At 50.0% G+C, this 56536-nt stretch overlaps 1 protein-coding gene across 1 annotated transcript; it reads left to right on the top strand.

Annotated features, from left to right (window-relative positions):
- The first annotated feature begins 9085 nt into the window (after nucleotides 1–9085).
- FAM167A (family with sequence similarity 167 member A) lies at nucleotides 9086–45349 on the top strand. Its single transcript, XM_080672237.1, has 4 exons — nucleotides 9086–9248; nucleotides 14618–14712; nucleotides 26372–27156; nucleotides 42976–45349. The coding sequence occupies exons 3-4, from the start codon at nucleotides 26764–26766 to the stop codon at nucleotides 43237–43239; spliced, it is 657 nt and encodes a 218-aa protein (XP_080528363.1). The 5' UTR covers nucleotides 9086–9248; nucleotides 14618–14712; nucleotides 26372–26763; the 3' UTR covers nucleotides 43240–45349.
- Nucleotides 45350–56536: the final 11187 nt, after the last annotated feature.

Here is a 56536-nt window from a genome sequence, read left to right on the forward strand (position 1 = left end):
GTAAGAAGACTCTGGGACAACTTCAAGCGTACCAACATCAGAATTATGGGGGTGCCAGAAGAAGAGAGAGAGCAAGATACTGAAAACCTATTTGAAGAAATAATGACCGAAAACTTCCCCCACCTGGTGAAAGAAATAGACTTACAAGTCCAGGAAGCACACAGAACCCCAAACAAAAGGAATCCAACGAGGACCACACCAAGACACATCATAATTAAAATGCCAAGAGCAAAAGACAAAGAGAGAATATTAAAAGCAGCAAGAGAAAAACAGTTAATTACCTACAAGGGAGCACCCATACGACTGTCAGCTGATTTCTCAACAGAAACTATGCAGGCCAGACGGGAGTGGCAAGAAATTTTCAATGTGATGAATAGCAAGAACCTACAACCAAGACTACTCTACCCAGCAAAGCTATCATTCAGAATTGAAGGGCAGATAAAGAGCTTCACAGATAAGAAAAAGCTGAAGGAGTTCATCACCACCAAACCAGTATTACATGAAATGCTGAAAGGTATTCTTAAAGAAGAGGAAGAAGAAAAAAGTAAAGATAAAAATTATGAACAACAAATACATATCTATCAACAAGCAAACCTAAAAATCAAGTGAATTAAAAACCTGAGGAACAGAATAATCTGGTGAATATAATAGAATCAGGGGCATAGAAAGGGAGTGGACTGATAATTCTCAGGGGGAAAGGGGTATGGGGGGTTCAGGAAGAGACTAGACAAAAATCATACACCTATGGATGAGGACAGTGGGGGGGAGGTAAGGGCAGAAGGTGGGGTGGGAACCGGGTGGAGGGGAGCTATGGGGGGAAAAAGGAGAAACAATTGTAATAATCTGAATAAAGATTTATTTTAAAAAAAAAGAAAAAAAAAGAAAATGAACTCATTAGCAGCAGCTGTTGGCTCAACCACTAGGAGTGCTATTGAGTTCATAAAGCAATTGGGCATCTGTTCTACTGGAGATCCTAGACTTCCTCATTCTGCCTTCTGGTCTAGGACCACGTTACCTCATCTCCCCCATCCCACCCACAGAACTTAAAGCAGGGCAGAGAACAAGCAGGCGGTCCCCCAGGATATGGGGGTGCAGCCTTATTCACGAGTGTCTCACCTTCGAATTCTCACCTCAGCCTCAGGACAAGCCCACCAGACTCTTTCTCTCTGTCCAGTTGGCCTTGATCTCTTGCTACCTCAGACTTTCAGTATCTGCCAGATCCTTCCACTTTGCAGTTTCTGGTCCTGCCTCCTGAGCCCCGCCCAGCAATTCAGTGGGTGGGGAGTATCCTGGAATCGTGGGTCAGAAGATGCCAGAGCTTGACTTCCCCATGCCAGTGATGAGGAAACCATCTAACGGGGGAAGTGATTTGACAAAGGTCTAATTAGAAACAGAGCCTGGTCTGGAACCTGGATCTCCTGTTTCCTACTCAAGGCTGTTTCCATAGTTCAAAGGAGCCTGGTTCCTTGGGTGAGATGATGCTTAGAAGAATCTAGGAGGTTCTCCTTCACCCATCAGGGCTGCTTCACTTTAGTCGTTAGTGGCATCATTTCTGATTTCCTTCAAATGCTTCGCATGCCCCAAGGGGGCCTCCTTCCAGTTGCCACCAGTATGTGCTGGGCCTGGGCCTGGAAATACTCTCTGCAGCCTCTTCCAGATGCTTATTCCTTCAAGTGTTTACAAGATAAAAGGATAAACTCTGCCGGAGTTGCTGGGATGCCATGATGGAGAGGAGAGAGATTCGAACGGCCATAGCTCATGTCTGTGTGCTGTGTACAATGTCTTTTGCTTCTTTTTTAAAAAAAAAAAAATTTAAACTGATTTCAGAGAGAGGAAGGGAGAGGGAAAGAGAGATAGAGACATCAATGATGAGAGAGAATCATTGATTGGCTGCCTCTTGTACGCCCCACACTGGGGATTGAGCCTGCAACCTGGGCATGTGCCCTAACTAGGAATCAAACAGTGACATCCTGGTTCATGGGTCAAGACTCAACCACTGAGCCACACCAACTGGGCAGTGTCTTTTGCTTCTTAAACAAACCAGCAAGCCAGGCCCATAATCAGGCCCACCCTAACATTGGAGAGGTCCAAAGCAAATGCACAAATGCAGGCCCATATGCCATGTGTCTAAATATTTGAGAATTATAAACCAAGCTAACAAACTGTTAGGCATTGTTTGTTCTTTCCTCTTGCCTTGACAAATATGCTTTTATAATGACCTCAAAGGCAGGTTATAATTCTCCATCCTTGAACCCTGGAACTTGTAGGGTCAGGAGAAGTGAGGCCTCAGCCCTACCCATGGCCCTCCCTCTTTCTTCTGACACCTGAGGATCCTGTGCTTAGACTGAGAATGCAACCTTCACCCACACTGCACAGACAAGAGGTCTGCACAGGCCTGAATGTGGGCCATTTGGCCAGAATATGCCCAGGTCTGATACTTGGAGCATGGTGTAGAAGAGAAGGAGTGAATGGTGAGTGGGCATGTCGCATAGCCACCCTACCTTAAGGAAGCCCAGAGCTAGGCTTCTAAAGCATAGGGTCCAAGGCAGGCCCCCTTACCCAGGTATACAAACAGTATCATTAAAATTATTTCCATTTTATAGACGAAGCAGCTTCCACTCAGAAAACTTGAGTGACTTCTTACAGGCACACACCAGTAACCAGAAGAGTCAGGACTCGAACCTGGGTCAGCCTACCTCCAGATCCCCTGCTGTGCCCCTTCCCAGTGCTACCTTTCCCATTGTCCACCATCACCTGGGAACTCAGTGAGCCCCACCTTGCTGTGGGTCTGGACTTCCATCGCCTCTCACCGCTGGTAAAGTGGATACATCCTCTTTATTGGTCTCCTTGCCTCCTGCCTTGTCCCCTTATCCACCCAGCTTCTCTGAGATATACCAGTAAAAGCCATGACATGTTCCCCTCTTAACCCCTCACCTTCAGGGTCACGTCCACAGACCTTACCTTGGTCCATCACACCCTCTTGCATTCTTCTTAGCCACGCCGAATCCCTCTCTATCTTCAACTTGCTCTTGCAAATGCTATTTCCTCTCCTGCCACGCTCTCCCTCAGGCCTCCCCACCACCTCTCCTAGCCAGCTCCCACTCATCCCCCTCATTTGGGCTCAGATGGCAGCTGTCACCTCCCCAACTCCAGTTCGAAGGTGGCTGCTTTTTAAATTATCTTCCTACACTAATAAGCTGCAGGCACCGTATCCCCATGCTTAGCACCAGGTGGCACGGAGCAAGCCACCCATACTGCTTGTTGAACTAATGGGTTTCCTACAAGATGGGAGCCTTCTGTGATTCAGCCTGATTCAGCCCCTCCTGAGAGATAAGGGCAGAGAAAAGCCATTCCTGACGCCAGCAGCAATGCCAAATGACAAACATTTCCTGGATCCTCTTGAAACGCTGGGCCCCCGGATGGAAGAGTCTCTCTCAAAGGCAGATTAGAAGCTAGTGGACTCCGGCCCAGGACTGTGAGTTCTAATTGCTCCCTGGAGCAGGGGAGGGTGTCACCCTGCTCCATGTCCTACGTATAATAGAGCCAATCAGAAATATATTTCTTCCTTCTCTCATTCAGTCAATAGGGACCAAATTTTAATCACCAGGAAGGATAGCCAGGAGCCTTAGACAATGGAGTTTGCCCTTGAGTAGCTTAAAAACTCCGGTGGGAACTGGGAAGACTAATTTAGAGAGTGCTTTCTGCTGTGGGAGTGACAGGAAGGCAGAAACCCAACCCAGCTGTGCATTCTCTGTGTTCCTTTGGGGGAAGACGAGTCCTTACAATGGTCTGCTAGGTCCATGCATGGGATCTGCTCCAGCAACCCCCACCCCGTCACCTTTCTAGCATCATCTCCCACAGCCCCCATCTCTCCCCTGCTCACTGCACTCCAGTGTGAGGCCTCTTGCTCTTCCTTGCTTGCAGTAGGCATGCTTTGCACTGGCTGGTCCCTCTGCCTGGAACACCCTTCCCCCAAATACCTCATAAGCAACTCCCACATCTTCTTCACATCTTTGCTCAAACATCACCTTATTAATCAGGTCATCCCTGACCACCGAGCATGGCTCAAGCACACTGTGGTCTCTGAGGCTGCCCTGGCTATGTTTTGGAGGGACTGCAGGGTCAGTGTGGTGCAGTATGAAGGGCCTAGAGCCCTGGGAGCCTTGCCACTATTAGCCGTGTGAGTAAGCCCCAAACCTCTCCATGCTTAGCGTCCTCCTGGGTAAGATAAAGAAAATGTTTCTGTTGTTGTTGTTGTTACTCTTCATCCCAGGGTATGTTTTCTTTTTTCGTTGTTGTTAATATTTTCCATTGATTTTTAGAGAGAGTGGAAAGGAGGGGGAGAGACAGAGAGAAACATCGATGTGAGACAGACACAGTTTGATTGGTTTTCTTCTTCATGCACCCTGACCAGGGCCGGGGATCAAGCTGCAACCGGTACCTGGCCTTGACTGGAATTGAGCCCAGGACCCTTCCATCTGCGGGCTGATGCTCTATCTACTGAGCTAAACCAGCTAGGGCAGGATATTGTTTCCATTGATTTTTAGAGAGAGTGGAAGTGGGCGGGTGGGAGGGGGAGACACAGAGAGAGAAACATGTGAGAGAGACACATCAATTGGTTGTCTTCAGTACTTGGAGATCGAGCCTGCAACTGAGGTAGATACATGCCCTTGTCCAGAATCGATCCTGCGACCCTTCAGTCCACAGGAAGACACTCTAACCACTGAGCAAACTGGCTAGGTCAGAAAAATGTTTCTTGAGTCCCTTATTTCACAGGATTTCTGTAGGTCCAAAGGAGACCATGTCTCACTCGTCTTGGGACCAATGGAAAGGAAACTGCTCTGTAACCAATCAGCAGGGACCTAAGGGTGTAGCCTCAGGTCCCTGCTGATTGCTCGTTAAGGCTCCTTATGGGGACTTGGCCTCAGCTGTGGGTGCAGCCATCTTTGTGACGGAGTGATGTTCAATTAGCATATTCCCTCCTGTCAGTGAGGCAGCTGTTGGCCGACATGTGCATTCACTAAAATGGTCCAGATGCCTGGGCCAGCCATCTCACACAACATTACATCTTACATCTTAAAAATCAAATTGTATCAATAGGGCTGATCCAAAAGGCAGCTCTAGAACCAGTGTGTTGTCACCAAGTCCAGACTCATGGGCTTGGCCCAGTATTCCCTGGTCCAAAGGGCCAGCTGGAGGGGAAGAGTCCCAGGTGGCCCTGTGGCTCTGGGCCTGGAAATACCTCCACCATCACTGGGCTCCTGTCCAGCCTCACATATAAAAGGCAGCTCCATACAAAGCAGCAGGCATCAGCTACCCCAAACACAGGGCCATCTTTTCTTTGTAATAGTGTTTTTGAAGTTGCCAGTGACAAAAACTATTCTTTGTAGAAAATATAGAACATTAATACAAGTCTATAGAAGAAATTTAAAATCCTCTGTTATCCTGCCACCCAGAGATAACCACAGCTAATATTTATATATAGTGACCCCGTGCACGAAATTCATGCACATTAAAAGGGGATTAATTAGAAGAAATAATTTAATATTGCTATTTGCCCTTTCTCTATAATAGAAGTGTCAGAGATGAAAGAAAATTATTAAAATGTATGTGAAAACCTTCCTCCTGTCAGAGTCTGGGGCTCACCATGGGACCCAGAGTCAAGTCCCCACCCACCCACATGCACCTCAAAATTGCATGAGGCCCAGACCCGGTCGCCCCCCCCGCTCCCATTGGGCTAGAACCAGACCCGGCCTGTCCCACCCTTGTCAAGCCCTGCTGGGCAGGTGGCATAGCCTCAGGTCCCCTAGCCTGACACCAGGACAGGGGGCATGGCCTGAGTTCCTCCAGCCCAGACCTGGGCAGGGGTTGTGCCTTGAGGTCCTCCGTCAAGCCCCACCAGGCAGGGGGGCACAGCCTCAGGTCCACCGTCAAGCCCCACCAGGCGAGGGGGCGCAGCCTCAGGTTTCCCAGCCCAGCACCTGGAGGGGGGCACAGCCTCAGGTCCCCCGTCAAGCCCCCCTGGGCAGGGGCGCCGCCTGAGTTCCCCTGACCCAGCACTGGGGGTGCACTTTGAGGTCCCCTGTCAAGCCCCACTGGGTGGGGGGCATGGCCTGAGGTCCCCTGTCAAGCCCCGCCGGGTGGGGGGTGTGGTCTGAGGTCCCCCGTCCTGGTGCTGGGGTGCGGGGAGCAGCCTGAGGTCCCCTAGCCCAGCACCAGGACGAGAAGCACACCTTGAGGTCCCCCATCAAGCCCCGCCAGGTGGGGGGCATGGCCTGAGGTCCCCTGTCAAGCCCTGCCGGGTGGGGGGTGTGGTCTGAGGTCCCCCGTCCTGGTGCTGGGGTGCGGGGAGCAGCCTGAGGTCCCCTAGCCCAGCACCAGGACGAGAAGCACACCTTGAGGTCCCCCGTCAAGCCCCGCCAGGTGGGGGGCACGGCCTGAGGTCCCCTGTCAAGCCCCATGGAGGCAGGGGAGGGTGTAGCCTCAGGTCCCTGCTGATTGCTCGTTAAGGCTCCTTATGGGAACTTGGCCTCAGCTGTGGGTGCAGCCATCTTTGTGACGGAGTGATGTTCAATTAGCATATTCCCTCTTTATTAGATAGGATACCCTCCCAATCTTTTTTCTACACATTTCAAGGAATTAGATATTAGAATCAAACTTTTCACAATGTCTTACTTACTTAGACATTTGTTGTTCCAGTCTTATTTACTTAGCATGAAATCATCAGCATTTTCCTATGCTATCAAATATTTTTTTGAAAACATTATTTGTATGGCTACATACTATCCTATGCTAGAGTTCTACCAAGAACTCATTCAGCACCGCATCTGCTTAGAGTTGAGACTATTCCAACAGAGACCCAGCTCTTCCTCCTCTTCCTCTTCCTTCCCTCGCTGGCTCTCCTGGTCCTCATCACTGACCACCCTCCTAACTGGGCAAATGCCGGGCAGAATGGGAGGCATGAGGGTAAGACCTATCCCTGCCCTGGGCAGGTTATCTATGTGAAGGAGGAAGGCAATGCATCCACTAGAAAGCAGCACCAGGAGCCCAGGCCCGATGAGGGGCTAGGAGGCTGAAGATGGGAGAAAGCACTTCCAGATGGGCTGGAATGGCTCCACCCAGAAGACTTTGGAGCACCACCCCATCCTGGGCCAGATCACACTGGCGGGCAGTACTCAGCACAGGGCAGTGTGGCCAGGGACAGCCCACCCAGGAGGATGCCAAGTCCCCAAGCCTGAAACGAGCCTTCAACTTGCTAACGTGGTTTCTGCCACCCCGAGCCTACAGCCTCGGAGGGAGACAGATACCAATCAAATAACCTCATCGCAAAAGATAAAATGACAGCTCGTGATGAAGGAGAGGTCGGTGAGGCGGTAAGGACATGTGACCTGGGGTTCTCTCAGGAGGCAGGAATTCGGTCAGCCCTGTGTGGGAGGAGCAGGTGTGTAAAAGGACCCGGAAGAGCCTCTGTCTGGAGAGCAGAACATCAACGCAAGGCGCAAGGCGAGGCCCAGGTGGGCGGAGCTGGACCACGCAGGCCTGGTGGGCCACGCTGGGTTTTAATCGCTGGGTTTTAATCCCAGGAGGAATGGGAGCTGTTGGGAGGCATTAGACAGGGAGAAGCCAGGGACGGATTTCCATTTCAAAGAATTTGTTCTGGCTGTGGAGGAATAATTGGCTCAGGGGGAGGCAGGTGGTGAGCCAAGAGTGGGCAGAGGCATCAATAAGAGGCTGTTCTGGAGGTGGGGCAAGCGGTGGTGCCTTGGGCCAGGGCAGAGGCAGAGGGGATCGAAGACGTGGAGGATTGGATCACTATTTAGGAGCTGGAATCAAAAGGTTGGGTGGAAGCTGTGACTCTCCAAAAGACCCCTGTTCAAGTAGACTTGCTAGCTTGGAAGCATTAACGCGTTAGCATGAAGAGGTGCTCACATTAGCAGGATGCCTCCTTAGGCAAGTCCATTAGCGGAGGTGCTAATGAAGGGGGAAAGGAAGTGGGTCAAGGGCCCTGATGGGGAGAAGCAGCGAAGGACACAGGCACCAGGGGGCAGCACAAGGGTCTTCGGCATCAGCCAGTGGTCCCAGGAGGAGGCGGAGACCAAGGGTCTGGACTGGAGAACCCTGTCTGCTGTCACGTGCTGGGGGGTGGAAGTGGCCGGGGAGAGGTCAATGGGGGAAAAGGGAGACATATATAATACTGTAATCAATAAATAATTTTAAAAAAAGATTGATCCTGAAAGCCATGATGGGGCTGCCCTGGCGTCTGTCTTGTATGTGTCTTAGGTACCTGGAGCTCGAGGCTCTGGCGGAGCAGCTGCTAGATTTAGAATATAACCACCTCTAGTGGTTGACACAGCACGTAGTATTATATGCCATGAGGCACCCTGTGGTTAGTGGGGGAAACACGTGCTTTGGGGCAGGTCCTTCGAACTACTCCCAGCTGGTCTAGGAGACAGACCTGGAAGAATGTCTGTTTTCCGCCCCACTTCTGGTTTCTACGTAGCCTCTCCGAGCCTCCGTTTCCTCATCTGTAAGCTGGAAATGCCCCCTCTGCCTGCTGGGTCGCTCTGACGGTGGGCACAGGTTAGGCACTGGGTAGTGGGAGTTGCTGCTGATAGTTTGAACTCCAGCCGCTTGTGGGTGGAGTGTGAGCTCTGGGCTTGGCGGTGCCAGACAGGGGTTCTCCTGCCCCCTCCACGCAGGCAAATTGCTGACAGTGGCAAAGCCACGTTGCCATGCTTATGGGAACACTGCTTAGGTTTCGAGTTAAAAAAAAGAAAGAAAGAAAGAAAAGGATATTTGGATTTGGTTTCGTCTAGGGTTTGGCAAATGCGTGTGGCGGGGCGGCCGCTCTGGTCCAGGTCTGGGCGGGGAACGTGCAACTAGCGGGGCGTTAGGACCCGGTGCGCGTCTCCCGACCCCGCGCGCCCAGGTCCTGGAGCCGCGGGAGGAGAGGCTTGAATGGGAGGCTGGAGGGGATCGGGCTGAAAGAGCTGCCCGCGGAATAGCTCTGCCGTCGCCAGGCAACCGTCCTGACGCAACGCAAAAAAAAAAAAAAAAAAAAAAGTCCCTTAAAAAAAAAAAAAAAAGAATAGTGCTGAGAATTCACGGGAGCACTAGAGAAAGAGAGGCAGGAGCCGGCTTAGCCCCCGAGGCCGGGCCAGAGGCTGCGGAGCCGGGAGCCCGCGTCGGGAGTTGGAGGCGGGGTCCTCGGTGACACCCCTGGAAGGGGCCTCTGAGCACCCCGGAAGGTGGGTTTGCGGCCGGGGTGGAGACGATCCCAGGGCTGGGGATCGGGCTTGGGTATGTGGCTGTGGCCGGCGGTGCGGGCAGGGAGGGGGCTCGGGGCGCGTAGGTCTCCAGGGCGGCAGGGGTGGGAAGCAGCCTGCCTGGATCTGCGGGAGCACCGATCTCGGGGCGCCCTAAGGGCACACCCCACCTCCTCACCGGCCTCTGGGACTCTTCCCTCAGGGGGCGTGGGACAAGTAGCTGGACTCCATCTCCCAAATCACAGCTGGCCACCTCCAGGGTTAAGATTGCGTGGAGATTTGGGGTACCGGGTCTGAGAGGGAGGAGCCCCACTCAGCCTCTCCAGGTCTACTCCCAGACCGCTGGTCATCTCCAAACCCACCCTGTCTACTTCAGATTCAGCGACAAAGTTCCTGCCCCGAGCTGCATTTGTAACTCAGGAGACGTGACCAACCCACTGAGGGCGCTTGGGCCCAAGGGTGCTCTGCAGGGCTGAGGCCCCTGTGATCAGGGGGAAATGCACAGCCCAAAGGGCCCGCAGGAATGAGCAGGTCAGCCCTGAGGTTGTGTCACTGGGAGAGCGCAGGAAGTTCTTTAGTCCCGGGGAGTGGGCAAGTGTCTCCTCCCACCAAGGCAGGTGGGATATTCTGCTTTGAAAAAAACAACAACAAGCACACAAACCCTATTGCCTGCATCTGGTTTTCATTCGCCTTGGTGTGTGGTTCCTCCTGAGAAGGTCTGGAAGGCAGGTTGGTTTCCACAAACTCCCAGCCATTCCTGGTGAGTCCCAGGTGGGATGAGCCCAGGTTCCCATCCACAGGGCCATCCCCAAAGTGCTCAGGGAGGCCAGGTTCTGAAGGAGCTTCCCTTCTGACCCAGGCGGTCCTGCTGCCCACCAGGCACACATGGGGAGTGCAGAGTGCTAGGCAAAGTCCTGGGAGAGCAGAGGTGGCCACGCATCTCTGGCCTGACTGTATCCACAGGGTGGGAGCTGCTGCCAGCATGTCTGAGGGGCTTGGCAAAGCATCCACAGGCTGTATTTAAAGGGGAAAGATGACAGCTCTTCTGTTCTGAGTGCATTTACCAAGCAGGCACTGCTTGAGACGCCTTCACATCTGTTGGTCATTTTATCTTCACAATTGTCCTTCTAGGGGACATAATATCCTCATTTTGCCAACCAGGCTGGAGAAATGTAGTAACTTGGTGCAGTTCACAGGGCTGATGAAGAGCAGAGAGAGTCATTCAACCTCAAGTGCCTGACTTCTAAGACAGTGCCCTTAAAGGATGGCTGCTTTAGCAGATCCAAGGAGAGAGACCTAGATGGGGGTGGAAACCAGTCTCACCCAGAGCTGTGTGACTGGCTCATCCTGTGGCCTGGGAAGGTTCTTGCCATCTCCAGAGACCCTGTGGAGTCAGGAAAGCTATTTCTTGTGTCAGGAGTCTGAAAGGCTCTGTAATCGGGCCTGGCTCACTTCAGCCCTGCTGGCCTGAAGCAGAGAAAAGGGTCCTCTCCTTCCCCCTCCCCCTTTTTTCCCTTGCCCATCTGAAGACCCTCAAGTTCTCATCACTTGTTCTCATCTCCAATTACATGCATGGATTTCCATTAGATTATCAGTCCCGCTTCCATATTCACCAACGTGGCCTTTAATAGGATCTCTGGCTGGGAAGTAAGTTAAGGCAGAGCCTAAGTATTTCCTGAGGTAGATCTCAGGAAATAAAGTTCTCCACAGGTAAACTTTGCTAGGGGAAAACTCCCTTGGCCCGATAACAGTATCTGGAATTCCCAGGACCCTCTGGGGCTGTGTTCTCCCCACAATGGTGCTTTGCTTGACTGGAGGTTGAGCTATTTGCAAAGGTAGAAGATGAATGATAATCTGAGCAGTTTGCTCTCTGGTTTACAGACTAGAGGGGGGGGAGTCCTCACTCATGAATTGGAAATTCTTTAGGATTAACCAGGATGGCTCTTAAAATGCAAATGTAGCCTAGCATTTGGGTAGGGGAGAGGAGTAAGGAAGGAAAGGCACATTCTGAAGCAGACCTTGAAGGGGTGAGGATGTGTTGAATGAGGGCAGTGGGTACATGGGAGCAGGTGAGACTGGGGGTGGGAAAGAGGCTCAGAAGGGAGGTGAGATGTAAGCCTGGCTAATTTTTTGATCAGCCTGCAGAATCTGAGCTGCCGCAGAGGGTCAAGCTACCCACTTGAGTTGGGAAGGCTGCAAATATGAGCTTCTCCATGGTTAGGAGATTGGCCCCGGAGCATGAAAGCCCAGCACTTCCCCGTCTTTATCCTTCCTCTCCCCAAGACACACACACTTCTCTCACAGATGAGGAAGGAAAAAAGGGAGAAGGAAGGTGGGCAAGAGGAGAACGCAAAGGCTTGGGCTGCCCCATGCCCATCTTATCTCCTCCTGAATGCTAACTGACCTTCCCACCCGCACCCTGCAGCAATGCTCACCCATGAAAAACTCCTTGGAGAAGGGAGTGCAAAGAGCAGCAGCCCATCTCCCAGTGGGCCCTGCCCATCAAGGAAGGGCTCTCCCGTCTCTAGTGATAGAGGGGTAGTGAGCTCTCCAGCATCAGGGGCCTCTTCACACCTGGGTCCCTGCCCAGAAGCCTTTGCAGAGCCCCAGGAAGGTGTGGAAGTTCAGTTCCTCCCAGGGTGCAGACTGAGCCCCATTTCTTCAAGGCAATTTCTCTAGTATGGCCAGAAATTCTCCTCGGGTATTCTGGTCCAAGTGTGGGAGTTGGTAATGGGTCCCCAAAGACTTCCTCACAGGGCTTGTCCTGTGGGAACTCGAAGGGAAGAACTGATTTTCCAGATACGTAGTGGGCCCAGACAGTGACCTCTGCCTCAGCCACAGTTTCAGGGTTTCTTGAAGACTGAGCAGCATTTCCTCATTCCAGAAAGCCAAAAGAGCTTGTGAGTGTGACCCAGTGTGACCCGGAAGGCCAACTGGGGAATTCTCAGGAGGATGAGTACCCAGGAAGGTTCTGGATCAGGATCCTGAACTGGAGGCCAGTGAGGCCCTGGTGCCCCTGACCACCATCAAGTTAAAAGTGGCACCTCCTCCCTCTCCTGTGAGCATTGATTGACATGTGCTCTGCTCTGGAGACAGCATCCTACTGTGAACTGACCATCTGTCCATTTGGTCAGAACTCTCAGGTTTTGTTGTGTTTGGTTTATTTGTTTGACAGCAGCCACGGAAAACTTTGAGGATGCGAAGGCAGACCTCATTATCAAGTCGAATAAAAGCAAGCCTTTGACCAAATTCTGCCACATATGCAGATATTTCTGAGCAACTATTTATTTGCACATGGGTCCAGCAGCGCTCACACAGTTTGCTCTGTGGGCTAGTCCCAGCCATCTGCATCTCTAGATGCCCTGACCACACATCCCTTGAGGTCTCACTGCATTCTTTCACCTGCTCTTACAAGAGTCAAGTGTGTCTCAGAATTCATTTGGCCAACCCACATGTCTTGAATACCTCTGCTTTCACCAAGGAGAATGCGTTTCTAATGTTTATTCTGCTAATTATTAAATGCCTGGTATTGAGCAGACAGAAAGTCAGCTAAAGTGCTGGCCACAGTCCACTGGAGTGGGGTGACAGTGTTATTAGAGGCCAAACTAAGAATTTGCATGCAGTCTACTTCATTGGATCCTTCCAAAGCTTTGAGGTGGGTTCCATTATGATCCCCAATTCATGGATGAGGAACCTGAGAACTATGGGGTTAAATCAATGACCCAAGGTCATAGAATTACTAAGTGTTCTTAGTAATGTGGAAGGAGGTCACATGTCCTGCTTTCTGTTCTGCTTGTGCAGTGCCTGAGCCAAATGTCCCCTCCAAACCCCAGGGTGGGGGCAGTGCTGCACCTTGGGTGAGTGGCAGGCAGCGCCAAATGTTGCTGGTCAGGCTGAGCCCAAGCTGGAACCACCCTCAACTCCCCATCCTGGAGTCATTAGGACGGGGCCCTGCCCACACACAGGGAAACTCCAAGGGCCCTTCAGCCGCCTGGGAGGCCGGCAGGTCCAGACATAGTATGAAAGCGAAGTGACTTGCATGAGCACAGAGCACACCATGAGACTTCTTAGGAAGTCCTTGTGAAACCATTGAGTTTGGAACTTGCAGAGTAAGAGAGAAAGCCAGTCATCAGAACAAACCCACTTGAGCTGGGACTTGTTGATTCTGCTCATTTGAAGTTGGAGCCAATTATCCTGTGGATTGGGATAGTCCTAAATCGGTCTAGTTTGGGGGACTGAGACGAATGCCAGTCAGGAGACAGTTTGGTAGGCCGCATCCCGCTGCGGGAAGATTGTGCATCCTTGGTGTCCTGAGCTGTGAATAGTTCCGCAAGTTTTAGCCAGCTGTTCCCTGTTCTCATAGCCAGAATACGGCTCAAACTGTGTCTACTTTGATCTCTACAAATTGCTTTAAAGGCCACCCTGTGTCTACTTTCTGCTCCCTGATCCTTGCTGCCATGGCCTTTGGACAGAAAGTGTCTATGGTCACATGCAGCCGTCGGCAGGGATGGCCACAGGCTGCCTCTGCCCTTCCCGGACATCTCTGCCTTGTCAGGTGTTTTCATGGAGGAAAACCTTGCTTCATACTCTTCCTTTCCCAGGGCTGATTCCGTGCCTTCCCACCGGACTCTTGGATTCCCAGGCACCTTTCTCTCGCCTGTCAGAGCAGAGCAACCCTTTCCCAGGGCCTCACAGCCTTGCAAAAGCCACAGTGGTAGAGACTCTGGGTAACACGCAGCCCCCTCCCTGCAGCAGCCTGCACTTTCTCCTCTCCTTTCAGTGAGGCAATAAATTAGATTAGATTTATGGCTCCTGGGAGCCAGGGTCTCCCCCCGCGCCCCCAACAGGGAACACAACTTTTTCTTGGTGATTTTCTCGGCAAATTCTTTCACTGGGCAGAATGATGGGAAAGGTCTCCACGTTCCCAGCCTATGGCAGAGGCCTGTGAATCTGCTCTAAGCAGCCAGGAGCAGCACCCATCAATTATTCAGCACAAACTGAGTGCTCTGAATGTGCAAAGGTCTTAACAAGTATTTTTATAGATTCTAGCCTCACAATAGCTCAGCGAGACAAAGCAAGGCTTCCCTGTATTCTAGACAACAGAAGCTCAACCTGGAACCAAGATCAACCCAAGCCAGCCAGCCGCACTAACGGTGCTGTGTGACCCTGGCAAGTCTGGCAACTTCTCTGGTTTGTGGTTGTTCTGTAATAACTCTCAGGAAGGTCTCTCTGGCCCAGGCCACCGTGTGTGTGTGTGTGTGTGTGTGTGTGTGTGTGTGTGTGTGTGCAGGGGGGGATCTGTATACTTCTGTGTGATTTCAAAATGTTAGCGATTGCTCTTGTTGTTTCAGGTGTGGAAACAGATGTTTTGAATAAGCTGAGGTGCAGCCATTAGCACAGGATGTTGCAAAGCCACCTGCACTGAGAGACACATCCAGGAGTACAGGTGGGTCGGTGCCTCTGCCTCTGCTCCCGGTGGGTGTGGCTCTGTGACGTGGTGACAGAGTCTATGCTGTGGCTTAGAGTCTGTGCTTGGGGTACAAGGAAGTGGAAAGGCCATTGCACCAAAACACATTTCTGAGGGAGAGAAGTAGGAGCTTTAGAGGGCGAGTTGCCATAGTAACTGAAGGTGGGATGGGGCCCTTGGGGCTGTCTCCCAGGCCAGGAGCTCTCCTCTCTCCTGCCCCTGGCTGGGTGTCCAAAAAGGTTGTCTCATTCCCATCTCCCAGCAGTAGTGCTAGAACCCCAGGTGGGAGGTGGCCTGGGGCTGCCTGGAGCAGGAGAGTCAATGGGACTGAGGAGCTTTCTCCATGAGGCTGAGAAAGATGGAAACTTCAGGTTTAGATCCTTCCAGCTGAGCTACCTCAGCTGAAAAGACACCCTGTTTCTATGTGTCTATATTTAAATCCTATGAAAATATCCAGATGGCCTTGCTTGGCCAGGGGTTCATCCAATGGACCAGTCACTCTTGCCAGAGTAAGACCTAAAAGGAATGTCTGTCTGGGTCACATGAGTGTTCCTGGGGGTGGCGGCAATGGGCAGGGAGCTATAACTCACAGTCCCTTCAAATCACCTGAAATGATACAGGGGTGGTGCCTACAGAGGGATGCTAAACAAAGACATAGCTGACCACCTAACAGGTACATCAGAAATGTAACTAAGTCATGCAACTCAGGAAGACCAGGGTCAGTACCCAAGACTGGTGTAGAAAAGTGCTAAAATTTTGTTTGGAGAGGAAGTGATCAGTTCCACTCAGAAGAGCAATGACTGTAGAATGAGGTGGTGAACTAGCTTGAAGACTTAGTCAAATTCAAACATGAGTTTATGGGGAAAGGATAAAGCATAGAGTTTAGACCAGCCTCCCCCAAATCCCTGCCCACCCCCACTCCCCAATTCAAACTCACTAAAAACATCTTGATCTTGCAAGTCTTACCCATGAACCTGCAGGAGGTCTTCTGGGCAGGAAACCACCTGGATGTGTGAACTATTCAGGCTAGAATTTTGTTCACTGATGCACAGCATTGCAGTCTCCAGCGTTTATTGAACATCTGCTGTTTGCAGAGGCCTGTGCTCAGAACATAAAAGAGAAAGTAATGTCCTTCCCATTGAGGAGCTAGACATCTGGTCAAGGAGACAGGACACTCTCACAGTTCAAGGTCGTACAGGCCAATGAGCCATAAGCGTCATGGAAGCCAATGCCAGAATTTAAACAAGGAATGGCCTGGAAGGTGGGGTGTCTGTGAGGGCTTAGGAGAGGAAGCAAGCCTTCAGTTAAGCCCTAAAGCAGAGCTTTAGAATTGGTGAGGAGCAGGGAGTTCCCAAATGGGCCAATGACAAACCAAGGGATAAAAGTTCCCCTTTATTCATTCATCCATTCAATCACTTATTCATTCATTCAACAAGTTTACTGAGCACCTACTATGTGCCAGGCACAGCAGTAAACACGAGAAAGTCACTGTCCTCAAGGAGAAGTCAGGTGATAGAGCCAAGGCTTGAGGGCAGGGAACATAGCCTAGAAGAAATGGCTGGATTCTCACAATGGTTGGCTGCCAGGACAGGAGGAATAATCCATAGCTTCCAGGAAGTGGAAAGTGGAGGGTTCTCCTTTGTGGGCAGCATGCAGCCCTGTAGGTGTGCTCTCCCCTGAGGTGTAGATCAAGGGCACATTTGGGAAAGACCCTACTATCATGTGCACTCTTGACACCACCCCACTTCTCTCACTAGCATCCCCACTGCACATCATAACACACACGCAGCAATGTAACCCACCCGTATCCCTCCACCTATACACAAGCACACACAATGTCCCAACACAATTCTCTCCCACCACGCACACGTAACTGGTGCCAAGGGTCTGGTCTCTGGATGTCCTTCCCCCGTCTTAGGCGCTCCCAGTACCAGCTCTGACCAAGACCTGGAATAAAGATGAGCCAGGATAGATGATCTGTGTAGAGCCAGACCAGCGGGTGTCTCCTCCTGCTTCGGTCACCATGGCAACCTCTGATGAGAAGAGAAAACACAATTTCTGGAAGCTCCTGGGAGCTCCCTGGCTCTGGTGGGCAGCTCTGTGGGGCGCAGGCCTGTGTCCCGCAGCCTCTCAGCCCCAGGCATTAGCGCTCCTGCAAGTCTGCAGAACACAGGCGAGGATTTCACTGCCTCCATGCACCGCCGCCGCCGCCGCCGGAGGTCAGTCTTGAGTCCTGGCCCTGAGCTCCCTGTTTTAGTTGAGTACCAGGGTTTATGAGTAAACCCAGACCAGAAAGCCTGCCTTGTCACAGCTCTGAGTCGGAGTCCCAGGCCGAATGACGCCACATCCACCTGGGGGGAAAGCATTATCTGCTTTAGAAAAGGAAAGAAAGAGACTGAGGTGTGAGTGTGGCCTAAGCCACCCTGAATTTCTTTCAGTTTATAAAACAGGTTCTAGTCCACAGAGCCCTTCCCTCACTCTCATGGCTCCGCAGGGTGGATGCCGCATCACCCCAATTTCAAAAGAGGGGCAGAGACCCAGGCAGTGAGGCAAGGTGACTCCCCAAGTCTCACTGCTCCCACTGGGGGTGGTTCTGGTCTCAGAATGCACACCCACAGCCTGGGGAGCTGGGGTCCCCCTTTGATCTCAGCCTCTGAGCCTCTCTCAGTCACATGGGCCCTGCATTGGTCTCAGGTAGGAGGTGGGAACATGCGGCTCTGCGGAGAGGTGGGAGGTGGCCTGGCCTGGCTAAGACTGGGAGTCACAGTGGGGGCTTCAGCTGCCTTTCCTGCAGCCCTCAGACTGCCCCCCCTCTCCCACAAGCACTGGCTAAGGATAGGGAAGGTGCTGCTTGTCCTTAGGCCACTCCTGAGCTCAGGGAATGACTCTCTCTAAGGAGGATTTGAGGCTTAGTGACACAGGAAACACACTCAACAGAGGTGCTGGCTTTCAGGAGTGACTCCTGACCTGGCTGAGGAGCATGACAGACACAGAAGGGGGTGAACACACAGAGGTGGCAGAAGGCTCAGCAGTGGACATAGAGCCAGAGGCACTGTCGCCCAGGAGCGGGCCCGCTGCTATGGTCTGTCTCCTGCGGGGACATTCCTGCTATGAAGAATTGCCCTACTCTGGTTTAGGATTCTGCAGGATCTGAGTTTCCTCAGCAAGGCAGGCCTGGGGGGATGGGATGACTGCCTGCCTTCATGTGCCCACCATTGCCTACTATCCCCTTTTCTGTTGCTGGAAGCAGGGCCGGCCTGGACTGCAGGCAGGGCCTCGCATGCCTGTGCAAAGCAGTCTGTGGCTCCTCTATTGAGCGTACTGAGTGTACTCAAGGAGACAGGACAGTCTCACAGTTCAAGGTCGTACAGGCTGGTGAGCCATGAGCATCATGGAAGCCAGTGTCAGAATTCAGACAAGAAATGGCCTGGAAGGTAGGGTGTCTTTGGGGGCTTAGGAGACGAGGCAAGGTTTCAGTTAAGCCCTAAAGCAGAGCTTTAGAATTGGTGAGGAATAGGGAGTTCCCAAATGGGCCAATGACAAACCAAGGGATAAAAGTTCTCCTTTATTCATTCATCCATTCAGTCACTCACTCATTCATTCAACAAGTTTACTGAGCCTAAAACCAGAGTGTGTCAGTTTACGCACAAGGACCCTTGAAGGGCACTTCTGCTGGAAGGAAGAGTGTAAGTTTACCTGCATGAAGTTGTTATGTCCTCACCAAGCATTGCCTGTAGTAGACTGTAAATTAGGAAACATAGCTATGAATGCAGATGGAATCCCAGTAAAAGCTTCTTTAAGAGGACAATGGTCACCACCCCGGGGTTCTCCCTGGAGGTGGCACCAGCCCCTCTAAAGGGCACATGGAGTCGTGAGGACGGGAGTCACGCTGTTTTATGCCACTGCTTAGCCCTCAGTTATACATTTGCCTTCCAAATGGATTGTATGTTCCCCCTCATTTCAGCCAGGGCTCTTGGTTGTAAGCATCAAAAGACAACATTATTGTAAGGTATTCACAGAAGTGGCAGGAGGTAAAGACTCAAACAGGCAGACCCAGGGCTGCTGGGAAAACAGAGGCAAGCAGCCCTGTAAATGAAATGACCCTCTGAGACCAGTTCAGAGAGGTGCTAGGTTGTTACCCACACAGCACCTCAGACCACTTTTGACACCAGGCATGTGAGTTTCCACACCAACCAACCGATTCTCTGGTTCTCTGCAGCCACCAACTGGGTAGCCTACAATTTAACTCAATTTGACACTGTCTACCTCAAGCTGGCATCAGATTCGCCAGTTAGGGGCTCAGTCCCACTAAACTGTCCCCCACATCACACATCAATCACAAATCCCAGGATATCACCTGTATTTCTAAATGACTGGTTATCAATCAGGAATCGCCCACAACCCCCTCCTGAGATTCAGTCGTTTGTGAGAATGGCTCACAAAACTCAGGGAAACATTTCCTTATATTCACTGGCCAGGTGAAGAGGTCCTACATAGGACAAGGTGTGGGGGAGGGGTGCAGAGCTCCCACGCCCTCCCAGGCATGTTGCCTTCCCAGCACCCCTGTCTTCCCCAACCTGGAAGCTCTCTGAACCCCTTCAGTTAGGCTTTTTTTGGAAGCCTCATTAAATAGGCATGATCTATCACCTCGTTATTTCCCCCTGGCCACCGGCCCTATCCTGAGGGACTATCCAAATGACAGCTCATTAACATGAGCTGTAGTGGGGTCGAGAGAGCCTTGCTATGAGTAACAAAAGATGCTCCTTTCATTGTATCAGTATGCAACTGTCTCAGGAGCTGGGGACAAAAAGCAGACATTATAACAGAGGTTTTCCTATCACTCTCGTCACCTAGAAGATTAAAAGGGTTTTAGGAGCCCAGCCATGGTGGTTCAGTGGTTGAGTGTCAACCTATGAACCAGGAGGTCACAGTTTGATTCTGGGTTAGGGCACACGCCCAAGTTGGTGGCTCAATCCCCAGTAGGGAGCGTGCAGGAGGCAGCCAATCAATGATTCTCATCATTGATGTTTCTATCTCTCTCCCTCTCCCTTCCTCTCTGAAATAAAATATAAATATAAAATGTAAATATATATATATATTTAAAAAGGGTTTTAGGAACTCTGTCTCAGGAACTGGGGATAGAGACCAAATATATTTCTTATTATATCACAATAACAGACCCCCCAACAGTCCTTTACCAGGGATGACTTAGCTAATCCCACCTTCCCTGCAGGTCACATCTGCCTCCGAGGCTGGATATGGCCACAAATGAACCCCACCTGACCCTCCATTCTGCCCTCACACACCAGACTCAGAGGCCTGAGCCTGGGCATCTGATTGGCCAAGTTCAACTCACATGTTTGTACCTGGTTGCCAGGGCACCTGGTGGCCAGGGAGGAGGGAGGAGGTGATCCTCTGGTTTCAGAGGGCAGGTGCCCGGCCTGTTTGCTCTCCTGCACAAAACAGGGAGCTCCCTACAAACAGGAAATGGCAAACAAACAAAAGACAAATATCAACAAATACTGGCCATGTTATTCTATATTCTTTGTCCAACACATGCTTATGTTGGCTGCAAGTGTCAGAAACCCAGTCAAAGAAGCTTAAGCAAAGAGAGTATATAAGCTATCTAATCAAGGTCAGGTGGTGGCTTCCAACAGGACTGAGGGCCTCCAGCTATCTCACATGCTTGGCTTGGTTCATCAGGCAGCCCCTCAGCCTGTGGTGAGCGAGATGGTGAGCCAGCAGCCCCAGCCAGCAGGGAACACGAAGCTCCAGGATGGTTCTGATGCAAAACCCCAGGAGGACTCTGATTGGCTCAGCTTGAGTCATGTGACCACCCTGAGGCAAGAGAAGGACCATCAGTCCCCAGGAAGCACATGGAGGGGCTCCCCATAGGAAAAAAAAAAAATGCTCCTTCCAGAAGGAGGGAAGGGATGTTGAGTGGAAATTGCCTGATGATGCTGGACAGGGAGGAGGGCCTAGAACTGTACCCGGGATACTGAACAGCCCTGTCTGTGTACCAGCACTTAGTCCTGGCCCTCCTGTCTTCCTAGGGCCTGATAGCCTGTGTCCAGGACTCTGAGGCCAGGGCAGGTCTAATAAGCACAGGCAGTGAAGGTGCCATTGCAGGAAGTCCAGGTCCACTCTGCTTCCCTGAGCCTGTCCAGACTGGCTCAGACCTGAGCAAGTATATAGGCCACAGTGAGTGAATGAGTGAGTGAGTGTGTGTGTGTTGGGGGTGGGGGATAGGAGAGGGGAAATCTGTTCCATTTGCTCATTTAGCCCATGAACATTTAAAGAGAGCAGCATGGCGCTACGTGCTAAAGCCTGGTTCTCACCTTCATGAAGCTCAGTCTGGACACCATCAAGAAGGTCCCGGCTTGGACGGTGTGGCTCATTTGGTTTGAGTGTTGTCCTGTGCACTGAAAGGCCACTGGTTCAATTCCTGGTCAAGGGCACATACCCAGGGTTTGGTCCCAGGTTGGGGTGTGTTCAGGAGGCAACAAATTGATGTTTCTCTCTCTCTCTTACCTTTCCCTTCCTCTCTAAAATAAAAAGAGAAAAAAAAGACGGTCCCTGGTAGAAGTGCTGTGGCTTGAAAGGGCCAGTAAGCCTAGTGGTTACAAGCCAGGGTGGAGCTGGCTGCAGGGATTCAAATCCCAGCTTCACCCCTTAGTTCTGTGATCATGGGCAAGCTAGTCAATCGCCCTGTGCCTCGGTATCCTCGTCTGTGTAATGGAAACAATGATGATACTTGCCTCAGAGGGTTGTTGTGGGGACTAAATGTGTTAGTTAGTGCATGTAAAGCTCTTAGAACAATGCCTGGCGTGGTACGCTCTGAGTAAGCATTAGCTAATATTGTTGTGATGACATAATTGTTTCTCTGAAGTGCTCTTGTTGCACACACAGCTTGGGCAAATTAAGGAAAACTTCCTGAAGGAAAAAATTCCTGAGAACTGAGGCGTAGAGGGAGGGAAGGGCATTGCAGGCTGAGGGAACAGCTTGTACAAAGTCATAGGACCTGAGAGAGCGTGGAATTCAGTGGGACAGGAGTGCTGGACAGGTGGGCTTTTATGGAGAAGAAATTGAACGGTTCTAGCAAAGAACCTAAGACCGGAAGGAGCAGGCACAGGCCCATAGATCCAAACAGAGAGCGCGTAGCTTTCTAGTTTCTCAGGAGAATGTAGGGCAACAGGTCTGAGAGAGACAGACAGAGACAGAAAATGGGCCAGCAGCCCCCTGTACCATTCCCTGCCCTCGGAGCCCATCTAGGAAGTGGGTTTGAAAGTTGTCCAAGTGAACAGATTAGGTCATCATGAGGCGAGGTGTTGGCTGAGTGACTGAGCTGCACCCACATGGCTCCTCCAGCAGCCGGAGGAATTAGCTCATGGCTGGCACAGCCCTTCCCTCCCACAGCCACCATGGTCCAGAGTGAGCCAGGCAGCCTGCTTGAACAGCAGCCGCTGTGTGCAGAAAGGCATGTCCCCACTGCAAAAAGGCCCATATGCCCCGGGGCTGGTCCCTTGCAGGGGGTGGGGAGGACTGCCTGGGGGGACTATGGTCTGACCTTGTTTTTCCGGCTGCCCCAGATCCCAGGCCTGGCTTTCCTTCTCAGGCTCTCGCCTTTGCAAAGCCCAGAGAGAAAGTGTGTAGGAAGGACTTAGGTTAGGTGTAAAGAAAGCCTGACTGTCCAGGCATTAGAGGGTCCCACCTCCAGAGCCCACATCCTGGAAGTTCCTGGTTTGTTCAGATAAATGGAAGCCCCCACTGCCATTCTGACTCAGGAAGCTGTCCAGTGCTCCTCTGCCCCCTGCACCTGGCTGGCACCTCTCCTGCAGCTCAGACTGAGTCCAACTCAGTTATGCCTGGCCTGGCCTGCCTGGGTGACACTCTAGCTGGAAGGGAGGGAAGAAACCCCCTTGGGCCCTTGGGCACTGGGACATCCAGAGAGGCAGTGTTCCCTGGTTCAGTGACCAGAAGGACAGATTCGGTTTCAGCAAATCCCGGGGAGTGCTGGAGCAAAGGAGGCAGTCGAGAACTTAGTCCCTGCAGGCTGCACGTGACCACACCTCCTAAAGGGCTGAGTCCTGATCCACCACATGTGCCTTGATGATAGTAATAATCCTCAGGTGGGTACTGCTCTTTATAGTTTGCAGAGAGCTTTCACAGGTGAGTCCAGCTGATTCTTACCGCATCCTTAAGATGCAGATGGGGAGGGGAGCGCCAGTGCACAGATCAGGAAACTGAGGCCAAGAGGAGAGGGCTGATTCCAGGTGCTTGCATCCCACCCCAGTCCTTGCTCTCACCTCGCAGCTAACACAGTCAAACCTGGGTCACGTGGGGCCCCAGGCCATGAGCAGGGGTGTTTAAAATGTGAGCAGGAAGGGAAAGGCATGGGGTATATTGTGGTGATTTTAAAAGCTGGGCTCTTTTTACTCCTTGCTATGGCAGACCTAGTCTGGCATGATGAAAATGCAATTGAGACCTGAAAATCGGGTCGGGGGGGTGGGGTGGGGGCATGTGTCCACTGACTTCATCTCAGTTGGCTTTCAAGGAAGGATAGAAGGGTGTGGAGATGAGCTCAGGTCAGGGACCACCAGGATGACTGCTCAGGGCAGCCCGAAGGGGCCATCTGGGGCTACGACTGATGTGGCGTTGATAGGTCTTATCATCTTAAGAATAATATTTTTTAAATTAAATTTATTGGGGTGACATTGGTTAATAAAATTACATAGGTTAAGTATAATACTTTTTAAAGTGTGACTTTAGAGGTATACTTGTTTGAAGTATACCACTCACCAGGTTAAGGGCTCACTATTTGCTACTTTAATCCTCACAATGACGGATGAAGCCCACAGTATTGTATTACCCCAGGGTCTGCTTCATGAGCGAGGGACCTGGGCAGTCCCACAGGGCCCTGCACCTGGGTTAACCCTCTGCTGTTGCCATCTTAAAAGTCTTCGTTCTTTTTAACAAGGAGCCCTGCATTCTCATTTTGCACCAAGTTGGGCAAATTACATAGCCGGTCCTGGTGACCCCACCTCTTAGAAGAGGACGCAGAAGCAGAGTGGTCATAACGCAATATGCCCACGATCAGAGAGCTGGGTGCCCTGGGGTCTGACCAAAGGCCCACACCCTCTGGAGTAGAAAGACGCTGACTGGAGTCTGCAGACTGTGCCTAAGTCCCACTCCTGCCACCTGCCCGGGGCCAGGGACGGGCCCTTCAGCCCTCCCACCTGTGAAATGGGGTGATCCCTCCTGCTGCTCGGGGCTACTGGGAGGAGCAGTGGTGTGCACAGGGGTGCTTTTACACACTCCCTGAGGCTCAGCAGATTAAAGGATCATCATTAGCTGACTCACAGTGGGCTGGTGCTCCTGTTAATGCCCCCAAGTTGCCCTGACGTTGTCTTCACAGGCCTTCTCTGAATTGATTTAGAAACTGATAACATAACCTCCCCCTTCCCAAGGAGGCAGCCTCATAAAGCCATCCAGTCATAACTGTTGCCCACCCCAAAGGAAGACCCTTCCCAACAGGTCTCCCTTCGCTGTAGATGCCCTGCCATCTTCCGTGGGTGTGTAGCTGGGGGAGACAGAGGCGACATGAGACTTCCCATTAGTTTCATCTGCTCATGGTTGCCTGCAATGAGATCCACTCCAAAAAGCATTGCTGGAAATAACCAGAGCTCCTGTGTCCGTGGGAAGAAGCCTTTATGGGGTAAAGCCGCCCCAAGGCACACTCAAAACAGATCCTGGCAGCTCAGCAAAGAGCAGACGGCGCCTGGGAGGGGCCCCAGAAAGCGACGAATAGGTCTTTAGAAGAGATTCTAAAGACGCCTGTGTGACCACGTGACTGTACAGAAAGACACCCATGAGAACACCCCACCTAAGCCTACAGAATACATGAACCAACCTTAGTTCTGCCAATGCCCCAAACCCAGGAGGTTGGTATTATGGCCCCATTTTATTGGCAAGGAAACAGAGGCTCAGTTAGCCTGACAGCACCTTCAGCTAAGGCAGTCTGATTCCACATCTGGTGTTTCTATCTCAAGACCAGAGGTTCTTAACCCCGGCCTCACTCAGACCCCTTGGGGAGCTTTAATATATGCCGAGTCCCACTCCAGATGAACTGAGTTACAACCCCCAGGAGTGCGGCCTGGCAATGCACGTTTGTGGAAATTCCTCAGGGGATTCCCACCTGCGTGGTTGGAGGTGAGATGCAGGTTTCTCTGTCATCAATTGGGGTGGAATAGTCCTCCTTGGTCCTCAGGGGTGCCCCAGAGCAGGGGCATCAGAGCATGGGGAGAAGGCAGCCAGTCTTCCTCCGGGAACGTTACAGTGCAGGCGGGAATTGTAGAAACACCTAGGACAGCCAGCCAGCTCGCTCTTCTTGAGCACCTCCACGCCCGAGTGGGAGAGAAGCCGCACAGCCTCCCTGAGTGGCCCTGCCTGTGTTTTCATTTTGCTCCCCTCCGTTTCTGCCTCGTCCTATGCCTGCCCACCATCACTCAGTGCCCAGTCACTCACCCCAGACAAGCAATCGCCCTCTCAGTTCCAGGTTTTTTTTCCTTGCAGAGACCTTTTAAGGCACCTACAAGTCAATAAAAGTATCTTCCTCTCCCCACTCTTCCGCACCAAGGTGGCACCCTCTCCAGGCTGCAAATGCCCTGTGTTTTCCAGAGAAGCTGTATCTTGGATGTGGTTCCATATCCTTTCATTCTTTTTCACAGCTTGCCTCAGCACAGATTTTTTAAGCACCCCAAAAGCCAAGAAGTTCCCTCCATCGTCTGAGTCAAATGGTCCCGCTCTGATGTACCCTGTGAGTGCAGGGACGTGGAGGTGGCGGCGGGGGGCGGGGGGAGGGAGTTCTAACTCCAGGTTACTTCTCTACCCTGTACCCTGATATTATGGGGCAAGCACCTTGGCTCAACCTTCTCCCCAGAGGTGGGGAGGCCAAATCAGATGAGGGAGCTGATGCCCTTGCCCAGGAGGCACTGCTGTGTGGGCAGGAACGTGATAACCATCTTCCCAGAATGGTGAGTCACCCTGAGTACATCGGCTCTTCATGGGCTCCAAGGTCTATTTGCTTCCTCCTCTGAAGAGTGAAGTAGGTGTTGTTTTGGGAGGAAGCAGCTGAGAGTGGCCTTGAAGAGCTGGTGCCTGAGGACAGGTGCTGTGGTGGGTGGGGTGGGCGGAGTCAGTGGTTCCTGGACCCAACGGCACACCTGCATCTGCATGGGGACCCTCAGGCAGCAGCCGCTCATGGAGACCTGAGCCCTCAGAATTGAGCCACCTGCCCATGTCCTTGCTCATTGCTGGGAGCTTTTCGGTGAGTAATTTAACCCCTGAGAGACTCAGGTGTCTCACATGTAAAATGGGAACAAAAGCCAGGAATTATAGACTTGCAGTGAGGATGAGGAAGTAATAGAGGTGCAGTCATTTCCTAAATCATGAAACACTGTACAAAGTATTGATTTATTATTACCTCCTCTGCACCAAGTTAAGGCATTAAAATCGCCTCACGTCTAGTCTCGAAGTAGCAACTAGCAGCCTTGTCACCAAACCTGTCAGTGTCCCCTGCTCAGGAGCGCGCAGGCCCTGCTCACAGCCTTCACTGACATTGTTCCCACCCTTCCTGCAGGGCCTTCCTGGACTGGCCAGAAGCTTCTCACCACCTGCCCTTCCCCACAAGGGGGGAGCTGCTTCCCCGCCCATCTCTGATCCGCCTGCATCTCCGGGACTGATAAATCTTCTTGGCAAAGCTGCCCCAAAGATTCCTGCTAACGCTTGCCTGTTCCTGCCTTGTGCGGAGCATGGCACCCACAGGACTCCGGAAAGAATCTTAAACCCGAAGCTCTACCGCTGCTCTGGACGGCACTCTGTGCGCTCCTGCCTAGTCCCTCTTGGCTCCGGGAGCTGCTCACACCCCAGCGATGCCCATGGGAGCCTTGGCCCCAGCTGGGTGAGACCATTCCAGAGTGGGCCCCACCCTTACCAGCCCCCAGGACTCCCTCAGCACCTCCACCACCTCCCATGTCTGACCACCCAGCAGGCTCTAGGATGTCTGTGCCTCAGATCCAAGTGGAAGAAGTGCTGGTGGGGGAAGAGGTGCTGGCGGGGGCAGCCCCACCTCCTGACGACCACCTCCGGAACCTGAAGGCCCTGACGGAGAAACTGAGGCTGGAGACCCGCAGGCCCTCCTACCTGGAATGGCAGGCTAGGCTGGAGGAGCAGGCCTGGCCCTTCCCCAGGCCGGCTACTGAGCAGCGGGAGTGTGGGGAGGAAGAGCCCTCCCCGCCGAGAGAGCCCAGGCAGCACCCGCCACCTAATGCAAGTGCCAGCCAGGATGCCGGGACCGGGCCCACGGGCAAACTGGAAGGCTTTGAGAATATTGACGAGGCCATAGCCTGGCTCAAGAAGGAACTGGTAAGTGGCTGCCCCTGCAAGGATCCCAAGATGCCATTCTCTGTGTGTCTGTCTCTCTGTCCCTCTCTCTCTCTCTCTCTCTGTTTCTGCCCCATCTCTACCTCTCCCAAGTGCACATCTGTCATTTCCTATTAAATCAAAGGTAGACTTTATTGCCATGTAGTTACATGACATCCATGCATCAATAAGCCCCTAATCACAGGTACTTCTGAAGCAAGTGTTGCCCATGAGAACCTGAGCCCATGAAGGTGTCCCCTGCCTTCCCCAGTGCCACTCCTGGCGTTAGTCTCATACTCTCGTCCCTGGACTGCTCTGGGGGCTCCTGGAATATGGCTGCCCCTTATCTCTGAAGCCCTCTCACCTTGCCATCCACCCAAGCTGCCACCTGGCTCCTGTGGCCATCCATTTAGCAGACCGAGTGGTCACTCTCCCAACAGTGCTGTGCTGGCCAGTGAGGCCAGCCCAGGGCAGAGCTGCCAGGGCACAGAGCTGGGGATGGGGGTGCTGCTGTAAGTGGCTCGGGCTCAGGCCAGCAGCACTCTGTGGATATTGAGTGCGAACAGGAGCTGCACGGAGGGCCGGTGGCCAATCAGGCCTGAGGTGAAGGCTTTGGGCTGGGCCCCAGAGGCCGAGTAGGAATCTGCGCAGAAGTCGGGGCTGGGAGGGCACCCAGGTGAAATGAATGAAAGCAGCAAGCATGGGTTTGGGAGCTGGGGCCAGCAGTTTGACCTTTTTTCTGCTCACGGGCTCAGCAGGCTTCCATCAGTGGCATCTCCCAACAAGTGAGAAAGGGGGTGGGCATGTAAGCTGTGTGCCCTTAGCCCAGGGGAGAATCTCTGATCCCAGGCCTGAGGGCCTCTCAGCAGAGCCAGGCATGATGCTAACCTCCCATGCTCTCAACTCCTGCCCTGCGCCCCATCACCTGCGGCCCGGCCACACCTGCCCAGTCAGGCCATGCTAACCACAGTGTCAGTCATCAAGGGCCAACTCCCTTCCAGAGCTACCAGTAACTTCTGAGTCAATGGTGTAGGCCAGTGGTCGGCAAACTCATTAGTCAACAGAGCCAAATATCAACAGTACAACGATTGAAATTTCTTTTGAGAGCCAAATTTTTAAAACTTAAACTTCTTCTAACGCCACTTCTTCAAAATAGACTCGCCCAGGCCATGGCATTTTGTGGAAGAGACACACTCAAGGGGCCAAAGAGCCGCATGTGGCTCATGAGCCACAGTTTGCCGACCATGGGTATAGGCAGAGCCTGTTTGGTTGTCCTGCACAATCCTAAAAAATACATCCCACTGGGGCCTGGAGTCCCCCATGAGTTGAAATAACCGTGGCTGGGGTAGGGGGTGTTCAGGGACTCAGGCATCTAATTGGAAATCTTTTTTTAGTTTTAAGTTTCGATATTGAGACTGCTTCTTAAAACACACCATTCCTCTATGTCTGTCTTTAGTAACTGGGGTGTAAGTTGGTTTGCATAAAAGATGGGACACCTGTGGATTCTCTGTGTCACTGCTCAAGGGGGTGCAGGAGGAGAGGAGAGATGGACCCACGATGGCCAGAGCAGACCCTGGAAGTTGCCCTTTCAGTTCCTGAGGCTGAACTGCTTTCATTTGTTTTCACAGAGAGGAACAAAAAATATTTCCATTAATCAAGGATTCAATTTGTTGGGTTAGGGTTCATTTGAGGTTTTATTGCTTTGGGGAGCAGAGGCTTTTATTTTCTAAGTGAGCATTCCCCATCCGCTCCCTTTGGGGTGGAGATCAGAGACGAAGTTCCCTGTGTGTAAACCAGTAGGGAGTTCTCTAGAGCTTGTCCTCATCCTGGAGCATCAGAGAGAGGTGCCTCTCAACCCAAGCTGCATATTAGAATCTCCACGGAAACCTGGAAACCTCCCAAATCCTAACCACATCCCAGACCAATCAAATGAACATTTGGCATGGGGGGGGGGGGGTGGTGGCGGGGTTTGAGGACCCAGGCATGAGTGGTTCTTAAAGTTCCCAGGTACTTCACCAGCACAACCTAGGGGGTGAACCACTGCCACAGGCCCACGGGCCATGCTCATTTTTGTTGCCAAGCCATTGCAAGCCAAGCAGAACAAGTTGTCTGGCCAGAGTATGCTGGCGGAGAGGAGGAAGGTGAGCCAGGTCGAAGACAACCGTGGGTAGTGGATAGAGTAATACTCCATAGGGGGAGGGAGGAACATTAATTGTTAGGACAAACTTGGCTGCCAAAGGCTGTGCTGGGTGCAAGTTCCTCAGCCAGGGACTTGACCCCTCTGGATGCAGGAAACTGGAAGAACAAATGAGTGACAGTAGGTAGGTGGGACATGCTTTATTATGAGCAAAGCAGCCAGCAACTGGCTGGTCAGTGGCAGCTTATATACACCCTCAAACAAAAGCGGCCTCGTACCAATTAGTGACTCTCGCTCGCTCGCTCGCTCGTGCTACATTAACATAAACAGGTTATCTAAGACCTCAGCAGTCAACAGAATGCATGGGTGTGGGGGCAAAAGGAGAAACAAGGTTGGAGGGAGTCCCAGCCCTCACTCCATTATCTCTTTGATTCTTACAACAGGCCTGTGTGATTGCAGTTATTGTGCTCCTTTTACAGATGAGTAAACCAAGGCTCATAGAAGTCAGATGACCTGCCTAGAATTATATGATTAGTAAGTGGCAGAGCCCGAGCTTGAACTCAGCCTTCCCCACTGGGAGTAGAGCACTTTGGGGAGAGAGCCAGGAGATGAAGCTGGAGGGATAGGTCTCCTGCAGAGGGCGCTGCTCAGATATGCCACTCTGGCTGCAGGGTAGAGAATCTCTTAGAGCAGCGACTCAGACTCTAATGTGCATACAGGTCACTAGGGTCTCTTGTTAAAATGAAGATTCTGATCCTAAAGATCTGAGATGGGGTCCATGATTCTGAATTGCCACCAGGCTTGAAGGTGATGCTACCCTGCTGGTCCACAGACCACACTTTGAGAATCAGGACTGATAGGCAAGACTGGGGCTAAGGGACTAAGAAGGGACCTCAGAGGGAAGCCCAGTGATCCCCAAGCCTGTACCCTGAGCCCTGTCCCTTTTGGCGTGGGGCTTGGCCAGTGAATGGGCTTCTGGGAACTATTCACAGCATCCTGCATTGAGGGTGCAAGAACCCAGTTCTTTCAGAAGAGGGTATGTGTAAGGTCAAAAGCAACCCAAACACAAAAGGGCAGGCAGGCCAACTCGAATGCATGCAATTCTGCCCTTTTAGGAGATTAAACAGTAACAAGGCAACTCGTAAAATCCTTTGATTGAATTAAAAACAAGATTTCAACATTTGAATAAACCCATTCTTCGGTTTTTAAGTCTCAGTCAAAACAGTAAACTCCATCATTGTTTTTTTTCTAATTTATCATCTGTTAACTCTTTCAAGGTATTATTTAAAATTTCCATTTTTTTTTAACTCAATGAAAGTAGTTTCAAATAACTTTTAAGCCCAGAATCAAGTTTTCTCTCCACCTGAGCAAGCGCTCTCTGCTGATTTGTCCGGCTCAGGTGCAGATTTGTTTCTCCCCCTGAAGTGGCCGAGAAAACAGACTAGAAATCTGTAATCCCATCACCTGTGGCTGTTTTCCCTACAGAAAGCCAAACACTCAATATGACCGGAGTTTTGGCTCAGTTGTGGGTTTGTGCCCAGTGGTTCTCTGACCTTCATGAGGCGGTCCCAGTAGCGGTTACCACAACCAGCAAGGCGTTGGTTGTCAATGTTGACCCTTTTAGAGGCAGGCCATCTTGGTCTGGAAAGATCGGCTTGTCTACCCCCTGCTTCCTGCAAGTCCAGCTCAGAGACACACAGTGACTGCCTGGATCTTGACTTGTTTCCAGGGCTTTAAAGGCTCCCAACAGCTCCCTCAAGGGTCTCTTCTCCCTCTCACTTTCCACCAAAGGAAATAACAGTCACTCTTGACTGCCCCCAGGAACTTGCAAGTAGAATGGGTTTTGTGTTTTTGTTTTTTCAGGCTTCTGTGTTGGGAGATACAAGGAAGGTGTTGCTCATCAAGGTGTAGCTATTGGCATTGCCCCTCCTGAGTATTTAGACAGGGCTGCCGCCTCTGCCCCAGGTGGCTTTGGGCCACCTGGCTCCTCCAGGCCTACATCCAGCTCTGCTGTTCATGGGAGACAGACTCAGTACCTGTTTACGTGGCTGTTGTGCAACTCTGATATTTCCAGACTGCTCACCTCGCCAGAAGGTCGCAGTCTTCAGCTTCCCACCTTCGGTCAAGTGGCCTGGGCTGGGGTGGGGGCAATGTTCCAGGAAGGGGGAGCTAGAGAGTGCAGAGCCCTGAAGCTGTGGGACTGAGCCCTCTGGCTGAATTCAGAACATATCACAAATGCGTCTGTGTGTGATCCCAGAGCTAGCAGCCGCAAGGGGGATACAGGAAGGAGGAGCTCTCTCTGTTTTCTCTTTTTAATTCTGCTGCAGTGCCCCCCTTGCCAACCTGAAAGCCAAAGAAAAGGGAGAAATCTTCTGCTTGGCCCATGTGATGCCAAATGAAAACAAAGCATAAGGGGCTATCTTTGTAGCGAGAATCCCTGGGCGTTGGCAGATATTTTTCTTGTAGCTTCATGCAAAGTGTTGGATCCCTGCAGACAGAGCCCCTCAAAGGTGTTTATGGTTGCTAGAGAGAACAAAAGGAAACCTGACAAGTTTTCATCCTTCCAGGGCCTGCTGTGGCACGAGGCTGTAGCCCTGGACTCAACTGGCTCCTCTGTGGTGGCAGCTTGAGGTGCTCCTCCCCTGGTTAACCCTCTCCTGCCTGTGCTTGGCAAGCAGATGACTGGGCTGTCCAAGCCCAGTCCTCTGAGGCCAGTTTTACCATTTTTGCTGAATGAGATGGCTGAATGACAGTTCAAACTCACCGAGCGTCTTTTAATGGGGATGGAGGTGAGAAATGTGAAGATGGCGGCCACATTAATGCCTTCCATCTAGGGAGCATTTTGTGGTCCCAAAGGCACTGATACATACCATTTTCGGTGGCTTGGAGGTATTTGCTATTCCCATTTTATAGATAGGAAGGCTGAGATTCAGAAAGGATGAGCCTGAGGGTCACAGAGGTTGACTTGCCCAAGGTCAGATGCAAGGGTGTGGCTAAACCAAGACACAGACCTGCGTGTCCTGGCTCTGGCTCCAGATATTTTTCCTTTGCACGAGGTATAGATACTGGCATCAAATGTTTGAGTCAGTGGGGCCATGATTTGTCAAAAAGCCCACATTTGAAACCCTGCAGTTGTAGAAAGGGACACGTGTAAAGGGTTACAGAGAGCTATTAGCAATGTCTCATAACAGCCTTTAGCAGGGACAGGGCAGCCATGCCCATTCTATGATGAAAATAATAACTTGTTCAGAGCCACCAGCTGTTGGCTGAGCTGGGTAGGATCCACAAGAGAATTCCTAGTCCAGGTGCCCCTTTCCTCCAGGTGAAGTCTTTTCAGTCTGTGTCGAGCCTCTCAGCCTGTCCACACCAGTGAGCTGCAGGAGGAAAAGTGTTCTGTTCCTCTGACCAGAGGTTGGCCCTTTCATGGTTACTACAGAATGTATAGACAAAGGTATCAGCAAAGGAAATAGTTCAAAACAACAATGGTCTTTGCTTCCTGGGTACTAATATCATTCTTCAGACTTTTCTGTAGTTTCTGAGATGTTTAAAATGGAAATATATATAACTAGTGGATGGTGCACGAATTCGTGCATGTTGAAAGGAAATTAATTAGAAGAAATATTTTAATATTGCTATTCGCCCTTACTCTATAGAAGTGTCAACCAAATTCACTATCGACAATGACAGATGGAAACACACCCTTGCGATTGGCGCCAGTGAGAGCTTTATATGTATCGCACATGCGCAAGTCAACTTAGCCTTTTATAGATATAGAACAAACTTGTTTAATTAGACCTGCTTTCTGATTTAGCTAAACTTTTTCCAGCCCAGTGAAGCACCCCAACTTCTCTTTCAGGTAATTGTCAGCAACACAGCAGTAAATAGCAACATGAAGCAGATTATTATTGTAGATCACGCAGGGAGAACAAAGGGTGAAATATATTTAACTGCATCAGTGTTTGACTATATTCTGCACAGTGAGAAAACCTGAAGTCATTTTCTTTTTTTTTTTAACCTGAAGTCATTGTCAAGGTCCACCATTTCTTATTTCTTTTTAGTCAGGTCAAGTTTCTAAGCTTTCTAAATCTCTGTTTTCCGGCTAATGAAAAGAAAATAGGATTCCACTGAGTCTCCTATCTACCTACTGCAGGACTTCTGTGAGGATCAAATGAGATGAGGCACGAGAAAATGCTTCACAGACATTTGGTTACAGTATAAACTGTTTCCACCTGGGTATAAAGCAAGTCGTGTTCCTGGGCTGAAGAAACTGTGAGGAAGCTAGTCCTCACTAGGGAGAGGAGGCCAGGTGTTGCTACTTGACATCATTACCTGGATGGAGGAAGGACAATTAGCATATTAGCCTTTTATATAGATAGATTAGGGAGGGAAAAAGATAAAAAATAAAATACAAAAAAAAAGATAAGAACCAAACTCCTCTCTCTCTTGCCAATGTAATTGGTACACATTCCTCATCTTATAGCCTGTGGATTTAAAAAAAGAAAATGGCATAGACTCGCCTAGAACTGGGGTTGGCAAACTGCAGCTCATGAGCCACATGCGGCTCTTTGGCCCCTTGAGTGTGGCTCTTCCACAAAATACCACGGCCTGGGCGAGTCTATTTTGAAGAAGTGGCATTAGAAGAAGTTTAAGTTTTAAAAATTTGGCTCTCAAAAGAAATTTCAATCGTTGTACGGTTGATATTTGCCTCTGTTGACTAATGAGTTTGCCGACCACTGGCCTAGAATAAGATAAGAAAAATGAGGCTTGCCAAAACCGGTTTGGCTCAGTGGATAGAGCGTCAGCCTGCGGACTGAAAGGTCCCGGGTTCGATTCCGGTCAAGGGCATGTACCTTGGTTGCGGGCACATCCCCAGTAGGGGGTGTGCAGGAGGCAGCTGATAGATGTTTCTCTCTTATCGATGTTTCTAACTCTCTATCCCTCTCCCTTCCTCTCTGTAAAAAATCAATAAAATATATAAAAAAAAAAAAAAATAAAAAAAGAAAAAAAAGAAAAATGAGGCTTGCAATCCTCAGAAACTTCCTACTCAGCGTGAGAGCTGATGAGGTGGGGACTGTGGACCAATGAGATGAAGTGGACTAGGAATCAGGAGGTCTGCCCTCTTTTCCTTTTCTTGGCTGTCTTGCAGTGCAAAGGAGAGGCAGAGGGAAGGAGAAGAGGTCTGATGGTTGTGTCCAACCAGAATAACAGCACGAGGCAGTCTTGGGCTATAAGGTACAGGCAGGGTCCTTTGATCCAGTCCTCTGTCTACTCAAGACAACCCACATTCACTAGTGCCTGGGCTTAGGTGCTGGTGTGGGTGAGGCCCAGGTGAATGTCTTCATGGGGTTTCCCGCTTTGTGGAGGAGACGGACAAGTAAGCACAATGACAAGGTGTGACTAGAGATACAATAAATACACTTCCAAAGTGCTTGGGGGAGCTGAAGTCCATGCTGAGTGGTCACCATGTGCCAGGCACAGTGGGCAGTGAAATTAACCAAAGGGAAATACACAACCCTCCAACCTCCTCAGCAACCAAATCCATACCTTTAAGCATAACTGACATCAAGCTTCTCCTTATTTCTTCTATAATAATTAAAACCCAGTTCCTCCGATGGCCACCCTCCTGGTTTAATAGCTATACAACCTGCTAGTGTCTAGTGGGTAGTGTGGGTGAGGCTCCAGGACATGTGTTAAAAATACGGAGCCCTCCCGGCTCTCCGTAGAAGTTCTGATCGCATACACCTACAATAGTGTCAGGAGTTTAACAGGTGCCTGCGGGTGATTCTCAGGCCATTGGCTCATTAACCGGTCACAGGCAGAGTGGGAAAAGTGTAAAATTTCTAACTAGATTACTTTCCAATTAGGTTGTACCACATCTTAGCTGGGTAACTTAAGGAAAACCAGTTAGCCTAGCCCTGGGCTTTGTCATTGTAAAATGGGGATAATGAATACCTACCTAGCAGGGAGTTATGTGGGGACAGTGAGGAGGGCAGGAGAAAGGCACTGAGCACCTGCCCAGGAACTAGGTTATGCGCATTCATACACATCACATCATTCAATAGGCACTATCACTAGCCCCATTGTACAGAAGAGAAAACTGAGGTAAAGCAATTGCCTATGATCAACCAGCAGAGCATGGATTTGAACCCAGATCTCCCTGACCTCTGAACCCCTGCTTTGAATGGCTGCTACCAGCCAATTGCTCCTCTGAGCAAATGAGTAGGAGTACACTTTGTATTTTATAAAGTTTAATGCTCATTCAACACATTCTCTCAATTCCTGAAACTTTGGGACATTACTCTCCAAAGTTTACTCAATTTAGCTCTCTTTCTAAGTACTCCCCTCTCTCTCTTCCTTATTATACGATGAAGGCCAGGTCTGGTGGCAGATGGGTTCAGAAGGGGCTGTTCAAGCCTGAGGCATGTCCTTGGCTGGGCAATTGCTTTCTGAGGGATGTATTATTTTACAAGCTTCTGGACCCACCCGCTCTCCCCAGGCTGCTGCCAGGGTCTGAAAAACTGGGCACTGCCCAGTGAGTGTTGGTCACGTCCCTGTGTGCGGGCCTGAACCAGTCATAGCCAGTGAGCAGACAGAAGCCGGGGAAGAGTCACAGAGAGGCTCATTCAATGTGCCAAGTCCTTGGCAGCATGGAGAAGGGTTCCATGTCTGTGCCAAGAGCCTGGCTTTCAGGAGCCACAGCTCTCGATCATAGAGCCAGAAGGCTGCTCAGGAGAAGGAAGGTTCCAGGAGGTTGAGAAGCTTCTCTTCTCCCATCCAGCTCTCCCCTAAGGCAGGCACCCATCCAGCTCCCACCAGGGCAGGCACCCACCCAGGGCAGGCACCCACCCAGCTCTCCCCTAAGGCAGGCACCCACCCAGCTCTCCCCTAAGGCAGGCACCCACCCAGTTCCCATCCAGGGCAGGCACCCACCCAGCTCTCCCCTAAGGCAGGCACCCACCCAGCTCCCACCAGGGCAGGCACCCACCCAGCTCCCACCCAGGGCAGGCACCCACCCAGCTCTCCCCTAAGGCAGGCACCCACCCAGCTCCCACCCAGGGCAGGCACCCACCAAGCTCTCCCCTAAGGCAGGCACCCACCCAGCTCTCCCCTAAGGCAGGCACCCACCCAGCTCCCACCAGGGCAGGCACCCACCCAGCTCCTACCCAGGGCAGGCACCCACCCAGCTCTCCCCTAAGGCAGGCACCCATCCAGCTCCCACCCAGGGCAGGCACCCACCCAGCACCTGTGACTAAGGAGGACAAAACCTCCCCTTTCTTACTGTGCTAATTCTAATAGTGCTAGTTAGAATTATGAGCAGAACCCTCAATCCTAGAGCAGGAAGGAACCAAAGGAATGATCAGCCCTGAGTTCTCAACGAGGAAAGATGTGCAGAGAGATTCTATGAGGGCCCATCAGACAGCTGTTCTCCTGCTCCGGCCCAGCCCTCTCTGTCTCACACTCTTGTCAGCAGCCCCCATGGTCAGTGCTGGCCACATTTCACAGTACTCAACAGTTCCAGAGACTTCCTGAGTGCCCGGCGGTGGGGGGGTGGGGGGGGGAGGGAGGGCAGGGCAGGGTGGGGGTGTTATCAAAGAAATGTGTGGATGGTCTTTCTCCGTTGCTAGTGGAAGTGGAGTTCTTGGGGTGCTGCTGGAATAAGTATTTCCGGAGGACACCAAAGGAGGATGCGATGTGGTAGAAAGCTTTATTTTCTTGGAATTACATCCCTTGGTTTCTAAAGTCCCATTTTCCTTAATCAAGTCCTATGGGTGGGGGCGGGGGGGGGGGGGGACGGTGTTCAGGAGAGCTAGAGGCAAAGCCAGTGTCCAGGTTTCCATTCCATGGTGGAGCTGGGTCCAGCACAGCACATTTTGTGTATCCATTCTTCCATCAATGGGCACCTGGGTTGCTTCCACCTTTTAGTTATTGTGAGTAGTGCTGCTGTGAACGTGGGTGTACAAGTAGTTGTGTGAGTCCCTGCTTTCCTTTTTTGTGGGTACACACTGGAAATAGAATTGCTGGATCATATGGTAACTCTATGTTTAATTTATTGAGGAACCACCATATGTCATCCACTTCATTTTACTGCAGGCTTTGTCTTCATTTCACCAGCCCAGAGGCAGGAGTCAGCCCCTCTTCTAACTCCCCAGGAAATCACTAGTGACCCACGAGACTTGACTAAAGAAACCTCACAGCAAACCACTTACACACTCATGTTAAGTCTTCCTGCCCCTGAGTTTCCTCGCTGGCCTTCTTCCTGGGTGTCTCCTCTCTCCCCACCTGGGCCTCTCACTACCCCGACACCTCACCAAGCCCAGCTAAGGCAATACCCTCCTGCAGAGCAGCTCAATTTCTACCTTTACTTACTTAATCCTGCCCTTGGGGATTCACCTTCTACCTTAAGAAACAACTTGAGAACTTGAGAAACATTCTTGTCTGACGCAGGAAACACACCTGTGTTGGCTACTGTCAAGCATAGACCACAAACATTGTTATTCCAAGAGACCACTGGTCACCCACCACCCCCTTCATGTGCTTTCTCCCCTGATGGGAACACGCCCTGTCACCACAATGCACTGACAGCGAGGCAGTGACATTTCTTGCTCTTTCACCAAGTGCTGTACCCTAATTACAGGATTGCTGGGATTACGGGCCACACCTCTGAGAATCCAGCAAGCGCCTTTCTCCCTGGGATGGGGGATTAGAAACTGTCACATCCTGCAGTTGGGTGCTGGCCAGAGAATGCATTAAATCCACATCGGTAGTGGAGCCCAGCATCTCAGTTTCTTTAATAAAGTCTTAAAACTGGGAGGCCCTGGCTGGTTTCTGCATCCCACACCTTGGTCTGGAGAGAAAAGACTTAAATCATGAACCACTAACCTTTATCTGACTGGCATTGTTCAGCTTAGTTGGTATATTGCTTACCACCTAAGTTGCTTCTCATAGTCCCTGGACTAGGCATTATGCCTTTTCTGTAGATAAAGAGACAGAAATTCAAGGAGCATTAGTGACTTGCTCAAAGCCACACAGCTTATGAGGAATAAGTTTCAGCATGAGCCCAGATTCTAACCCCAGAGCAATGAAGTCCCCGTTTCTGCTGCCCCTGGGACCCAGCCTCTCTTCGGGTCGATAGAAGTCACGGAAAGGCCACCAGCTCTGGGCTCTGACGGGCCCCAGTGTGATCCCAGTGCCACCATACACGTCCCTTAACTTCTCTGAGTTGGCTTCCTCAACCATGAAGCAGATCAAAATACCCATCATCTAGAGTTGTGGGAAGATGCAGTAAATAATATATGGGAACCATCTCAGGAACTGCCACTCTTCTGACCTACTCTACACAGGATCTGCAGACACGTTCATTAAATTTTTCTGAAAATATTTAATTTATGAAAAGTTTCTTACCTGTGTGAACTGTGAGGACATTGTACTAAGTGAAATAAACTAGCCACAAAGAGACAAATACGGTAGCCCTAGCTGGTTTGGCTCAGTGGATAGAGCGTCGGCCTGTGGACTGAAGGGTTCCAGGTTTGATTCCAGTCAAGGGCATATGCCTGTTGCTGGCTCAGTCCCCAGTAGGGGGGTGTTCAGGAGGCAGCCAATCAATGATTCTCTCTCATCATTGATGTTTTCTATCTCTCTCTCCCTCTCCCTTTCTCTCTGAAATAAATAAAAATATATTAAAAAGAAAGAGAGACAAATACTGTAGATTTTATTTATATGAGGTTTCTAAAGTAGTTACAGTCATAGTGACAGAGAATAGAATGGTGGTTGCCAGGGATTGGAAGGGGAACAGGAAGTTGTTTAATGGGGACAGAGTGTCAGTTGTTGTTTTTTTAATTTATTTATTGATTTTAGAGAGAGGGGTAGGGAGAGAGAGAGACAGAGACAGATATCAATTTGTTCCACTTATTTAAGCATTCATTGAATTAATTGGTTGATTCTTGTATGTGCTCTGATTGAATATCAAACCCACAACCTTGATATATCAGAACAATGTTCTAACCCAGTGGTCGGCAAACCGCAGCTCGCGAGCCACATGCGGCTCTTTGGCCCCTTGAGTGTGACTCTTCCACAAAATACCACGGCCTGGGCGAGTCTATTTTGAAGAAGTGGCGTTAGAAGAAGTTTAAGTTTAAAAAATTTGGCTCTCAAAAGAAATTTCAATCATTGTACTATTGATATTTGGCTCTGTTGACTAATGAGTTTGCCGACCACTGTTCTAACCAACTGAGGAAGGGATGTGATAGTAACTCCAGAGTTTCAATTTTACAAGATGTAAAGAGCTCTGAAGATGGATGATGGTGATGGCTGCACAACAATATAAATGTACTTAATGCTACTAAACTGTACACTTTAAAGTGGTTAAGATAATAAGTTTTATGTTATTTGTATTTAATCACAATTGAAAAAAAAATTCTAGAAAAAATACCACCTCTGAGCCCTGCACATTTTGCTTAGGTTTCTTCAGAGGTGGTGGGAACTTTTTTCTATATGGTTACAGTCGGGTTACCTTATAACAGGGACTCGGTTAGTATTTAAGGTGCAAAGTCCCCCTGGAAAACCCCTGTGTGGCCCACAGAGTAGGTGAGAATAGGCTAGCACTGCTGATTTTTCTTGTAGAGTTGGAACAAACACTGTTACTTTGAGCATCAAATGAAATAGCTGATTTATGTTCAGGGTCATAACAAAATATATATTCCGAGAGACTCCCAGGGTGGGACAGGCACATTATGAGGGCCATCAGAGCCCAGGCCTTAGGATTCCCCACCCCTCCTCATGTTGGGACACAAACCAGCAGAATGGGCAGTCACCAGCCCTACTGGATTGTGATTTTCTTTCTCTTCTGCAGAGTTGAATGGGTTCGTGAGGTGGCTCCAGCAAGGTGGCCTTTGTCCAGTCAAAGGGAGCTGGGCATGTGCCTTACTATCACCCCTCTGACCAGCTGATTCTAATTGGTTTTAAACCCTAACTCGTTGCTCTGACCTTTGACCAGATCTATTGGCCATAGAAAAATGGCCCGTTCCCCCCACCAGGTACCCACTGCAAGCCACATCACATCCAAGACACCTGCTCAACCTGAAATTTTCCAACTTTAAAGGACCTTTTCAGACCAAAGACCCAATTCCTGAGGCCAAAGTTCAAATCTAAATTATAGGGTTCCTAGCTTTTCACAGATTTCTCTTCAAATTATAAAATACCCGAAAAGAGAAGTGGTAGAGTAAAACTCTCAGAAGACCTTATCAAATTAAACAGTGGGTGTGAGCCAGCCTTGTCTTTCAGACAGATTTGAACACTGTCTCCTTCAGAGGGTTTAGGCAGCACCTAGTCCAGTTCCAGGCATGGCCAAGACCTCCAAATGAATAAATGACCAGCTACCCTGGGGCACACCTGCCTCATTCGTTTGGTGTTCATAGCAATAGATTCTGATTGGCAATAAATTTAGGTTGTTATGCCTAAGGATTGAAAAGTACGTTACTTAAGTGAAGGCTATAAACTTAAATCCTGATTCTGCCATTAAATACTTTGCTATCCTCAAGCAAGACTTTCTATCTTGATTTCCTTCATGTATAAAATTGGAAGAGATCTGTAGAAGTACATAAAAATGAATGAAAGGAAAAAATGAAATGCTTACTAGTGAAGTCGCTTATTTTTTTGCCCTGCAATGCACGTGATTCCAAATCTGAACAGGCAAAAGTGAGAACATTTGGATTTATTTACATAACCAGGGTGAGGGTCCCTCTGGGATCTCAGTTGATTTTTCTAAATCAGTTTGGCTCCAAGCACTGGGCAAACGACACAGCTGAGACACAAAACCATTAAAAAAATACCCACTTGTGAACACAGGCAGAGTAAAGGGTGAGAAGGAAGCAGGTGCAGCTGGTGACCTTGTGACAGTGTTGTTAATGGAAAATGCTCTGCATGAGGACCCTCAGGAGATCCCTCCAGCTCCAGTCCCACCTCTGCCACTGCACAGCTGTGAAACCGAGCAATCACTGAAGCTCCCCCGGACTTGTGAAACACTCAGACTGTCCTGGGGGAACCTCGGGACTGGCTGTGTGGCTCCAACCAGGTTAACATGTAGATGAATGATGGAAACCGTACATGTTAGACCAGGTGCGGAGTTACTATCACATCCCTTCCTAATAGGAAACACTGAGACACTGGAAATATTATGAGCCTCCTACTAGGTCCCTGAGCACAGAATTCACTCCACACCCCCACACTCCGACTCTACCCGAAGAGGCAGAAGGACTTAGTTGCCAATAGGCTTGGGTTCCTGAATCTCATTGTCTGAGTTCCTAATCCCAGCTCTGCCATGTGTGTGCTTTGGGACTTGACACAGTGACCTACTTGGCTGAGCCTCTGCCTCTTCACATATAAATTGTGGAGATGATGGTGAAATTACTTGATGGAATTGTAGAAGATTGACTGTTGCATATTAATAAACCCTGTTATGGACTGAATATCTGTCTCCCTCCCCCCGCCCCCGCCCCGCCAAATTTACATGTTGAAGCCCCAACCCCCAATATGATGGTATGGGGGGGATCTTTGGGAGGTGATTAGATTTTGAGGTCATGAGGGTGGGCCCCCATGATAGCATTAATGTCCTTATAAAAAGAGAAAGAGAGAGCTTTCTTTCCATCACATGAAGACAACAGTGAGAAAGTGTCCATCTGCAGGCCAGAAAGGGGGTCCTCGCTAGGAACTGAATCAGTTCGCAACTGATCTTGGACTTCCTGACCTCTGGAGCTATGAGAAATTAATGTCTGTTGTTTAAGCCTCCCAGTCTATGGTATTTTGTATGGCTGGCTAATACATACCCAAAGAGCTTAGAACAGTATCTGGTTTATAGGAAAACATTCAATTAATATTAGCATATATTTATGTTTGGCTCTTTTGAAACTTTATTAAGAAATATTGCAGGCATTCTAAAATGTTTAAAGTATAATAGAGCCCTAGCCAGTTGGCTGGGTTAGTTGGAGCATCTTCCCATACATAAAAGGTTGTGGGTTCGATTTCTGGTCAGGGTGAGTACAGGAAGCAACCGATTGATGTTTCTCTCTCATATCCATGTTTCTCTCCCTCTCTCTGTCTAAAAAATAAAATCAATAAACTTATCCTCAGGTAAGGATAAAAAAAATTTTTTAAAGAAGAATATACCCACCACCCTACATCAGATATAAAACATTACCAATACAAGTGGAAGCCCCTGTATACCTTCTCTAATCACATTCCCTCTTTCCTGCCCAGAGCTGACCATGCTCCTGAACTTGGTATTTATCATTCCCATTAATTTCTTTATACGCTTACTCCATCTGTACATATCTGCAACCAATGAGACTGGGCTGGAAATACGCCAGAACTGACATGTACTTCTTCCAAAATGATTTAGACACAGGGTCTAGCTTAGCACAAAGTGTTGTTTGGCAAGCACATTCTCATTTGTCACCTCCCTATGTTTGCCTTTTCACTTCCCTGAGCTGGGAATGTATTAATATCTCCAAGTGGACCAATTGCTAAAGCAAACCATTAGTTAAGTCTCCTATTAGCGGGTCTGTGCTTGTCAGAGACTGTGGAGCTGCAGCCTTTCCCCTTTCCCGCCTCCCCCGCGCCCCCCCTCCCCCCACCACCTGACAATCCCTGCCCTTTCCAGCTCAGCCCTGACACCCCCTCCTCCCTTCCAGACCGAGATGCGGCTGCAAGACCAGCAGCTGGCCAGACAGCTCATGCGCCTGCGCAGTGACATCAACAAGCTGAAGATAGAGCAGACCTGCGACCTCCACAGGCGGATGCTCAACGACGCCACCTATGAGCTGGAGGAGCGCGATGAGCTATCAGACCTTTTCTGCGACTCCCCATTGGCCTCCTCCTTCAGTCTCTCCACGCCACTCAAGCTCATTGGAGTCACCAAGATGAACATCAACTCCCGGAGGTTCTCCCTCTGCTGAGCAGCCCTACAACAGGGCAGAGGAGCCAGAACAGAGGGTTTGGGAAGTGGAGAGGGGGTGTGGGGAGAAGGGAAGTGAGGCTGAGACACCTCAAGTAGGTCTCCCCAGAGGCACAACTTCCCTGAGACTGGTGAACCGTGGACCCCAGGGCCTGTCTGCAGGGGATCTCCTTGGGGCCGCAGCTTTGGAACCCAACAGCCCCATGACTCGCTCTCACTTAATACCCACAGAGTCCTGCAGAAGGGCCACTCCATCCCGATGTTCAATGAGACTTGGGTTTCCAGCATGACACCTCTCAGTCCTCCCCTCAGTGATCCATGTTCCTGTTTCCTGGAATCACTGGTGCTATGAGAACTGGGATCCCAAAGGGGGTGGGTGGGTGGAGGAGGTGGGCAAAAACTGTGATTATTGCTGAAGGCTTCCCCACGGGCATGGAGCCCCCAGGCAGAGGTGATTCGATATATCAGATGTGCCCATCTTGCTGTGGCTGTCCTCTAAGTACTGGCTTGAATTCACCCTAAGTAGATGACTCAGCAACCCTGACAGGGACCCACCAGAAAAGGAAAACCAAAAGGATACAATGTAAATTGTACCCAGCGTGTACTGGGACACACCAGTGAAGCGTGGCTGGAGCAAGCATATATGCCCTCTGTTGCCTGCTTGGCCACATGTACCAGTGCCAACTTCCAAAGAGTCCCTTTGCCACCACGCCATACCCTGGGGGAGTGCCTAGGAGACCACTGGTGACAGAACCAGGCAGGTCTGCTCATGGATTTCCCATAACTGAATTTTCCCTGGGGCCAGCAATGGCCTCCTGGTGGGTTCTGCCAGTGTCACGTACGTCACCTTCTTGCCCACCCAGAAAAACTGGAGGGAGCCCAGACGTTCACCCTGAGCTCCTCTGAGATTCTGTGCCTGACTTAAATGACTAATTTTAATGGAATCAGACTGTTACTAATCTGTCACTAACCTGTTAATAACTGTTTGATTTTTGTCCAAATGGCAAAGCCAGTTAAGTAGGTCAAATACAGAGGTTCGGGGTTTTATTTTAAAAGTTTCTCCCTAATGACAAGCATGAGGATCACAAAAGTGAGGACTGAGACCTGAGCAGGTTAGGAAAGTTAGCGCGGTAGAGTGCCATGTGTCAGGTGTCCCTGACAGCTGGGACCCTTTAACCTTGGATGCCACCTAGGTGAGGCCTCTCATTCACAAAGTAGTAAAGTGAAGCCAGGGAAGGAGAAAATGACTTCCCTCAGGTGACAGCTCATGAGTGGCTATACCATATTTATGTGTTAAATCATTATCGATAATGCCTAGACAGATAATGTAACAATGAACTTGAACTCCAAAGATGGTCCTAAATGCTTTGCCAAACCTACAAACTGCCAACCTCTCTACTCTCCACCTCACTCAGCCCTCACGTGCACCTCCCACTGTGTAATTCAGAATCTTTGGGTCAAACTCAGAGCAATGTTTAGACAGCAGACCCACAGAACACATATTACCAATCACGCATCCATAGTCGAAGTAAGACATCCTGCTGCTCTGACGTTCCTGTTTTGTCTTCCTGTGTAATCTCATTGAGGCCCATACACACGTGTGCACACACACACACACACACACACACACACGCACACACATACCCCAGGATCCATATTAGGAAAAGGTTGCTTTTCCTTTGTGGCCAGGAGTAGGAAGATGGCAATGAATGGTCCCTCATTAGACAGAAAAGAAGGTTGGTCTTGTGATTTCAAAGAGCCAGAGAGTTTATACTTCCTTCAGAGAAGTTGTAACCACATAGCTGGATTTGTTTTGGCCCAACTCTGAGCAGTAACAAAAGTCTGAAGCCCAGAGGACTGGTTTATGGCGACCTTGGAGGAAGGCCAGCCCCCGCACCACCACAAGGAAAGGAGGGAGATTTTCTCCACTCAGTGATACCTCTCCCCAGGAATACATCCAAGCACTGCCAAGTCCTGCAGAGGCCTTCCTGCCAGGCTTCTCCCAGACGAGTCCTGACGTCATGGGTGTCAGGAGGGCCTGCGCACACCCACCACACACCCTAGAGAGACACACACATACTCCTACTCACAGGAGAGCTCATTCCATATTCAAAAAAAAAAAAAAAAAGCCAAACTGATTTTTTCTTTCTAGAAATCAGTCATCACAGTAACTGAAAAAGCTGGAATCAACTGAAATTGAATGAAGTAGTTGAATTTCATCAACCCAATTGAACTGGAATCAACTGGGCAATTTAGTTGCTCAGCCTACCTTTTTGTTGTTGTTTCATGAGAGGAAACTGCGCTCAAGACACACTTTTTTGGATAGGTTAGGTATTTTGGCTATTTTGTTTACTTTATCCCAAGAAAACTTCATATTTGGGGATAAGGAAGGAGAAAGAAGAGAGGATCCGAGAAGAGAGGTGGAGGGGAAAGTACAGGTGTGTTTTCTTGTTTTCCAGTGTCTGTGACTTCCCTTACTCCCACAGTGAACACAAATAACTAACCAAGTCCATTCAGCTTTGTGAAGTCCCTGCCTCGTGTGGGTCCATAGATGCCAGCTCCCCAGAGCAACCTTCTCGCTTACCATGTGTATACAATACTGTTTGCAGTTTTACTCATTATCTACCCATCTCCTTGCCGTCCCCAAGGACCCCTGGGTATAAACTCGAAGTCTCCATTGACACTTCATGTGCGGGAACATCTGATGCCTTCATGGGCTCAGCAGTGATCACAGAGGCCTGGAGAGCCTGGGCAGGCTTGAGACGGCCTGACCCAGCCCAGGCCTCCTCCTTGTAGCAATACCAAGTGCTATTACATAATTGATGGACAATTTATAATTTTATTTTTTACAATTATTTGTTTCTATATTGCTGTTAGAAAAAGTGAAATAAAAATATTTCAAAAGAAGATATATATTGTTTCTGGTAAAGCACAGGCTCAAACACTTAATTGAGAGGATAGAGAGAGAGAGAGAGAGGAGAGAGAGAGAGAGAGAGAGAGAGAGAGAGAGAGAGAGAGAGGAAAATGAGAAAAAGAGAAAGATTTGAACAATCAACCATTGAATGGAGAAAGAGATTCAGCCTAATCCCTCTTTTCCTCTATGGTGCCTTCCCCCAAGGGGCTGCTTCTTAGTGGTTGCAGTCAGGAGCTTCCCAGTGTGGGCTAAGTGAGCTCAAGGTGTGGAATTAGGAGATGCAGGCATTATCTTGAGTTTCACCAAGGCCAGCACCATGCTCTCACACAGTGGTCTCTTCCAGAGGTGACTCTGATTGAATTCAGAGTAACTGGGTCAGATTATAGCAATGACTGAACATGGAACCACAGGACATGCATTTCAAATCCCAGTTCCATCTTTGAAGTGTGGAGTTTGGCTTTGCCATGCTCTGAGAACTGTGCCTTAAACTTTTGCAACCTGTTAAAGCAGCAGTCCTCAAAATTAAGCGTGCATGAGGGTCACCCGGAGGACCCGTTGCAAATGCATATTCCCAGGGAAATTCCTGGGCTCCTCTTCAGGGATGCAGCTGTGCAGCTCCAATATGGGGCCTAGGGACCTGTTTTCAACAAATGCCCCATGAGACTGGCACAGGTGGTCCACAGGCCGTGGAGACACCTTCCAAAGGACGGAGTGGGCAAGGGGAGGCATTGTTTGAATCACTCCTATCTCAGGGGTCTCAGAAGAGGCCTACGTCAGAGGGTCCAAACAGGCGTTAGTAATCTCATTTTGTGGAAAGAACAGCCCAAAAGAAGCTATCTGCAGTCCCCTGAGATTAATCCCCTGCCTACAACATGGGTGTCTAGATCTGTTTCCCACAGAGAGCGCACAGGATGGGTTGGGGCCGAGGGGCAGCGTGGGCGCTTGGAAACCCAGCATCGCCTTTGGTCATGTGGTTCAGAGGGCACTCAAGAAGCCTTAGGGCCTTCCCACCCCTCCAGATGGGACCACACGTGCACTTTTTTCACTCCAAAGGGAAATGCCTCTAATTTGGCCTCCAAATAAATTAAGCAATTTTTAAGTGCCGCAGAGAAGATAAAATGTGATGACAATGTGGGAGGGGCTGCTTTTCCCACGTGGTCAGGGAAGACTTTGCTGAGAAGGTGCTGTTTCAGCTGCAAAGGCCACCATGCAGAGGTGAGGAGAGAGAGGATTCTAGGTAGAAAACAGGGAGTCAGATCCTGAGGCAGGAAAGAGCGTGGTCTGCAGTGCAGCTGGGGTGCAGGCTGTTCTGGGAGGTGAGCGGCCACTACTGGCAGGCCATCACATCAGCCTCGTGCTCTGAGTGAAAAGTCAGGGTTTTATTTGGGTTGTGCGAGAAGTGATTTGAGGTTTTTGAGCAGGGAGGTGCTATATGATCTGATTTAAATGTTTGCAAGATCTACGCAGAAAGTAAGGGGAGTGGGGCAGAGGTGGAGTCCAGAAGAAGAATTAGGAGGTGGTTACAGTGGACATGACAGTGACAGGGACTCAGCAGCTGTGGAGGGGTGACAGGTGGTCTCATTTGGGGTTTACTTTGGGACATGCTTTGGAGGTAAAGCCACCAGGACACACTGCTAGCTTGGTGTGGAATGTGAGGGAAACAGAGGAATTAACGACAGCCCTCTGGCCATTCACTGAGATGGAGAAAGTTTGAGGGGACCATGACTATGGGTAGATGGGCAGCATGGATAGTTCTGTTTCAGCCGCGTTATATTGAAATGTTGATTAGACATCCAAGCAGGGAGGGAGCAGGTGGTGATATAAGGACTTGGACTTCAGGGGAAGGCCAACGTTGGAGACAAACATTTGGGAGTCCGGATTTGGATGTCTGGATACTATTAAAAGCACCGTACTTGGATAAACTCTAAAAAGAGAATATAGACATAAGAAAAGGGGGGCTGAGAACAGCATCTCGGGGCCTTGCTAGAGGCCTGATGGAGGAGAAGCAGGCAGGAGACTTACAAAGAACAGCTCACTCAGTAGAAGGAAACTGAGATGGGCCTTAAAGAAGACGATGTTTCAAGAAGGAGAGTGTCATCAATATCAAATGCTGCTGAGAAATCGAGGAAGAATTGGAGAGATAAACAGAGGTTTCGGCAAGATAGAGATCTTAAGTCATTTATTACGGTGTGATAGGCATTTCAATGCAGGGGTAAGCACCAAGTCCAGTTGTGTGGGTTGAGGAGAACATGGGAGAGGAAGTGGGGGCCGAGAAGAGAGACAGTCTTTCAAGGCAGTTTGCTACCCAAGGAGCAGAGAATAGGAGCTGGGCAAAGACACACAGCCAAGACAACGATTTTGGGGTTGTTCTTTTGTAACAATCTATAATAAAATAAATGTCTAAAATAGTACCATTGTTTATTAACAATGCATAACAATAAAATGGTGCAATAAGAGTGTTGGCATCTGAGATCTGTCAGTGGGAATAATCCGCTGGAGAGGGAGAAATTGATGGTGCACGAGAGAGAAGGTAATTACAGCAGTAGAGTTCTTTTTTCTTTAACCTTATTTTTTCAATTACAGTTTACAGTCAATATTATTTGGTATTAGTTTCAGGTATATAGCAAAGTGGTTAGATAGTCCTATACTTTACAAAGTGTTCCCCTTGATATTTCCTCACCCACCTGGCACCGCAGAGAGTTATCACAATGTCATTGACTGTATTCCCTATAGTCACCTCCCCATGACTATTTTTTAACTGCCAATTTGTACTTCTTAAGCCCTTCACCTCTTCACCCATTCCCCAAGCCCCTCCCCTCTGGCAACCAGCAGTGACGTTCTTAGGGAGGCGAGAAGACAGGAGATGGAGTATGAGTGGGAGGTTGAGCTGATGAGGAGCAAGGACGTGTCTCCCGCTGTAGCAGGAGGGAGGGCAGGGGCCTGGGTGCAGATGCTTGGACTAGGGAAACCTCTGCTGGGAAGAGGAGGAGAGTCCCATTGGATCCTTCTTTGTTGTTGTTATTAATTCTTTTTTAAAATTTATTTATTTAAATAATTATTTATTGTTGAAACTATATGTCCCTCTCCCCGCCCCCCACATTGACCCCTTCAGCCTGCCCCCACCCCAGGCCCTCACCGTCCCATATATGCATGGCCTCATCTGTGCATTGAGTCCTTCTTACGTTCTCTGTGAAATGGGAAAGTGACTTGGAGCAGATGGAATGTCAGAGGCTTGAGGAGAAAGAAGTTTGAAATAATTATCTCAGAAAATGAACACGTTAATTTCTTAGGGAAGCGTAACTGAATCCTCCTCCTCCGGTGTGGGCTGCCTGTTTGAGGCTTGTGGTCCTCCGTGAAGCCAAGCCCGGGAGCGTGGGTGAGAGAGTTCTCTCTCCAGCCGTGGTTAGCTGTCCCAGTGCAGACTCAGACCAGGTGGACAGCAGAGGGATGTGCCCGGCAGGGACGCGAAAGGATGGGGAAGGCAAACTTTGAACTGTTCTGCAAAGGAGCCATCGCAGTGTTGGACCAAGGAATCCAAGCCGAGTAAGGAGGGAAGAGGGGACATGGGGACCGGGGTTGGGTGTGGGGAGGGGGCTGGCAGGGCTGGAGTGCTGGGGTCCCTGGTTGGAGGTCACAGGGCCATCTGGGCATTGCTAGGTGAGGGTACTGGCAGAGAAAAAGACACTGAATGGAAGGGGAAGATGATGATCAGAGTGTGGGGGGGATGGCGGTGACATATCCGGGAGGGGGCAGCTTACTTCACAGACACAGCCTGATGCTGCATTAGCTGCCCTATGAACTAAGTACTGGTGACCAGTCAAAACGGTGGCTCCCAGAGATCTTATCAACCTTATTTTAAAAGGGGGTTTTGAACTCTGTTGACATCATTCCCTGGGGCTTCTCAGCAGGGGCAGATGTCCCGGGCCCTTCCTGACTCTCTGTGTCAGCGCCCAAAGCCTGTGGTCTTGCCGCCTGGGGGAAGAAGAAGAAGGCTGTGGCCTGTGGGGGCGAGCCCGGGGGGGGGGGGGGGGGGGGGAGACCATGGTGCGGTGAAGGGGCCCTGCCAGCACAAACAGGCCTAGCAGGGCTGCGGGCCCTATCTGACGGAACCGCTCAGGCCCACGGCAGCTTTCAGGCTTGGCTATTTTTAAATGCCCTGTTCACAGGCTCAAAGCAAACAGCGATGGCGACAGCTAGGCGGTCTGCAAAGGAAACTGATGCAGGAAGAGAAACCTCAAACGCTTGAGGGCTCTGGAAAGCAGTCGCCCACTGCTCCCTGCGAGGAGATAAGTTCTCTGCAGACGCGTCCCGACCAGCAGGGACCGGCACCAGGAGGGTGTGGACATTCCCTGGGGACTAAACCCCAAAGGCGTGGTTCCGCTTTGCAGGACTGTGCGGATTTCCTACACCATTTTGTCAAACAGGGAGCCCCCGAGCGCCCTTCTTCCTACCCCTTCTCCTCGCAGGGACAACTGAAGCTCTGAGGAAGGACAACTTTCCAAAGTCCCAAGGTTAAGTCTCCCGGAGATTCACCTCCAGGTCCGCTGGCCGGCACCCGAGGGACGCCACCCACTGCCCTGTGAGCCTCACCTGGAAGGGGTGCCCTGTTTGGGGCATCGCAGGACAAAACCTCTCAACCCTGCCCCATCTGCACGGATCAGGGTTTGGTCCGGAAAGCGGCTTTCAGCATTGTAGCAGGGGAAGACCCGCGACAGGGGACTAGGGGTGTACAGAAGGATTGGCAGCCAGGGAATTGTCTGCTAGGAGAGATGACTCACAGAACTCACCTGAAACCACCTGGATTTCAGCAAACTCAGCAGGCGCCTTTTGGAGCTTCCTGCACCACCTACCCCGGTGATTCTCCAGACACCTCAACGTCCTGTCTGCACCTCTGCCTGCCACTGCCGCTGGGAAATGACACCTTCACACGCTGTCCTAGACTGAACTGTGTCCGCTCAAAATTTATATCTGGAAGCCCTAGCCCCCGTACTTCAGAATGTGACTTTAGAGATCGGTCCTTTAAAGAGGTAATTAAGGTGAAATGAAGTCATGTGAGTGGGCCCTAATCCAATATGACCAACATCCTTCTAAGAAGAGATCAGGACATAGACACACACAGAGGGAAGACCAAATGAGGACTCAGGGAGAAGACAGCCATCTACAAGCCAAGGAGGGAGAAACCAACCCTGGTGACACCCTGGTCTCAGACTTCCAGCTCCAGAACTGTGAGAAAATGGATCTGTTACGGAAGCCACTAGTGTGGGGGACTCGTGTGGCAGCCTCAGCAGACAGCCCCCCTCTTCCTCCAGCCCTGGCTCTGAAAAGCATCCACCTGAAAGTGACTCGTGCCACTTCTGCTCGCATTTCTTTGGCCAAAGCAAGTCACCGAACCTCCAAGGGTAAGCAAGTGCAAGCTGACCATGTTCCCAGGAGCAGAGGAGAACAGGAATGTTTATGAACAGTTTATTAATGATCACCCACCATTCTGCCCCACCTCACCCGGCACGGCCTGCAAAACCCATAGGCCGGTAGCCCTAGGGACACCTTGGCCAGCGGACTCTGATAGGCACCTGGGAGTGTCCAGGCTGATGCAGTGGCATGTGAGAAGACAAGAGAACTATTCATAGTTTTAATTTCTTCCTTTCTGCTTTTAATTTGCTTTAAATGTGCATAACGTGCTGGTACAGTAATATATCATATGGCATGCAAATGTGTTGGGGGGATACGCACAAATCTCTCTACTGACGGAGAGCAACATGAAATGCATGGAGACCTGGCCTTTGCCTGCAGAGTCATGGGCTGGATTTGGCCCTGCTGCTAGACCCAAGGCTGGGCCAGACCAGGAGATGGCTGCTTCTTCTGAGACGCAGGCACTTCCTCAGCCAAATGTCTCCTCTGTGGCCACCAGAGGTCCCCCACCGTGCTTTAGTCTTTTAATAAAAGGCATAGCATTCCTGCCAGCTGCCCTGGCTCTGCAACCCCCAACCTCAGAGCAGAAACCAGAAGGTGGGGGAGGAAGAAGAGGGAAGAAGGAGGAGAGGAGAGGGGGAGGAAGCCAAGAAAGAAAGAAGGTGCAAGAAAGAGCAAAAGGGGCCGAGTTGGCACCAAATCAGAGAACATACCAGTAAAATCGCCTTCCCTTCCTGCACTGTGTCCCGAACTATTTTTTAGAATGTCCTCGTCAGTTCTTAAAACAAGACCCAGAAGTTACAGTTTCTGAGTTTGAGACTCGGGGGGCAGGAGAAGATCCAAGGCCAGGCAGCCACAAGACTGCCAGCCACCCCATAGCCCGTGCAAGCCACCCCCAGCTGGAGCCAAGCCTGTGGGTCTCAGTGCCTACTCTCCTTCTGCCTGGCCCTTGGCAGGCTGTCTCCTGCAGGGGACCCTTCTGGGAATGGCCAGAGCTCCGACCACAGAGGGAGGGGTGCATGAAAACCCTGGAAGAACCTACGGGCTGGATGCAGGGAGGGAGGAGGTCCCTATTGGCTTGCTTCCTATGGGAGACAAAGGGACACAAAATGTCATCTCCTGTATCCCCACACAGCTTAAAGTTCCTCTCTCTCTCTCTCTCGCTCTTTCTTTCTCCCTTTCCCCAAAAGACTGAATGAACCATCATAAAAATGTTGCAGGACACCCCAGGAGATGGAACTGGGTTTTCTAAGAGCAAGTTTCGTTAAAAGTTTCTAGCCACTTCTATTTCTAGCAGAGGAGACAGTGAGTCTCCCTGGGAAAAACTGCCTGAGTGATCCTTTTCAGGGAAGTAGATAAAGGCAAGTCAGCAACTATTCTCCTGGGGAAGGATGAGACAGGACTGCTGGCACTGACAAAGACTGCCCTCTTGATGGCTAGGCAGGGTGGGCAAATTGGGGCCAGGCCAAGAAGCCTTCATGAAGAAAGAGATCTCAACTCCTTTACAGAGTCAAAGCATCTCAGAAGCACCTCTAATGCCAGACCGGACCGCCTGACTCCTTCCTGGAGAGGATGGTTGATGGATGCAGTCCCGGACCTGCGGGACTGTGACACTGGGAGCCCGGCTGAGAGGAGGTGACGGCCTCCACTTCAAGAGGCAAAGCAGAGTGCCAAGTGCAGCCAGGGGAAGTGGTGGGTCTCAGGGAAGAAGGAGGAGAGACAGGCTTGCCATGGTAAAATGCTGCTTAGAATTATGTCAGAGAAAATATTAAAGGAGCCATGATCTTATATTGACCCCAAGCTGCTGAGGTGTGGCACGTCATATGCTCTGAGTCAGAGGGCTTTAACAATCAGATTTTTTTTTCTATGACAAAGAAGCAGGTCTGAGAACTGACGTGGCCAGCCAAGGTCACTGTCCAGTTGATGCAGAGCTGAGAACGCCCATGGCCTCCTTACTGCTCATCCCAGCTCTTCCCAACACCCTCTCTTCCAGCACCTCCTTTCCAGAACCATGCAGAGAAGGAGGCTTGAGAAAACACATCTGTGATGTTCCCCCTGTAAACAAATGGTTTTGTCAGACTTGTTAGAACCCATTGTTGTTTAGGAAATCCTAAAGTGCTCCCTGTGGGAGAAACAGAAATCTCTTCACATGTAGATTTTTATCAAATCCTTTATCAACACCAATAATTTACACGTTGGTATTCTTGATATTTGCATTTTCTTGGCATTTCCAATTGTCACCATTTTTCATATTTGTTGGAAAATTCAGAATTCAGATGCTATTCTTACCACTCAAAAACAAAATCTCCAGTTGGAATATTCTGCCATAATCTAATTAAATTCTACACATACTTTTTACTACCTAGTACATGCCAAGCACTGTGCCCACTCTAGGAAAGCAGGATGAGGATATACACAATGCTCGTGTTTCATTCATGTCATCTAAATGGAAATTCATGTTTTATGTCAGTTCTGGAATGCAATTCTTTGTAAAGAAAATAAAATAGCCGTTAACCTGAAAATAGTGGGATATGTTTTTTAGTCTATTGTTTAATTTGGTGCTTTTCTTCTCGTTATTAAAAGCTACAATTGGTGTAGCCATTCTCCCCCCCACCACCACCACCCCCCAATACAACTGAAAGCAAGAAACACATCTTTCTATCACCTGTTCTTTCATACGAAAATGCCCGGACTGTTCCAGAATTCCCCTCACTGGCTACGCTCAGTTTCAAAGCCCTGACATTCCTTCTCAGCCTGCAGCTGAAATCTGGCTTTCTCTTCCAGAAGGAAAACTTTCTAAGACAGTGGCTCACATAATTCAATTTGTGTCTTCCATCTCCGCTTTGTCCACCTGTGTCTGTCTTTCCTGGGGTCCTCTCTTCTTGCGTTTATTGTGACTCCATGATTAGACTGGAAGTTTCCCCTTTAAAGACCTAGGACCTAACTCAGTACCCAGAGCAGCCAGGGCCCTCATACATGTAGGGAGGATGAGTAGCCTCAGAACTATTTTAAGTCTTAGCCACCTCAGGTGTTTGCAGAAAGTGATGCCTCGGAGTCTTGGGGAAGAATGGCACTGTTCCACAGTTAGGATCGAGCAGGTCGGAATTGTGCATTCTAGAACTGGGCAGTCCATGGCCTGAGTCTCTGGTGCTGCTCCTTTTAATGGTCAATGAATAAGGCAAGTCACCTGCAAATAAAACTTGGCCCGTCCTGGCATGGCTGACCTCAAAGTGTCCTTGGCATGAAAACATCACACCTAGATCTAAAGAAAACAAATCAGACACAGAAAAGAAAACATTAGAGATAGCAGATGGAAAGAAAGTCATGGGTATTCCAAGTCCTGGAGAAGAACCAGAGGAGTGAGAGGGGAGCCAAGTGAGCCTATACTAATCCCTCCTTTCTCTGTTTGAAAAATCCCCAGGTCAGTTTAGGAAATTAAACCATTTACTAAATAGCTACTGAATACTACTAAATAGCCCACAAGTCGAAGAAGAAAAAAAAAGGAAATTAGAAAATATTTTAAGCCCATTGAAATAGATCTCTGATATACCAAAATTTATGATACTCCAGTTAATGCAATGATTAGAGAAAATTTTTGCTTTAAATATTTATATTAAAAAGGAAGAAAAAACTAAAATGAATTCTCTAATCTTCTACCTTAAAAACTTAGTATCCTGTCTGTTGTTACCTGTAGGTTTGGTTGGCTTTTCCTCTGAACCAATGGCCAGCTGTGCCTACACACCGTTACAGTCACCATCTGTGAGCCTTTGGTATCCGTGTTGGATTGTATGATCGTGAGCAGACATCTTCACTTGTGTTTCTCATTTAAGCCTCACATCCACTGTTGACTTAGGTATTTTTGTCCATTACTACAGAACATGAGACTGAGGCACAGAGAAATCGTGATGTTCCCAAGATCACGCAGCAAACGACAGACCCGTGATTCAAGTCCAAGCGCCAAGGAACTTTGTTTTCCGAATTCGTTCACACCCTATCCTCTTGTCCCTGGGTAAAGGAACTCGGTATTATGAAATGAATTGGAATCACCATGAGCAGTAACCATCACTAACAGAACAATAGCAGATCTAAGAAGCAGAACTGTAATGTAACATTTACTTTCTTGCTCAAACCATTCTACATGTGTTTCTCAAAGGATGGAGTGAATGTACCTATTTGCTGTGGTTAACTATGCTTTACTTATTTGTATTTCAACTCAACAAATATTTTTTCGGATGAGGCACTGTTAGGAGCTGGGAATTCAGAAATGAATGAGGCTCAGTCCTTGCCTTCCAGGAACTCAAAAACCAGTATGAAACCCTGTTCGGATCCTGTGTGTGGCCCTACTACCAACGGTGACTTCCTACTAAAATCCCATCGGATCACTCCTGGTGACTCACAGAATGGTGTGTGGTAGAGGCACCTTGTCTAGGTTTTCTGTTCTCTGAGAAGCATAATGGTGTTTTCCAAAGTCAAACAGAGGCAGCTCTGATAAGTACAAGGACACGGGGGGTCACACTAGGAAAGCGCAATTTAAACCAGGCCCGGCCCTCAGAATCCAGAACACAGTGCTGCTCCTGACAGGGCCATAAATCTGGAGCTTGACATCCCAAGCTGCCTGAGAACTGGTCACGTTATTTTAGAGTTTGGGGTCATTTCAACATAGCTGCCAAATCTAATAAGGCAAGCAGGCACAGTCCCAGGTCTCCTTCTGTCTTTCCTTACACATTGTAAAAGCCTCTTTCACATAGTATCACATGTACCTCAAATCACACACAGTTCTCTGGGAGAGGGAGGGGTGCAGGGCGGGGGGAAGCTCTGCGATGAGCACCATGCCCTTCATCAGTTCCCAGCCCAGGGAGGGCAGGGGAAGGACCGCAGAGGCTGCTATTCCTTTTCCAAGACGACAGGTTCATGCACCAAGAGGTAGGAACATGAAGGACAGTGTGGAAACCCCTTGGGTTTTCAAGTTTGAACA

This window comes from Plecotus auritus (assembly GCF_963455305.1).
Source record: "Plecotus auritus genome assembly, chromosome: 6".
Classification (NCBI taxonomy): Eukaryota; Metazoa; Chordata; class Mammalia; order Chiroptera; family Vespertilionidae; genus Plecotus; species Plecotus auritus.

Excerpts from the sequence above, each read along its gene's own strand:
- FAM167A (XM_080672237.1), top strand. The coding sequence starts at position 26,764 with ATGTCTGACCACCCAGCAGGCTCTAGGATGTCTGTGCCTCAGATCCAA. Across the intron at positions 27,157-42,975 it reads CCTGGCTCAAGAAGGAACTG|ACCGAGATGCGGCTGCAAGA; the intron begins GTAAGTGGCTGC and ends CCTCCCTTCCAG.